Source organism: Eleutherodactylus coqui, chromosome 4, assembly GCF_035609145.1.
Source record: "Eleutherodactylus coqui strain aEleCoq1 chromosome 4, aEleCoq1.hap1, whole genome shotgun sequence".
Classification (NCBI taxonomy): Eukaryota; Metazoa; Chordata; class Amphibia; order Anura; family Eleutherodactylidae; genus Eleutherodactylus; species Eleutherodactylus coqui.
This window is the reverse complement of record NC_089840.1, coordinates 173,156,364-173,220,345: the sequence shown is the minus strand read 5'-3', so window position 1 is coordinate 173,220,345 and position 63,982 is coordinate 173,156,364. Positions and strand designations below refer to the sequence as shown.

Below are 63,982 nucleotides of genomic sequence, written 5' to 3'. Positions count from 1 at the left end.
ACCCCTCTTACTCCCTCCTTCTCAACGCAGGATCACAAAATCATCCCAGACAGATGTCTGTCCAGCTTCTGAAGGCTTCTATTGAAGAACTCACCACCTCCCGTGGCAACCTATTTCACTTATTGATCCCCCTCACTGTCTAATATCTAATCTGTGTCTCCTCCCTTTCAGTTACATCACATTGCTTCTAATCTTTCTTTGTACAAATGAGAATAGGGCTGATCCCTCTGCACTGTGACAGCCCTTCAGATATTTGTAGACTGCTATTAAGTCTCCTCTCAGCCTTCTGTTTTGCAAGTTAAACCTTCCCAGATTCTTTAACCGAACCTCATAGGACATGATTTGCAGACCACTCACCATCTGGGGGCTCTTCTCTGAACTTTCTTCAGTTTGGCGTTCTTTTTTAAATTTGGGTGCCCAGAACTGGACACAGTATTCCAGATGATGTCTGACCAAGGAAGAGTAAAGAGAAATAATTACCTAATCTGATTTAGACTCTAAAACACAGATATGCAATACCAATACCAAGGTTACTGCACAGGTATGGCCCAGTGTGGTTCAACATTTTTATAAATGATCTAGATGAGAGAATTGAGGAGAAACTGATCAAATTTGCTGACAACGCAAAGCTAGGAGGGATAGCCAACACTGGAGAAGAGAGAGAGGATTCAAAAAGATCTAGAAAAGCTTGAACAGTGGGCGGCAACTAACAGAATGGTATTTAACAAGGAGAAATGCAAAGTCCTACATCTAGGCAAGGAAAAAGAAAGAAGCAAATGAGAAGGAATTGGGCTAAGCCGCATTACATGTGAGAGAGACCTGGGTATACTAGTAGATCACAGACTAAATGTGAGTCACCAGTGTGATGCAGCAGCAAAAAAGGTAAACACAATTCTGGGAAGTACTAAGAGAAGCATAAAGTCTAGATCACGTGCGGTAATTATCTCCCTCTACTCTTCCTTGGCCAGACCTCATCTGGAATATTGTGTCCAGTTCTGGGCGCCCCAATTTAAAAAAGACAATCGACAAATTGGAGCAAGTTCAGAGAAGAATTACCAAAATGGTTAGCGGTCTGCAAACCATGTCCTATGAGGTACGATAAAGGATCTGGGAATGTTTAATTAGCAAAAAAGAATGTTGAGAGGGAACTTAGTACCGTGCTTCCCCCAAAATAAGACACTGTCTTATATTAATTTTTACCCCAAAAGAGGCACAGTGTCTTATTTTTGAGTGGGGGGCTTACACTCACCTGGTCCGCAGCGTCACGATGCCTTGCGATGGTGTCCGGCGACGCTGCAGCAAGCTGCAGTGTCTTCCACACTGACAACTCAGCTTCTTTCTCATGATGGGGCTTTGAATACCCTGCCTCCAGCAAAGCGAGCGCTGTACCTGGATTGAGCGCTAGCCAATCACAGCCAGCGCTCGATGAGCCAATCACAGCCATTCAGTGATGTCATTCACTGAATGGCTGAATGATCGAGCACCGGCTGTGATTGTCTGGCGCTCGATCCAATCACAGTGCTCTCTTTGCTGGAGACTGTGTATTCAAAGCCCCATCACCAGAAAGAAGCTGAGATGTCAGCGCTGAGGACATTGCAGGAGACCATCGCGAGGCATCGGGACGCCGCGGACCAGGCGAGTATTGAAAAACGGAATAGGGCTTATTATTGGGGAAACACGGTAGCCGTCCGAAGAAAGTGAAAGGGTATGAAGCCTTTCTGGAACTGCTGTATATTAGACATCCTTCCCCTATGGAGGATGCCTAAATAATTGGTCTCCTTACATTCTGATAAAGCCCCAGTTTTGATCAGTGCCTGTTTTGACTCCTGTGCTCCCTGACCTTAGCTCTGTGTTTCTAGACTCTGCTACTGTCTGCTGCCTGCCCTGGCATTCGGCATGGACTCAGTTTATGCATTTGTGCTTATAGCCCTGACCTCGTCCTGTTTCCTGATTACCCCCTGTTCAGGCCTGTACCATGTCTCAGCCCGGTGCAGCGTCAGCAGCCACATAACTGGGATTACTTGTGTGTGTGTAACGGCTTGGGGACCCCACAGCAAAGCCAGTATCCTGCTTGGAGAGGTTAAGATTGAAATCCAGGGCTCTCCAAGTGCTGCCACCTCAGATAGCCAGCAGTCAAACCTGTGGCAAGACGGATCCACATCTGTCTGACTGACACATTGACTTCAATGGGAATTTTAAATGGCATGAATTGGGCCACCTTATTAGACTCATACACATGACTGTATTCTGGATCCATGTCACATACAGTAGATTCCAACTATAGCACTTCTAAAAATCTGTGAGTCCATATGTGCACATGTCATGTTTTCTCATAAATCATAGTGGGAAACTACAGCACCTTAATGCAGCACATGTAGTGCCCTTCGTACGTTACACATTACTCTATGTAATGCTGTACAGCTTCATTAAGATGTCATATTAAATGGCACAAAAGACTAGCGCTACATAGCAACACGTTTAACAACACATAAATTGCAGTGTTGCACTGCAAGGTTGCAATACAATGGTTGACAATGGCGTTGATTTGCCACCTATGAACTAATGTGACTACGACATTGCTGTCAGGAGACTCCAACGCAGTTAAATTTCGGTCACAAGAGAGGCGCAACTATAGTGGCCAGAGGGTACTAAGGGTTAGTCAGAGAGTCCTTGATACCTTGCTGAAGAGAGACACTGTCTTTTTCCTAAATCACGAGCTAAAGCTATTCTGTCCGGCAATGGCTTGCTTCAGATTGACTGTTTGCTGATGAATTCCTGGATTGGTAGGAAGGGGAGGAGTTGTGGCAAGCTCGGGAAAATGAGTAGTCGGAGGCAGGAAGGGAGACAGTAAAAGAGAGAAAAGTGCGGGAAAGACTACAGGAAGTGAAGGAGTCAGAGGAGTTGGTGGTATGGTGGTGATCAGGAGAGGAGGTAGTCTGCCAAGCTGCAGCAGACCCTTTCTTAATGGAGGTTGAAAGCAGGAGGAAGACAGCAAGACCAAGCCTCAGTGAGCAGGATAAGGGACTAAACCAAGTCTTCATAACTGTGAATGTAACATACCCCTGAAATTGTCAAGAATCAGTTGAGTCGCCTTGCTTTAGTCACCCCATACTTCTACGAATAGCTCCTTGGAGGTAAACCACCAGATAACTGAGACTGGCGGGCTCATCCTTACTTACAGTGAAAGTGAGAGTAAAAGGAAGTTTGTGTGATATTCTTACCCTCGGATTTACTGTGAAAGTTAATGCTTGACTAAAATCTATCAAGTGTGAACTCATTATTTCATCCTTAGACAACAGGAGTTCCCCCTCAAAAGTTACTGGCATCACATGACACTACAGCCGCACATTCCAAACATTATATGTTATTACCACTACATGAAGGCGAGTTTGACGGTAGGAGGGGCTATGGAGCCACCATTGCCAACACCATCTTACCCCCGAGGTCTTTCCCTGCAACGGCTAGGCGCCACTCGGCCGCTGCACAATGTTTTCATCCTTGAAGTCAATGGAAGTCATTTTGCAACTACGACTTTCCTGCAATTTGGCAGTTTTTCTACAGCCAAATTGCAGCTCTGAAAGTTGCATGACAGCAAATCACAGAAGTTTTTGTTGCATGACTTTCCATCTACTTGCTGTCACGTGACGGATGTTGCCATGAAGCCCTGGTGTCATTGTGCACTTCTCACTGAAAATCGCTGGAAAACCCCTACACAATGTTTGTGTCTGGCAGTTTGCAAACCAGCAGTCAACTACAATGAAAATAAGCCATGTAGTTTTGCCCACAGCATGCTATAGTTTACCAGGGTTTCTTCCACATTATGCTGTGAATTTATGAAGTGCCACCAGATAAAGCTTAGCTTAGAAGGCTGTAATAATAAGATTTGTAAAAAAAAAAATGAAGCAATTATATAAGCTAAGGCAGTGGTTCTCAACTTTTTTCAGCTCAGTGACCCTTTTAGGTATTCGGATGGGGGCAGCTAAATTTTAGCTGCTAAAATGTAGGTGCTAAATATTTAAAAACAGGTCAATTGTGGATAGAATAATAAATAGGTTTTATGTTTCAACGGTTTTTATTGAATTAAAATATTAAGGGTGGCAACACTCTGCCGCAGTTACCCAGCGCAGGGGGATATAGGCTTTTCAATGTGGAACAGCGTTATCGTCTTATTTTAATTTCATATAAAGTAAATAACAAGTAACAGAAAACAAAACTAAAGTCTTATTCAGTTTGCATGAAATAGGGTTACATCATGATGTTATATATCTCCATGTTTTTATGGGAGTGGGGGGGGGGGGGTTAAACAGATCTCGATGCCCTTTATCTCCGAACAGTTGTAGTAAGTATGGGACAGAGAGATTTGTTATTAATTAGGTGTCTTGCTTACATTTTTGGTTGATATAGAAGAGATTTTTTAAATCAAGGTCTTCCACTTATGGTCTCACGTGGTTGTGTAGATTAGGGATATTGATATGCGCTATCCAAGGACTCCATATCTTCTCAAATTGAGGAGTTTTATCTTGGCGGATGGCAATAAGCTTTTCATTCACAAAAATTCTGTTTATGCGCGTTATACAGGCTTCGAAAGGTAGTGTAGGTTTCCTCCACTGTTGTACTATTAATATGCGAGCTGCCATGGTAATATGTTGGAGTAGTTTGAAAGCAGGGTTGCGCATTCCTGTAGGCTTATTTCCTAGTAATAGGACAAATGGGTCCATTCCAACGCTTATCCCCGTTACCGAGGCTATGAGGTGTGAAACTCTTTTCCAGAAGGCCTGGGCTTTTGGGCATGACCACCATATATGTCGATGGGAGCCTGTATCATTGCATCCTCTAAAGCATAGTCGAGAGATGTCCGGGTATATGATGTTTAACCTCTCAGGTACTAGGTACGCTCTATGTAGCACCTTTAGGGAGGTCTCGCTTAATGAGACTTGCCAGCTATTCTTGCTAAGGGTCTCACAGCAGTGGTGCCAGCAGGCTAGCGACAAGGTGGTGTTAAATCCTCATTAAGTCTCCACATGTAAGGAATTCGTGTTTGGGGGGGAATATAAGAATTCAGATAGAATGGCATCGTGATCCGACCATGCCATTACTAGGTGGCGAGTGAAGGACATTAATGGTAGGGTCAATGAATTGGTGAGAATCCAGTCCATTCTATAGTGTTGTTTGTGAGCCGGGGAGAAGTAGGTATAACCTCTTTTGTGTTGGTTAAATTCCCTCCATGTATCTGATAGAGTTAGTAAGTGAAAAGCGTCTTTGAGTTTGTGCCTCAATCTATTCTCTCTTGTAGGGGGTGTTTGTGACATAGAGTCAATTTTGGGATCAATAGTGAAGTTAAAGTCCCGGCACCATATTAGTCTGGTATATTTCAGTGGTAGGAAAATATTGCAAACTGCTAGGAAGAAATCTATTGGGTTTTCGTTCGGTGCGTATGTATTAACGATGCAGAGTTTGTCATTATAAAGTTCTCCCATGAGGATTAGATATCGTCCTTGATCATCAACCACGGAGTTGTTCAGTTTGAATGGGAGGGAGTTACAGATAAAGGTAGAGACTCCTCTGCTTTTGGTGGTGTATTGGGCGTGGAAATGGATTTGATGTCTGGGATTGAAAAAGTTTGGGCTAGATGTAGTTGAGAAATGAGACTCTTGTATGCATAATATATCTGGTTTATGTCTTTCGTAATCTATGAAAGCTTTTCTGCATTTGCTTGGGGAGTTGAGGCCCCTTACATTATGACTTAGTACTCTACACATGATGGTCTATCTGGGTGGGAGTGCCGGTGTTTTTGGGTGGTTTCTGAGATCTGTTTTTTTAGGGATGGAGTGGGCTTTAGTGTTTTTGTGAGATTTGGGGTATTAATTTGGATAGCGGTGATGTGACCCTGAAACATCATAAGTAATAAGTGAATTTGACTAACAACCTTTAAGTATGTCTTAAACATCAACAAAATAACAGAGATGCAATGGGGGTCCTTGTGGTGGACCATCTGGAATCGCATATTCCAGTTGGACAACATATTATCCGTGGTGGTAACAGTGATATTTTGGGATTCTATTTGTGGCCTATAGGCCACATGTATTGCAACTCAATAACTAATTTAACTCTACTATTGTTAAAGAAAAATACTATCAACCGGGGTAAATGATACTTCGCTTTAAAGGAAGCTTGTGGTGTCTATGGGTAGCTTGGTTTTTCCAGTGTAAATTTAAGGAAAATATACATTACAGTTCTAGAAAAGCAATGGGATCATGGTGTTTGTGCTTCAGAATCTTGCGTGGATCTGGTGCTGGGTCTTCAGCATCTGTTTTCCCAGAGTCTTTCTGGGCGTTGAGGAAAAGAGGGCTGTTGTCTTGTTGTTGTGGGGTCATCTATCGGTATATTTGCGATTTGGAGAATTTCTTGCCCTTCCTCTAATGTGCGGATAATGTGCACTTGATCTTCAATTGGGAAGGATAGCATAAATGGAAAGCCCCATCGATATCGCAATTGAGCTTTTTGTAGTGCCAGGGTGATGGGTCGTAGTTGTCTCCTGCGCTCAAGAGTGGATGGTGCTAGGTCTGCAAATAGCTGCACTCCTTGTTCGGTTCCCGGGGGGACACGTTTCTAGCTGCCGCGAGGATCATGTCTAGTACTTCTGGCTAATAAAATTTTAGGATGATATCTCGGGGTTGGTTTGGGTTACGGGGTTTGTTAAGGGCTCTGTGGATACGGTCCATTCTAAAGAGATTTGGGTCTGCCTGTGGTAGTAAGGCTTGGAAAATATTTAGTGCCGTTTCTTTCAGTGATGTGAAGCGTTCCGGCAGTCCCCTTATACGGAGGTTTGCTCTTCTAGATCTATTTTCTTGATCTTCTAGTTTAAGTTCTAGTTGTTCGATTTTCTCTTGGCTCTCTTTAATGAGATTTCTATCAAGATCCATTGCTTCTATGATTTCATCGGTTTTGTTCTCCATCTCATCGACTCTTTGACCTAGCTCTTGAATTTGTTTGGAGAATTCGGATATAGCTCTCAGCAATTCTTTTTTAAATAGATGCTGTATGTTTTTGTATAGATCTTTAATGTCTTGGCTTGAGAATCTGGGATTGTTTTGGAGTAGGCTTGGTGGAGTCTGGTCATTGGTTTGTGATGTGGTTGGGTGGTCTTGATCTTGAGGCTCCATTTCTGTGGTTTGTGATGGGCGGAAAATTTTCAGTATTGGTTTGGATAGGGTACGGAGAGGGGTAGCTTTAGAGTATTTTCAATACGTTGGCATAGTAGAGGGTTTTTATAGTAGATCAGGTCAAGTATTCTGTAATTATGTTTGTTGCAGCTTGATTCTATCACTTTCCACCTTCTGGTCAGAGGTCAGTGTGGTAACATAGAGCCTCCGGGTATGCGTCCACTGGATAGGTGTTATCTCGACTACACCATTTGGTGTAGGACGGTGTTAAAGTCTATCTATAATCGCAGAAAAAATGTCCACTGTATATCACGGTTAGCTTAAAGGGGTGGCTCACTTTAAGGATAATTGTGCTGGCTTTTACGCAAGACCCTATGTCTCCACGCGGTTGGCGGTATAGATGGTGGTATAGATCTTCTCAGTTTGCGTCCTTTTGAAAGGTACTTTAGAGGGTTTCATTCGTGGGCCAGCTCAAGATCAGGACTCGCTGGCGATTACGGTGGATAAGTTTGCTGCAGTGATCAGCAGGGATGGAGAGTTTCCTCTCGCAAAAAAATTAGGGCGCTAAGACCCTTAAGTACTGTGTCTTTAATTTTTTTTCTTAGGCCCTTGTTGTTTAGTGGGCACTGTTGGGGGGTTCACTCTGAATTTTATGCTTAGCTGTTACTGTTGTTCCAGTATAAGCAGCCAGGGGAGCTTGTGAGCTGTCTGGCATGAAGAAGGGGAGAGTTTCAGCCTTTGTGAATGCTCCCTGATCTGATTGTGCTCGGGTAGCTGATGGGGTCTCTGAAGGGGTGAGGTGAGTGAATGGGTGTTGTATCACTCACCAGCTTCCCGGGTGTCTGTAGGGCGCTCCTTCGACTGCAGAACTGTGTGTGGTGTTCCCCTCCCGCTGACGGCAGCAGACAGCGTTTCAGGCTGAAGCAGCCGGGCTTGCTGGTTGCTCCGGTGGTGCAGGGGGGGGGGCTTCTTTCAGCCGCCGCTGCCGTTGATCGGCTCTTTCCTCTCTTCTATGGGCCCCCCTGCCAGCGTCCTTCACCTGTTGGGCGACTGGTCTCTCCCGGTCCTCCTTATCCCCCGTCCTCCCAGCAGCTGTAGTGGGGTCCGGCTCTCTCCTCTCTCCAGCGGCCCCTCTTCACTCACACAGGCAGCAGAGGATGGATCCGATTCTCCCCTGTGCAGTTTCGGGACTTTTTACTGCTTCTGCTCGCCGGGAAGAAGTTCCGCTGCCCTTCTTCTGTGCACTTCCTGCTGGTAGGCACTCCAGGCCGCGGCTTCCGCTGGTCAGGTAGGCCACAGATGATTTTGGCAGGTATTGTGCCATGAGAGGGCTCAAAATGTGCCTCTCAGCCTGGAGAAAGTGTTCTCCCGGTTTTCGGGCTCTTTAGGGCTGAATCTAGCTGTCCGGGATTGCTTAAAGAGGGTGCCCGCCGAGGAGAGCTGATGTGTGCGTCTGGTCCCGCTTCCTGCCAGGCCATGCCCAATAAATAGGTTTTATTGCGGAAGATAATTTTTAGGGGGGGAAAGCCAGTAATAATACCATCTTTCATTATCATTCGATAGAAACGTACAACGTATAAAGAAAATGCAAGATGCACCTTCATCCTTAATGGTCAGAAGACTAATTAAAATGCAAAAACAATGAAATTCAATATAATAATAATAATGTTTGTCATAATCCGTGTCAATCCCTGCTTTGGGCCTGATGAGCGGACGCCAATTTTGCGATATCTGGTTCTGTCTTCATCAACTGCAGTCTCAAGTTGCCCCATATCTGAAGTTTGTTTCTCGCTTTTGTCAGGAACTGCTGAACTGCGCTGAACCCCCTCTCCACTAAGTACGTAAATGGAAAAGCTAACATGAGCAACTTGACTTCCTGCCACAGGATAGGATAGAAATTCTTCACTTTCACTCAAAAACATTTATAGCCAGTGTTTCAAGTCAATCAACTGCTCTTGTAATCTGTGATGAAATTCTCCTGCATCTGCTGAAAATGGATTGATTACCCATGTTGGTATTTCAAGGGTACATGAAACCTAGTTTGCATGTCTGATTTGGCTTGTTTGAGGTGAGAGCAAAAAACGTCTAAGTCTGCATCTTTAAAGGGGTTGTCCCGCGCCAAAAACCTTAAAAAATTTTTTTACCCAGTCCCCCAGTTCCTCAAAGGGAATACCATAGCCATGTGTTACTTTAAAAAAAAAATTTCTCTTACCTGCATCCCCTTTCAGCAACTTTAAAAAATCTTCTCTCCAAGATGGCGCCGCTCGTCTTCTCCCACGGTGCACCGTGGGTCTTCTCCCATGGTGCACTGTGGGTGTTCTTCTGCAGTGTGCGCTCCACTGCCGATTCCAGCCACCTCATTGGCTGATCGGCACCACGTGGCGGAGGCAGAGCAACGCGATGACGCGGAGAAGAGGACGACCGAAGGAGGAGTCAGGACGCAGCTCGTGCGCATGGACCATCCTGGAGAAGATTCGTCTCTGCGCAAGCACGACGGTTCCAGCAAGAAGAGGACTTTGGTCGGCGCCATGGCAACGGGGATGCCAACACAGGGGGGGGGACCCCCTGTAGGTAAGTATACAACTTCTGTATGGCACATATTTCATGCACGATGTATATTACAAAGTGCATGTATATGGCCATACAGAAGTGTTTAGCTTTACTTTAACTTGCGGGACAACCCCTTTAGGCTTGTCTCAGTCTTCGCTTGTAATTTCATGAAGACTTGGAAACTGACAGAGCTGAAGGGTCATAAGTAGAGATGAGCGAACATGCTCGTCCGAGCTTGATGCTTGTCTGAGTATTAGCATGCTCTATTGTTCTCGTTACTCGAGCGAGTACCACCCCGTGTTCGAGCCCTCCCTACTGTGACGTGCTAGCGTGCGCACGTCCACAGCAGTATGACAGAGAGAGAGAGAAAGAAAAAGAAAAAAAAAAGCTCGGCACTCGGCAGGTCCATTGCAAAAATACTTGGGTTTCCCATTGACTTCAATGGGGTTCATTACTCGAATAGAGTTCTCGAATATTACGAAAAGCTCGACTTGAATAACAAGCATCCGAACATTTTGGTGCTCGCTCATCTCTAGTCATAAGCACTTTCCTCTTGACATCCACCTCACTTGGGTGTGTAGGAGTAGAGATTCGAATTCTTCATCATGGTCTTGACAGAGCTTGTGGAAAGGACGTTCATTTAAACGGTGCGCTTTTATCTTGTTAACAGCATTAATTACATAGCGCAGGCAATCATGCAATCTCTCATATTAATTTTTATCAACAAGGTGCTGCCGATGGATCACACAGTGGGCTCCCATTATGCCAGGTATAGCAGATTTTAAATGGGCTATAAATTCGCGATATCGTCCAATCATGGATGCAGCTCCATCAGTTGCACAAGCAAGTATATTTGTTAAAGGGATGTTTTTTTTCCTGGAAAAATTCTTCCACCCTTTTGTATGTTGAGGAGCCTTCCGTGTCGGTGGTTACATTTCTGGTAAACAACAGTCCCTCCATTACCTCTTCATTCCGATTAATGAAACGAACGTAAGCCAGCAGCAATATATTGTTGTTTCTAACTTTTGACTTGTTAATTTGCATTATAAATTCTGCGATCTTTAACACATCCAAAAGAGTTTCTTCCATATCAGCAGCCATCTCGTCAATTCTTCTTGAAATGGTGTAATTACTCAAAGGAATCAATTTCACCAATGCACACGTGTCAGGCCCCAGCATAGCACTGACAATCTCTTTAACTGCAGGTAACACAAGTATTTCCCCAATAGTATGTGATTTGCCACATTGCGCTAATAATAAATAATAGGAAGCAAGGAGGCCTTTGTCAGCAATGAAAGCAGATGTTACAAATAGCTTGCCTACAATGCTGCAGTTCTCAAACTTTGACTTTAAACCTTGGACAAGAAATGGGTTTACCAACTTTGTCTGAATGCATTTTTGCAAGGTGATCACTCAGTCCCGAAGGCTTCATAGCTTCATTCAAAAATGCCTTTTCACAAGGGAAGTTGTCCGATTGTAGGAGAAGGGATGAATCCGTATTTCAAGTATTCTTTTGAATATTGATGGTATTTCTTCTCAGCCATTTTTATAAAGTATGCTTCAAGAATGCACTGCTTATGTTGCTCTATCATATAATGATGTATGACTTTTATAACTCCATTACTCCGCTACAGATCAATCACACTGGATAACCTAAAGAACAACCTGTATTCCATAATGCCGCTGATTGGCTGGAACTTTCAATTCAACTCCCAGAGACCCACACAAATTGAAGTGGTTCCACCTAATCAGTGGCATTATGGAATACAGCGGGTTAGGTTGTGCTGTAGGTTATCCAGTGTTATGAAGTGTCATTGATCTGCAGCGGAGTCATAAAAGTCATTCATTAAATGATAGAGGCTTGCAGGCTGCCCGCAACTCCCATTACATGTAAGTGATTCATATGGAAATAATTGCCTCGGTTTTCGTCGGTTTCGGATTTCACTGATTGTTTTCGGACGGATTATCAATGAAAACCAAGGTATCACTACTAATTTTTAGAAAAGTGTAGGTTACTAGACAAAAAAAATGAACAAAGCAAACACAGAATGCCCCTCTACCGCCCCCTTTATGTACCAACGCCCCCCCCTGCCACCCCTTTTTGTTCCAACGTCCCCTTGAGAAGTAAAAACGCCCCCAGGGGGCAAGAATGCCCACGTTGAGAACCACTGAGCTAAGGGATATTCACATCAGACAAATATTGTTGAAATCATCAAGAACTCAGAAACTTGTGATAACAGCCTGCTGTTGTTAGCCATTCAGTCGAAAGATACTGTTAAATCACCCTACAGTTGTTTTCGTTTTCATTTTTTGAAGGGGAGGGGGAACCTGCCCTTGGCTTTGCTTTTACTTTTCCAGGCAACTTGTTTTTTGGGTTTTTTTGCAGCTCCAAGGTCCTCCTCTCACCCCTCTATTCTTCCTCCCGGACATACCAACAGTGGACACCACACAGTATGTATGGGCGGCCTCAAACACCACATTAACAATGTCTAGTAGAAAAACATCACCTGCCCATAGGATAGGAGATAAATATTTAATCGCTGAGGGTCTGACAGCTGGGACCTCCAGGGATCACAAGAATAGTGCACCACAGGTCCCCCAAGTGAATGGAGCATTCAAAGGAACCTGTCATGTACTTTATGCTGTCCTTCCTGGGGGCCATATACAGCAGTGACAGGCATGCTGACTTCAGCCGTGCATCACTTTTGATCATAGGCAGTGTTTTTCAAGAATTTACATTATGTTTCTGCAGCTCCCAGCAAGAGATGAGTCCAGATTATTTCTGAGGGGACCTAGTAGCCCACCCATTCACCCTGACAGGCGTATGCTGCATAATAGCTAAAATATGGTCAAGCACAGAGGAGGAGTTAGCAGCAGATAAAGAGCATGGCACAGCCACACAAGTTATATATATCCATACAGCCGGCCTGGATTCTATGGTGGTGGTAAGTCTTATTGTTCTATAAGAATGCGAGAATTTAGGGTAAAAAAAAACTGTTCCTTCTGTCCACTAAAATACAGGCTGTTTTATATAAAAACCCATAGAATCTCAGATCCCTGCAGCTGGATACTTTATTTTAGAGGACAGCGAGAATCACGTTCAACCAGGATCTACCATTACAAAGAAAAATCGGAGGTTCTATAAGGCCTCATGTCCACTTGAAAAATACAATCCGCGCAGAATCTGCCGCGGATTCCGCGCGGATTTGCTTTAAATGGTATTTTTTTTGCATGCAAATATCCGCACATATTGCTATCCATGTGATAGCAATGTTGCCGATCCACGGCAGAATGGAGCATGCCGCTTTTTTTCTCCCGCACGTGAAAAACGCAATTCTTTTAAAATGCCATCCGCGGGTGCAAAAATCAATTTAATGGACCCGCGGATGGCCAATGATTCCCTATGGGCAAATTCCGCTGCGGAATCCGCAATTCCATTTAGCTAGTGGACATGAGGCCTAAATTCTTCTCTCCCACTTGGATTTAGATGTATAAGAATGCTCGGATATACAAGTCCATCTGCCCATCAACACTACATCCAAGTCTTGGTAAATGGTAAAGTCCCCTGGTGCAAGAAGCAAGTCATGACTTAAGACCCACCATTTACACAGAGCGATCATCGGTTTAAAAGAAAAGAAAAAAAAACGCTAAAAGGCGATCATTTTAGTGATAATGGTTGCATCTAAATACGCGCCCATTGTGCACTTTTCGCACACTGCTAGCTGATCGTTAAATTCAGTCCAACCTAAAAATCGTTGTTCAGCCTTATCAGCAGTTCTTCACAGGTAGTGCTGATTGTTCTCTAGCCAGAAACAATACTAAGGATCCGAATGCAGATAATAGCCCTCGGGCTATTAACTGCTTTTATCTAAGGCTTCATTTGCACACTTAATTGCTCTTATGTAGCTAAGGCCGCCTGCAGACTGCCGGGTCGGATCCGGCTGCGAGAATTCTCGCTGCAGGACCCGACCTGAGCCCCTGCAGAGAGCAGCGCGTACTCACCCACGCCCCGCAGCTCCAGCTCTTTCACGTGCAGTTTTATTGGGGGTAAATGCTAAAAAAATGATTTTTTTTTTTAATTTATATATTTTTTAAATTTAGTATATTTATGCTAAAATAAAGTATGGGAACGGGTTCCTCTATATGTTTCGGATGTTTTGATATATAGTATGTATGGTTGTGGTTTACAGGACGCATACGGCGACGGTTTTGGTTTGCGTCGGCTTTGTGTTATTTTCTTTCTTATGTATATATTGTTGTTTTATTCTGTAATTTTTATTTACTGATGTATGTAATCATGTTTTTTTACTATCTATATTCCCCATGACGTCATAAAAGACCTCTGGGGGACATTCATTTTCTTTTTATTTGATACTTTCCCACAGTAGCTGGGGCATCCATAGGAGCCCCAGTTACAGGGTAAAGCAACCCCTGTACTGACATTAGTCACTGGCAGAGCTGTCCATGGTCTAGTATGACCCTCCAGCTCTGCTGTAGCACTGTACTTTCACTTTTTAGTACACAGTGCTCAGGCGGGAAGGGTTAAATACCCCTCCTGTCTTCTCCTCTGGGTTATTCGCTGTCACTAACAGCTGATAACCCGTCCTGGCTCTAATTGATTGCAGAGATAGGAGGCTTAGGCCTCATGTCCACTAGAAAAGTACAATCTGCGCAGAATCTGCCGTGGATTTCCGTGGCAGATTCAGCGCGGATTTGCTTTAAATGCTATTTTTTTTGCATGCAGATATCCGCACACATTACTATCAATGTGATAGCAATGTGGCTGATCCGCGCAGAATCTGCTGTAAAATGAAGCATGCTGCATTTTTTTCCCCGCGCGTGAAAAACGCAATTCTATTAAAATGACATCCGCGGGTGCAAAAATCAATTTAATGGACCGCGGATGGCCAATGATTCCCTATGGGCAAAATCCGCTGCGGAATCCACGATTCCATTTTGCTAGTAGACATGAGGCCTTAAAGTGACACCATAATTGTACTATCGGCGGTGCTTTAAGCCCAGGACTGGGTGCCGTATATTTACCGCACCTGGTCCTAATGGGTTAAGAAAACCTCCCTGCTATTTGCAGACTCCTCACAATTTAGAGAGGCCATGGATAGGAAGATTGAGGCCTCATGAAAAATTCCTGGGAAACGACATCACATACTTTTGAAACAAGTGTTGCTGCTACCTTGGTTGCTCACTCCACATTCATTTGGCTTAATTAGCTGAGTAACCACCGGAAACACAAGTCCCCCGGAGTAGACATAATTAACTGTTTATCTTTGCTTAAAATGACCACTGGGTTCCTGGCAGATGCTTCTGTTGAAACTGTACGGTTCGGGGCTAAAAACGTTGTTCTATGCCATTCAGCTAGGTGGGCACTATGAATAAAATCTTGGTCTGGAAATACAACCTCCAAGAATAAATTACCTTCGATCCCCTTTCAGGGTGAATACGTGCTTGACCCTGAACTTGACAAAATTCTAAGCTAGCTGCAGATAGAAAGAAAGTCTTTCCAGAGGACAGACAATATAAAAAGATCTCATCCTTTCATAATCCCAGGTTTCAACCTAAGGAACAGAAAGGAAAAGGTAAATTGGGGAGATGGTCCTATCCAAAAGGAGGAAAGGGTAGGACCTTCCCCCTCAATCCTATACCTGAATCCACACAATGACTCGGGGCTACCTGCTGAAAGAGCTTCAGAGCAGCGCAGGGAGAAGACAGGCTAGACACGCCTGAGCCCCGGCAGCTGAGGAGAGTACAGTATAATTTTTTTTTATTTTTAACACATTCTAGGGATGATTTTCAGGGAAGGGCTTATATTTAAAGCCCTTCTCGAAAATCCCAGCAGGGCTTGCCAGAAGCCCATTGCTTTCAATGGGACTGCAGACGTGCCGGTCCCATTAAAAGCAATAGAAGAATGTCGCAATCCTCTGCCACAGCTATCACAGCTTTGGCAGGGGATTCTTTAGTCCCCACAGGGATGAAGAAATCCTCTGCTACAGCTTCACAGCTGTGGCGGGGGATTCTTTACTCCCCGCGGAGATGAAGAAATCCTTTGCCACAGCCATCACAGCTGTGGCAGGGCATTCTTTACTCCCTGCAGGGAGTCCTCTTGGCACTGATCACTGTGACAGTGCTGTCACAGTGTTCAGTGACAATGGGTCTCCCTGCTGGAGAATATTGACGCGCATTATGGACCTATGGTGCACGCATGTCCTATGTTTTGCAGGTACGTGCATTTGCACGCCTGTAAAACACCATAGGGAACCAATGTTTCTAATAGGAGCGTGTTTTTGTGAGCACAACTGTATGCACAAAAACACGCTCGTGTGAATCCACCCCTAAGGCCCTTTTAGACACAACAAGAATCACTAAAAAAAAAACACAAAACACTCAGCCATCTTTTGAGCAATTCTCGTTCTGTCTAAATGCAGGGACATTGTGTAGTTTTCGTGCATAAGTCGTTGAATTCTAGCGTGCTAGAACTGAGCGATCAGCTATGATAAGATTCTTTGTGCCTGTGTCCTCCTCTGAATTCATAGTGGGGATTTTGGCAGTCAGAGCAGAGAACACTATAGCTGTTTGCATATGCAAAGCAGCTGTATTGTTCTATTAACCCTTTCCAATCCAGTGTCTGACGTCTAAAGACATTATGATTTTGGCTGTACAGCTCCGATGTTGGAAGAAGCCCGTTGGGGTCCTCTTACTGTATATTGCCAGCCTCTCTGCTGTCGGAGCCTATCCAATGTGTCACCTCATGCAGTACTGGCTTTAGCCAGCATATAGCGCTGTTTTATAACAGCACAAAAGGAGTAAGCCCCCAAGGAAAACCAGGATACAAATTGGATTGAAAAGGGTTAAGGGCCACAGCAGTGTCTCACTTTGCTTGCATATTCTATAGTAGCTATTTAGCTACTATAAAGGATGCAAAGATGATCGCTCAAAACTGTCACTCAAACTATCATTTGAACGACTTTTGAGCAATCATCTATCAGTGTAAATGGGGCTTTACACAACTATATTGACACAAAAAAAAGAAAACATTTTGTCTCTGGAGATGTGATAATGAATGAGCAAAAAAAAAATTGCTTGGTCGTTAACACTGAAATCATCAGCCGTATTAAGTTGCACGAATCTGAACAGAAAATAAATAGATCAAAGGACGCTTCTTGTAACTCTTAGTAAAGAAATGTGAAGGATGAACTTGTAATAATTCACTTTTAGAGTTCGGTCACGCAGGCCGTAAATGCTGCGAAATTGCTGTAGCAGAAAATCATCAGTGTACGGGCAGCTAAGATACAGCTAAAATGCTGCGGATTTTGATGCGGGTCTCCGCCTCTGAATTAAAAAAGTAGAAATCTGCTGTCAAAATCCGCAGTATAGATTGACATGCTGTGGATTTACAATCTGCACCATATTTTAAATACGCTGGGGTTTCTACGTGGAATTTTTCCGCTCTTTGAGAAGATTTTTTCTAAGTCGTCCACGTGACTGGTACTGTGAATGCTGTGGATTTGCCTATGAGAAGACACCTTTAACCCGTTAAGGACGCGTCCCTTTTTTTTTCCCCTAATTTTTTTTCCCTCCCATATTTAAAAAAAAAAATCATAACTCTTATTTAATCATCGACGTAGATGTCTGTAGGTTGTTTTTCGTGAGTTGTATTTTTTAGTGATACCATTTAATGTACCATATAATGTACTGAAAAACCTTTGTGGAGAGAAATTAAAAAAAAAAAACTAAATTCCTCAAGCAGAACTCCCGAACATCGATCGGGGCATTTAAATGCTGCTGTCAGAATTGATGGTAGCGTTTAAAGGGTTAACAATTCTTATCAATGGCATTGCTTATTAGAGCTGTTGTAGGCGGATGTCGGCTGTACAATACAGCCAGCACCCGCATTGTATGGAGCGGGATTGACCCCCTAATCCCACTTCATACATACTCTTAACCTCCAGGATGTAAATGTACGTTCTATAGCATTAAGGGGTTTTCCAGGGAAATACTATTGTTTTTCTATTCTATGTATTGTAGAAAGGAGGAAATCTGCAGTGAAACCCCATTGAAAGAACTCACATGCCGCAGCTAGAAAATCTCCTACTGAAACCTAGACTGCACTGTCTATATACAGTGATATGTAGAAGCTGCAGACGATGCAACATTTTTAATTAAACCTCATTGCTAAAATGATTGTCAGCCCAAAATACATGCACTTATTTGAAGAAACAACCCTCAAAAGGAGTCTATACCATCACATGTATTAGTATTTATTTGAAAATAAGCTGAAAACCGGACCCTGTAGAAGTAAAACCAGCTGAGGACATCTGTTGCTACATTATTTTTGATGCTGCTAATAGTCGCAGGATAGAAGACAAAGTGTATTGTAGCTCCAGCGCTCCTGTCGTCTGCCATTGTAGCGGCCCAGAACAATGGGGCCCCTCCATAACAGTATGCATGCATTTGTCCCTATAATGTCAGTGTTTTCTGTGTTGCATGAATCATGTGTATTGCATAGCTGCAGCATTGAAAGAGTTAACTGTCTGGCATGTGAGCTGACTGTCTGGAAAATGCATCTGTTTGTCATGTGACACTGTGATATATATGTGGATGCAAGGTGCATGAGTGTGAGTTGAGTTCTGTTTGGGGCTTGCAAGAGAGCCACACAGGCTTCAGCCTTGGTGGCCAAGAATGGAAGAGGCTGAAAGGAATCTACAGTCTGCCCTGGGCTTGCTGTACCTAGGAGATGTGAAAGTACCCCTTCAATGCTAGGAGAAAGAGAGAATGAGGAATCGCCATGCAGCATCTTTTCCCCTAAATGTGAGTATTGACCGGTAGAGAGTTGAAGAGAAGCAAGAGTGTTGCTGGGATCAGGACCCACAGATAACAGGACTGTGGTTTCTCCTGTTCACCCGTGAATCCTCCCTGTCACACAACCTTGAAGTTTGCACTGTGATTTCCTGTTGGCGTGTATTTGCAAGTTGTGCCAAGTAAACAAGTTTCACCGACTGTTCCCGGTTTGGCTCAGAAAGTTAACTCCCTGTGTGTGGACTCTATTACCAACAACTGGAGTCACTGCAGAGGATAGAACGGTGGGGTCATGCATGACACAAAGGACTAAGGTAATCCATCATTGAGTTCCCCTGTTTAATAGCCTGCCCACGACTTCTTGGACATGTCCCTGTTCACCCTCTGGGTGGAAGATGGTAGAGCCACCGTGACAAGGCCCAAACTCTACCCTGCTTTCACCTAGGCTGGGGCACGCTCCTTGGACGCTGCACCATCACTGGGATGGGGGTGGGGGTGCCTGGCTGCCATCACTGGGGGGATGGTGGATGGCCATTGGACTGTGAATGGACGCAGCTCCTGATAGGGTGCATTCACATAGGAGGAGATTTAGATGCGGTAAAAACCATGTACCTTTTTGACGTGGTTTTTTTGCTCCAAGCCCAGACAAAAAGATGGCAGAGCTGCTTAGCCGACTTCCTGCTACACATTGTGCATTAGAATGCATCATTAGTAGAGATGAGCGAACGTACTCGGTAAGGCCGATTTCGCAATCGAGCACCGCGATTTTCGAGTACTTCACTACTCGGGTGAAAAGATTCGGGGGGCGCCGTGGGTGAGTGGGGGGTTGCAGAGGGGAGTGGGGGGGGGGGGAGAGAGAGAGCTCCCCCCTGTTCCGCGCTGCTACCCCCCGCTCCACCACGCCCTGCCCCCCGGCGACCCCCAAATCTTTTCACCCGAGTAGTGAAGTACTCGAAAATCACGGTGCTCGATTGCGAAATCGGCCTTACCGAGTACGTTCGCTCATCTCTAATCATTAGTCTTTGGCCACTCTGGTATTATTGTATTTTGACGCCACCAGGAAGTCCCTATTGGAGTCAAGATTGACAGGGGGAATGAATCCAATGCGAATAGTACAGCAGCACTCCAGAAATATAGCACTGCTTGTGTGAGGTGTAAATGGCATGGAGAGCTTGCAAGCAGTAACCGACTCCCAGGATCCAAGAGAAACTTCATGAGATACAGAGAGCAAGCAGCATAGCCACGTCTTGATAAAAACTTCAATGCATCCAAATGGATGCGCCTTTATTGCTTCCAAGAATACACAGATATACAAATAATGCGCAACGTTTCAACCCCGCTGGGGTCTTTGTCAAGACAGTGCAGAACATTATTTTAAAAAAAGAAATATCTTTGAAAAAAAAAAAAATGAAGGTACCACAAAAAAACTAAAAAACTATATATATATATATATATATATATATATATAATAAAAATTTGGCATCGTAGTAATCATACTAACCCATAGAATACAATTATCAGGTCATTTTTGTGGCAGTGTGTACGCCGTAGAAACAAGCCGCACCCAAAGATGGCAAAACTTCGGGGTCTTTTCTATTTAATTGCACTTAGAATTTTTTACGTTTTTCAGTACATTATATGGTACATTAAATAGGATCACTAAAAAAATACAACTAGTTCTGTAAAAACCAACAAGTCCTCAGACAGGAACGTCTATAGGTAAATAAAAAATAGATTTTTTTAAAAGAGGGGAGTAAAAAATTGGAAAATTAAGGGTCGCGTCCTTCAGTGATTAAGTTCCCGAAAACAGAAGCTCTCTTGGCCATTATAGAAAACTGCTGAAATAGGGGCCAACGGGTCCCGCATTTTTTGCTGGGGGAAAAGAAAAGACCAGTCTACAGAGCGGTCCTTTCAAACTGAATTCAGGAAATGAAGGTAAACCTGCGGAAGCCTGTTGTCTCCTGTCAGCAGTTCTCATAATAGCAGAGAGAGGTTCCGTTTTAGGAATCTAAACATAGTATAACGAATGGAAACCAGCAGTATTCAACCAATTCCTTTCAAGGCGAGGTGGAATAAGATGGAGAGCTCGAACCAAAAATGCCCCAATAGTAAATCAAAAGATTTAAATCGTGAAATTTCAATAAAGCAAAATTTTATTCTTCCATGTTCATAAAAAGAGCTATGTTTCGGCCTCAAGTAACCTCAGTGAACTCAGTCACTGAACTAAGAAATCGCTCATAATCTTCTACTTCTAATATATGGGCCCCCTATTCAGCATACTTCTATTACAAGTGCACCCTATTCAAGATCCTTCTAGTTTATGACGCACACACGCACGCACGCACACACACACCTTCTAGTTTACTCCCTCCCTTCCCACTCAGGATCATCCTAGTTTACGCCCCCCATCCCCATTCAGAATTCTTCTAGTTTGCGGCCACCCCATTCGGGACCCTTCTATTATGCGTCCACCCTCCCCATTCAAGATCCTTCTGTTATGTGACCCACCCCTTTTCGGGATCCTTATATTATATGGCCCCCCCCCCCCCCCCCATTAAGGATCCTTCCATTATATCCTCCCCCCCCCCCATTCAGGATCCTTCCATTATATCCCCCCACCCCATTCAGGATCCTTCTACTATATGGCCCGTATTCAAGAACCGTACTAATGATGATCTGTACTTAGCATAGGCCATGAATGTAATTTCAGTGAAGGTCCATCTCCCGGTACCCCACTGACCGCTGCTTTCTTACATTATTGTTTACTAGGCACAACACCTTTGGATGTAGGGTGGTGGTACCGTAGCTGCAAGAAAAAGACCTGCAGTACCGTCCACGGCCACTACAAAACGTACAATGCTGTGCTGGCAAACAAGGGGAGCTGCTATCTCATCAATCAGCTCATCAGTGGTGCCAAGAGCCAGACCCCCACGATCTGACACCGATGTCGCATCCTAATGGTCCTTTTACACAGGCCGATTATCGAGCACAGTCCAGCTGATGGGCAGCACATCTCCTCCCATCGATAGAGAGATCTACAGCTGGTTTAGAGGGAGAAGCTATCACATCAGCAGAAACACAGTACGCGGCCCGTCAACACTAAACTATGATACAGATGTTCATCTATGAATGACTGCCTATTTACTCTGGAGGGGGGGGGGGGGGCGGGGAAGAGATCTCTGGTGCTCCGTCTCCAGTCAATGAAGTGTGAGGGTATATATATATATTGCCATATGTGTTTTTTATGCTTTTATACCTATATGCAAGTTTTATTCAATTCCAAATGAAAAAAACTTATATGTCGCCTTACATCAGATATTCCAAGAGAGATGTTCTAGAAATTCAGAGAAGAAGAACCAGACATGAAGGACGCATGTACTTGGCCGTTTTCCCAGAAGCCCATATCAAGATGTTCAACCATGTACATAATTTTTACTGTCCCAGGCCGGAAAACCGGACTTCTTAGAATTGAGTGGGTGATTCTTTGCACTGGAGTTAATTGAATACGTGATTTTCTGTACGTAAGCCAGAGGCGCCAGTATCAAGATAATGACTGTTATATGATTTTCACTGTCTCAGTCCACAAATCCGGACTTCCCATATATGGTTATGAGCCCATCACCCCCTAGTGGGGATGGGACAAAGGGTATAAGATCTCATGTAATCTGTAATAAAGCACGACGTCGACGTGGGCACAGCTGAGAGCCATGTCCCGTGTGAGGAATGATACCAGATCCCTGTGTGGTGTCTATTCTTACGGCCGGCAGCGGGGCAAGTGGGGTGGGCCCGATTGGTGCTGTACTTAGAATTTCGACTAGCGCTTGTGTGACGGAGCAATAATCATCCTACCTCCAAGAGCCCTTTTACACACCCAACAGGCGTCCCAGCGATGATCTTTCCTGAACTTTTAAGCCTCATGTCCACGGGGACAGATCCGCAGCGGGTCACCCCCACGCGTGATCCGCGCCCCATAGGGATGCATAGTACACCCGCAGGTAATTAAATACCTGCGGCTGTCATTTTCCCTTGAGGTGCGGATTGCGTGTGTGGGAAAACACCTGCAACATGCTCCATTTTAGTGCGGGTCTCCCGCGGGGACGGCTCCCGCAGGCTTCTATTGAAGCCTATGGAAGCCATCCGGATCCGCGGTACACCCGCAACTGAATTCCTGCTCTCCGACACGGGAATGTGGGAGAGCAGGAGTTCAAAAAAAAAAAATCAAATGCACAGCACATGCGTGCGGCACGGTGCCAGCGTGCCAAGCACATCCGCCAGGCCGAAGAAAGAAGATCTGGCCGCGACGGAGGGCAGATCCGCAGCGTCCGGACAGGTAAGTAATGCTTACTTTTTAGCCTCATGTCCGCGGGAAAGGAGGGACCCGCGGCGGGATTCTGCATGGAGAATCCGCGGCGGGCCTGATTTTCCCCGTGGACATGAGGCCTAACACTGAGGGTAATTGCTCGGTGACTGGAGGAGAAGCGCGCCAGAGATCGTTCCCACCTGCCTCTATTCCTAGATGAACTGCCTGTTCACACTGAACGATGCAGCGGCCGACCAGCCATGATTTAATGGCTGCATGAAGGATCTGATCAGCGACCTATTGCTGTTTGTTCTCCTGTTGATGGCGATCACAGCGCCCAGATAAGCAGCAGTTCACATGATAATAGTCTTGTGTAAAAGGGTCTTTAGCCGTTCGGAGACGGTTGTGCGTTCACACCGGATGAGAAACCAGCAACAATTTTTTAGGTTGGCTGAAATTAAACAAGTAGCGACTAATCAGCGACTTCTCGTCGCCCTGCTGGTGGCCGTGTTCACATGGAACATGTGTTGTCAGATGTTGGTGACGGCCGAGCTCTGCGCACATTTAGGAGAAGCTCACAGGTGAGTTTTCACTGCAGATTTGCAGGCAGAAGATGCGGGTTGTATTACAGTGGCTGCAGCGCTGACTGAGATGGAACACGTAAATAATATAAAGGAGCTGACCCCCCCAGTCTGTTTGGCACATCTACATTCCACAGTCATCGGATTTCCAAAAGGATATATTCAAATGAGCAAAACAATAGCTGCTGTTCCGTGAAAAATCTCTCAAAGCCTTTATATAAACAAGTGTTTCACATGAAGTCCAGGACAGAGGGCGCGATTCGATTCAGGAAAGAATCTTGTTCCATCATCCGAGATGGAACACGTCATTTACATGCTGCGAGTGTCCGCTGGGGCCTGACGGCCAGCACCCGCCTTAGGATCGCAACATGACAGCTTCTAATGTGGATTATCACCATAAACCCCCTCTAATCAGAACATTGCATACCAGTGCACCCAGTCCCTGCGTTACATTGCAGCCCAGGGCCCCCGACCCCTGCAGAACATTGCAGCCCAGGGCCCCCAACCCCTGCAGAACATTGCATCCCAGGGCCCCCAACCCCTGCAGAACATTGCAGCCCAGGGCCCCCAACCCCTGCAGAACATTGCAGCCCAGGGCCCCCAACCCCTGCAGAACATTGCAGCCCAGGGCCCCCAACCCCTGCAGAACATTGCAGCCCAGGGCCCCCTACCCCTGCAGAACATTGCAGCCCAGGGCCCCCTACCCCTGCAGAACATTGCAGCCCAGGGCCCCCCAACCCCTGCAGAACATTGCAGCCCAGGGCCCCCCAACCCCTGCAGAACATTGCAGCCCAGGGCCCCCAACCCCTGCAGAACATTGCAGCCCAGGGCCCCCAACCCCTGCAGAACATTGCATCCCAGGACCCCCAACCCCTGCAGAACATTGCAGCCCAGGGCCCCCAACCCCTGCAGAACATTGCAGCCCAGGGCCCCCAACCCCTGCAGAACATTGCATCCCAGGGCCCCCAACCCCTGCAGAACATTGCATCCCAGGGCCCCCAACCCCTGCAGAACATTGCATCCCAGGGCCCCCAACCCCTGCAGAACATTGCATCCCAGGGCCCCCAACCCCTGCAGAACATTGCATCCCAGGGCCCCCAACCCCTGCAGAACATTGCATCCCAGGGCCCCCAACCCCTGCAGAACATTGCATCCCAGGGCCATCAACCCCTGCAGAACATTGCATCCCAGAGTTCCCAACCCCTGCAGAACATTGCATCCCAGAGCTCCCAACCCCTGCAGAACATTGCATCCCAAAGCTCCCAACCCCTGCAGAACATTGCATCCCAATGCACCCAACCCATGCAGAGCATTGCATCCCAATGCACCCAATCTATGCAGGACATTGCACCCAACTCCTGCAGAACATTACACCCTAGTGCACCCCACTCCTGCAGAACATTACATCCCAATGCACCCAAACCCTGCAGAACATTATATCCCAGGGGCCCCAATGCATGCAGAACATTGCACCTAATTCCTGTAGAATATTACACTCCAGTGCACCCAACTCCTGCAGAACATCGTATCCCTAGGAAAGGGCACTCAAGTGTCCACACAGACCATTGTAGCTATGGATCACCTCAGTGTGATGCTCTTCCGGTATGCAATGTAGATGTAGAAGCCTTTTTATTAAGTCTCACAGGAGACCTCCTCCCCCTCTGCTGTCAGAACAGAAATACTTCCGTTAACCGTAGAGCGGCGGCTAGTCACATGGGGCGTGACGTCACCGCAGGTCCTTCTGCATCTCACAGTGATTGGGTGTTTGGGTTGAATCGAGCAGAAGTGTTGAGGAATATAAATATATGCCACCTTGGAGCCGCACAACCTGCAGCTATCACTAGGAGGGCGGGATAGAGTTTGATTGGCTCAACACTCTACACCTTCATTTCTATTGGCTGTAAAGATAAACCAGGAGACCAATGAGCGGCTGCTGCGGTGTGTAGGTCTCATTCGGTGCCGTCTGCAGTAGATTGTCACTCGGACTCTCATCATGGCGGGCAGCGCCTCGTACTTCCAGCGGGCGGGCGTGCTGTGGATGGCGGTCATCACCCTCAGCATGGGCTTCTTCACGGTAAGCCTGTAGTATAACCCCATCCTTTATTTCCGGGGCGGCGGGGATCTCAGCGCCCCCTTGATGCAGAATAATTGATTAACCCTTTAATGACGGGCACTTAGTTTGCATTTTCCAGTTTTTCTTCATTACTTAAAAAGGGGAAAAAACTATATATATATCTATATATATGAATGAAAAGTAAGGTTTGGTCCGGTGTTAGTGGAGCAAAGTATGATGATTCTCAGTGAGAGAATCCAAGCAGTCTTGTAGATCGGATACAATAGCCATTTGTTGGCCATGAAGACGTCTCCTATCTACAAGATTACCAAAAAATCCAAAATTTTCTTCTTTTGCGTCGCTGTCTGACAGCTTGTTGGTTCGGCTGGCGCCCCCCTACCCCCGGTTGGGGCGCTCGGGTTTGGCCCGACAGCCTCTAGTTTCTGTCGGGACCAGTAGGACTTCTTGATCACATTTTCTTATGTTTTTTTTGTTTTGTTTTTTTTAATTTATTTTTTGCAGTTGGGGTGACTGAAAAAATGCGCAATTCTGGGTTTTGTTTATTCCATATGGTGAATGACATAAAACCAATGTGAGGTCTTGCGCTGGCTTGACGGCTCCCGCAGTATGATGTACCGCAATACCACAGTACTACATTATACTACATTTTGACAGGTGGGCTATAAAAGAAGGTCACAGGCGCCTTCATTGGCGTTTATTGATGGTGGCTGTGGAGTCCCAAGGCGCCTGGTAAAGTGGCGTTTCTGACGCACCCCATGTTACATCTGCTGAGGTGGTGCTCTTATACACCGTAATGTAGGTCAGACAGCGTTCGCAAATCGTGGCGTTGGAGCGCTCGTCTGTGAAGACCAATCGAGGCATCTTACAGCGGTTACACCGCACTAAACGCTGCAAACCTTGTGTGGTGTGGATTGGCTCCATATAAACCCCGCACCTCCGGGGGTCCCTGTCCTGTGGTAGTAGGGGGTTACATGCAGTAGTTCTCGGGTAAGAAGCGGTGACACGTTAACCCCGTCGCCTCCGGACAGACTTGTAATCATCCGCCATAATTCCTCCGCTCTTCTCTCTGCAGTGGATCCTCTTCTGGCCGGCACATGTCCCGTACGAGCAGCTGGGACCCCTCGGATCGCTCGCCCACTACCTGGTGAAGAACCACTACACCACTTTGTATCACGGGTAGGTTTTACTTTAGGGAGCTTTCTAACACGCAGCTCTTTCCCCTGTACGTCACACAAGGGTCGTAGGCAAGTACCCACCCGGCCCCCCTGTACGTTATGCAACAGCCGGCCGTAAGCTAGTACCCACCCGGCCCCCCTGTATGTTACGCAACGGCCGGCCGTAAGCTAGTACCCACTTCGGCCCCCCTGTACGTTACGCAACGGCCGGCTGTAAGCAAGTACCCACCCGGCCCCCCTGTACGTTACGCAACGGCCGGCTGTAAGCAAGTACCCACCCGGCCCCCCTGTACGTTACGCAACGGCCGGCCGTAAGCTAGTACCCACTCCAGCCCCCCTGTACGTTACGTAACGGCCGGCCGTAAGCAAGTACCCACCCGGCCCCCCTGTATGTTACGCAACGGCCGATCGTAAGCAAGTACCCACCAGGCCCCCCTGTACGTTACGCAACGGCCGGCGGTAAGCAAGTACCCACCCGGCCCCCCTGTATGTTACGCAACGGCCGATCGTAAGCAAGTACCCACCAGGCCCCCCTGTACGTTACGCAACGGCCGGCCATAAGCTAGTACCCACTCCAGCCCCCCTGTACGTTACGCAACGGCCGGCCGTAAGCTAGTACCCACTCCAGCCCCCCTGTACGTTACGTAACGGCCGGCCGTAAGCAAGTACCCACCCGGCCCCCCTGTACGTTACGCAACGGCCGGCGGTAAGCAAGTACCCACCCGGCCCCCCTGTATGTTACGCAACAGCTGATCGTAAGCAAGTACCCACCAGGCCCCCCTGTACGTTACGCAACGGCCGTCCGTAAGCAAGTACCCACCAGGCCCCCCTGTACGTTACGCAACGGCCGTCCGTAAGCAAGTACCCACCAGGCCCCCCTGTACGTTACGCAACGGCCGTCCGTAAGCAAGTACCCACCAGACCCCCCCTGTACGTTACGCAACGGCCGTCCGTAAGCAAGTACCCACCAGGCCCCCCTGTACGTTACGCAACGGCCGTCCGTAAACAAGTACCCACCAGGCCCCCCTGTACGTTACGCAACGGCCGGCTGTAGGCAAGTAACCACTCGGACCCCCTGTACATTACACGACGGCCGGCTGTAGGCAAGTAACCACTCGGCCCCCCTGTACATTACACGACGGCCGGCTGTAGGCAAGTAACCACTCGGCCCCCCTGTACGTTACACGACGGCCGGCTGTAGGCAAGTAACCACTCGGCCCCCCTGTACATTACACGACGGCCGGCCGTAGGCAATGACATCGCTTAGTTTTTCTTCCACATGCAGACTTGAAATCTGCGCCATATAAACTACTGCACGGATTCAGATGGACAGTAATGGGTCACTTCTGAAATGCAGATGTGTCATGGCCGCTGGACATCCCCTCGGGGGACTCGCTGGGTTCAACCTTCATCCCGATTCACTCCCAGAATTCCATCTGAATCCCCCAAAGCGATATCCAGATGGACCTGCGGACTTGCACCGTTGGCCACTTGGGTCTCTTTGAGCCGGCATCCGCCATTAGTGCTGCATGGAACGTGTCAGGTATTCCTGCCATATGTTTAGACACATTTCACCTCATTTCTACCTAGAATAATGGAGGGAAGCTGCGCCCAGTCCGCCCTGCATCGTTCTTGGCCTACGCCAGATTCATAGGCAGTGCGCTCCCTGTTGAGGAATGTTTGCTTGCAGGGCGAGCCAGCACCTCTAACTCCGAAAGTTTTGTAAAATTGTTGACACTATTGTATGTTGTGCTGTAGACGCTGCTTAACCCCTTAGTGACCAAGCCTCTTTGCGCCCTAGGGAAGGAGCCAAATTCTGGAAATCTGACATGTCACTTTAAGATAAAATAACTCCGTTAAGGTTTTGCATAGCCCAGTGATTCTGACATTGTTTTTTCACTGCATATTGTACTCCATTTAGGTGGTAAAAAGAGACCGATAGAACTTGTGCATATTTATTAAAAGGGCCAGAATTTTTGAAAAATTATTTTTTCACATTTTTAACTGTAATATCTCAAATATATGCAAACATACTGGACAAATTTAGACAAAAATCTGTTTACTTTATTCTGGCGCACATTTGAAAAACTATATTATTATGTGTTCTTTTAAACCACTTAGGAGGCGTGCAAATTTAACATTGATTATCAACATTTTGAGGAACTTTGTTTTCCTACACCAAGCCAAGATTGCAAAGACTTATAGGTGTCAGCAGAATGATAGATACCCCCACGAATGACCCCATTTTAAAAACCACAGCCCTTAATATATTCACTGAGCGGTGTCATAAGGATTTTAAATCCACAGGTTTTTTTCTCAGGAGTTAATGCAATTTACAGGAGAAAAAAAAATCATATTTTTGCAAATATGTCATTTTAAAGATATTTTAGTTTTTTTCCTCCTATAATGCACATGAAAATGAGGATTTACACCCACAAATGGATACCCCCTTTTTTCCTGTGTTCACAAACATAACCATTGTGGCCCTACTATTATGTCCGTATGCACAACAGGGCCCAAACTGAATGGAGCATTAAATTTCAACTGTTTTTAACTTTTACGTGATCGGGGACCGCTCACCGCGACCCTAGGTCACTGCTCCAGGCTCTTGGCTACATTTAGTAGCCAGGAGTGAGGAGATTTTACATTTTCTGGGCCCTCCCCGTCTTCTGCGCTTGCTTCCACCATTTTGACGACTGGCGCATACGCAGAAGTTGGGGTAAGGTCCACATATAAATATGGGCCTTTAGGTATGTAATTTCATCTCCCCTCACAGATATGATCCATGTGGGGAGATGAAACTTAGTTGTTTTTTTTAAACTATTAAATGATCGCTGTTATCCATTGGGTAACAGCAATCATGTGACCGGGAACTGCAGTGATATTTCTCTGTTCCCAGCTACACATGCTGGCCGTGAGCAGAGGGATTTTAAATTTCCTTCTGTGTATGACGTCTGGCACGCATGCGCAGAGAACGACATTCGATCCTGGGAATTACCAGATCGCCACAAACCATCATGGAGAACGGGGGTGAGTATTTCCCCCACCCCCTCCTCATAGATCCTATCCATGGGGGGAGGTGAAACTTTTTTGAACCTTTCCGTGATTGCGGTTATCCATTTTTCCTTAGGCGTGCATGCGCAGAAGACTGCCGAAGGTCCTTTTCGGACCAGATCGTTATGGGACATCGCAGAGGACGGGTGAGTAGTTTCAGCACCCCTCATGGATGCGATTCGTGAGGGGAGCTGAAACTCTAACTTTTTTTTTTTTTTGCTTTTTATTTAGTTTCATGCGATCTGTGCTATCCATTGGATAACGCTGATCGCATGACCGGGGGGCTGATATCCCGCCCTCCCCTCCCCATGACAGCTGCAGGTTGTCGCATCCACAGCCCACGTGGCTTTAATCCTCAGAGGATGCATGTTTTTACATCCCTGAGGGTTAAAGCCCACTTAACTAGGATTTAAAAGGCAATGGGGCCGTCACTAAGGGGTTAATAACTGATGACCAACAATGTCCCAATGATGATTCGTCCCGTACAAGATAAATAATGGTGGCTCTATCCAGGACTGCGGTCATTAGAACACTAACGAGTCTCGACACAGTGATTGTTCAGTGGTTGCTCCTTCCAGAGAGCGAGCCGTGTTTACTCTGACTGTTCGCATTCGCTCCGTAGAACGATTGTTCTGATTTTCGTCCTGTGAGGTGACCTGACTTTAGACTTTCACCTGGTTAATAACAGGCGTGTTCTCTGGCTTCTTACAAACGGCTGACACACCTCGGTGCATTTCCACACCTAATACTCTGCACAATCTTACACCTAAAAATACATGAGGGTTAACCCTTTGTAGACTTGGACACTCTGCCCTGTTCTGTCACCTAACCACAACAGGACGTTGTAGTATAATCCGGGAAGGCGCACAAACATGGCTTACACTCCTGCGTGTGGAGGCAGTTCTGTAATTCTACCTTAGTGTTGTTAGTGGGATCGCTCTTCATCCCGCTCCACACGGTACAGTCTGAAGCCCACGGACGGATACTTGGGCATCTGCAAAGAATCTTACACCCTCCTTGCTGTGTTTCGTATCCCTGCCGATAACGGGCCAGTTTTTACAGTATGTTGGCTCATTGCTGTTCACACGGTTTCCTTGTGTCTAGTGGACTTTACCCAGTACTTGTCCCTTTTACTTGCTGACTGATTGATTAATATTGTGCCATACTTGTGTTTCTTCCAGGTTTTGGATAGCATGGGCGCTGCACCTTGCGGAGGCTTTATATAGTTTACGACTCTGCAGGTCAGTACAAATAATACAATATACGTCTGTTCATCACTTGGGTTGCTGTACACTTCATGCGCTTTACTAATGACCCAAGAAGAACTTTGGATATAAAGACTTTAAAGGGGTTGTCTCGAGGAAGCAGTGAATTTTGTTTTTTTGCCCAGTCCCCCTAATTAAGCATACATTACTAAGCCCCCCTGTAAATGACTTTTCTAGCTGGTTTGTACTTACAGTTCCAGCGTTTCAGCAACTTATAAAAATTTTCCCAAGATGGCCGCCGGCTCTTTTCCCGTCGCTTGCTGTAGCCCGACGTGCGCACTCCCGAGACGCTACCAGCTGTGTCTCCCTGACAACCAGACGCCCCGCAGCCGCCAACCGGACCCACCGCAGCCACCGACCACGGCACACAGTCACCCACCGCCAGGCAGCAGGTAACCGGCGCTAGACCCCTGACAACAGACGAACCACCCTCCCCCCCCCCCCCCCCCCCCGGCCCATCACTTACCTGGACGGCGGGACAGCTGGGCGGCTTCTCGGGACAGCTGGGCGGCTCAAGTTTCTGCACCTTCCTCTAAGAGAGGATGGTACAGAATGGCCGCTCCAGCGCGCTCCCGAGAAGTGACAGCTCGTCTGCGCATGCGCAGAAGAGCTGTAGCGGCTAGCAGGCTGAATCGGCTCGTGCTGAGAGCAGAAGACCGGACTGCGCAAGCGCGTCTAAAAAAGCAAGCCGCCAGCGAATTTAGACGGAACCATGGAGACGAGGACGCTAGCAACGGAGCAGGTAAGTGAATAACTTCTGTATGGCTCATATTTAATGCACGATGTACATTACAAAGTGCATTAATATGGCCATACAGAAGTGTATAACCCCACTTGATTTCGCGAGACAACCCCTTTAAGGATTAAAGAAGACTTGTCATGTCCTCATGTCAGCGGGGCGGCTGCCATGGAGCTGCAGACCCCTGACTCCAGCAAGGTCTTTCTTTTATTACTCTGTCGTAGATACAGCTCATGGTGCTGTGAATGTGTCAAGTGGGCGGTCCCCACCAGGCGATCAATGGATGAGCACCTGATTGACAGTGAGCGGTGGGAACTGCCCACTTGATCCGGTAGATGAATCTACGAGCACCCTGAATGGGGGAACGAAAGTGAGTAAAAGCAACAGAATGACCTTGTTGGGGTGAGCGGGGCCGCGGCTGCAAAGTTGTAGAGCTGGCCCGCTGACATGATGCAGACAGGAACTGGAGGATTGTTCCATTGCTTCTCCCCTGTGCAGCCTGTACTGCTCTCTTAGGGACCTTTCATACCTATGGAATATTTCTGCGAGACACGCCAAAGATGCAGCTTAGACTGCTGCTGCCAATTTCTGCTCCACAGCCCCCTTGTATACATGCAGATTGTAGTGCAGAATTTTCTGCATCTTTAGGTGTGTCTTGCAGAAATACCCCACAAGGCACATAGGAGGGAATATTTCTGCAGCTAAATCTGCTGCTGTGTATTTCCAATTCCGTGTATACATGCAGATTTTGGTGCAAAATTTTCTGTGTTTTTTAGCTGCAGAATGTGGAAATATTTTCTTACAGCCGGCAACCACCTGCAACAGTTCCGATAAGCCACAACGCTTATCAAAGCAATTAACTCTTTAAATCCCTCAACCTTTTTTACGGGGTCCCGTTGGGCCCCTGGAATGAGATTGCAGGGAGCCATGAGGGTGTCATGGCAGCCGGGAGACCTTCTGAAAGGCCCCAGGGCTGTCATAGCATAATGCCTATCAAGCCATCGCGGTATAATGTAATACTATGGCATTACATCATAGCGTACGAGCTCTAAAAGCATCTGGGGACTAAAAAAAAGTAAAAAAAAAATTAAAAAATGTTGCAAATTATTTAAAAAAAATTAAAAGGAGGTTGTTTTTTTTTTTAAACTTTTGCTGTATTTATAATAAAAGAAAAATACATATTTGGTATCGTTGTGTCCATAGAAATCCAATCTATCAAAGTAACACATTATTTGCTCCACATGGTGACCGTTGGCAGGAACAAATAAAGAATGACAGAATTGTGCATTTTTTTTGTCACCCTGTTACCAAGAAAAAAATGTAATAGCGAGATCAAAAAGTAGTATGTATTCCAAAATGGTACCAACACAAAATACAGGATGTCCTTCAAAATGAGCATTCACAAAGCTATATCGACAGAAATATAAAGTTATTGCAGTCGGAAGATGGTGATGGAGAATAATTTAAAAAAATTAAATATCTTTGAAAAAAAAATTGTAGTTTTTAAAAATCATAAGGGCCATGTCCTTAAGGGGTTAATATACTGAAAAACTTTAAAAAAAACCAAAGTTTTGTTTCTTGTTTCTACGGCGTACATACTGCCACAAAAAGGATAACTTTTTATTCTATAAAGCATGAGGCATCTGTGCTCGTGTGTGTGTGTGTGTGTGTGTGTGTGTGTGTGTGTGTAATATATAATATATATACCCTGTTTCCCCGAAAATAAGACGCGTCTTATATTAATTTTTGCTCCCAAATATGCGCTACGTCTTATTTTCAGGGGGTGTCTTATTTCGCCACGGCAAATCCATCTGTGGCTGCTAATCCCTCAATTGGCCAGCTTTGTGGACGAAATTTCTTAGAAATCTCGTCCACATGGGACAGCAAATCTGTCATGGCAAAGCTGGGAGAAGCCGGTGTTGTGGTGCAGATTTACTGGCCACAGAAACGGAAAAGCGTGCAGCCAGGTCGCTTCAAAACAAGCGGCTGAGTGCCGTGGGTTCTGAAGCAGCGCTTTCCCGGCAGAAATCTCGCTGTTTATCGCTGTGCCCAAACTGCGAGATTTCCGCTGGAAATACGCTCTGTGAGAACCCAGCCTTAAGAATCACACATAGGTTGCCTGACTCACACAAAGAGCCATAAAAAAATAAGGGCTGTAAAGTAACGTACCTGTCTGCAGACAGAAGTTCCTGTACCACTTGTAAGCAGGGATGGTATTGCAGCTTCCGGCCACCAGGGGGAGCTCATCACAGCAGACATGTACAGCAGGAACAGAACGTACAGTATGGACTTTTCCAGACAGCAAGGGGAGCTCACAACAGCACACTCGTACAGCACAGCAGGGACAGGATAACAGCAGACTGTCCGCAGAACTACCTATACATCTGGTGGTAGGAGACAACGGGGATGGCAGCAGGGGACAGGCCTCTTGACTTGCCTGCACACTTTACTATGCCTTACTATCGGGGGGTGCCTTATATTTGGGACTTCTGCAAAATTCAGGGGGTGCCTTATTTTCAGGGGGTGCCTTATTTTCGGGGAAACACGGTATATATATAATTTTACATGGTGGGCATATTCAGGTAAAAGTGGACTTATTTGTCTGGTATGGAGTCCGTCAATGGACAGAACTCGACACCAAAAGAATCCACTTCAGCCTTATACACACTCGGGTGTCAAATCTCAATCTGATCAGGAAAGCAGGGGTCTGGGGTATCCAGCCTCGGTGGTTGGTAGAGTGTAATACTGAAGTAAGGTGAAATAACCTTACTTCACCATTTTTTTTTCCACATTCCAGGTTTTTTTTTACAGATGCAGTAACCACAGTGTTCTCTTCTTGATTTCTTTATTCAATATCAGAATCCAAAAGTGTCTCCGGTATACAATTAGTGGCAACGCGTTTTGGGGTTCACAACATACCCCTTTTTCAAGCCTACTTACAAAGAAATTCCTCACTTGCTTATATTGTGAAGCGGCATCCTTCTGAGGATTTGCGTCGTCCAAATCTGACGTCGGCCATCCCCTGAGGCACGTGTTGCACCCTGGCCGCAAGAGGCAGCGATGCTTCCCAGCATAGCATAGGTCACGGGAGGTATGGTGCACCAATGCTATACGTCACTACACCGTCATGTCCGACCTCATCTAGAGTTCCAAAAGCAGCAATGATGGCTTGTCATTGAAAATCTACATAAAATCGTTCAATGGGGTAATGTGTCAATGGAAAAACTTCTATCGTGATATTCTACGTTAGTAGGTACTCCTCAATTAGGATAGAATGTATGTAGCCGCAGTCCATATACAGATATATACATATAATACATCATTATGCAGAAAAAAGTCCATAATCAAGCGGTAAAAATTCATACTACTAAACCTGAATGCACATTTTAGGTAAAATTCATTAAGTTATAAATAAAATTGAAGTATATTCCGCAATTTAAAAAAAAAAATAATATTCAGTAAGAAGTTCCCATTGGTAAAAAAAAAAAAGACCGCATTAAGGCCCTTTGACTGTAGAGCATCTAATACAAAACAGCCTGCATCCGCCTTGTATAGAGCAGGGATCAACCCGCAAACCTGCTTCATACATACCCTGAACTTACTGGGTGTAACTATGTCCTATAGCGTTATGGTATTTGTCCTTCCGTTTTTTGCCTGTATGTCAGTAAGGAGGCATTCACACGGGCGAGCGCAATATTGCTTGGTGTGTATGTGCATGTAATCAGCGCCAAGTTAGGACGTACCATTTTGGGTTTTTTTTCCCCATGTGTATTTCATGCGTGTCGTGTGAGTGCCACAATGTCTCTCTGGGATATTAGTACTGTGTATTGCACAGTGGACAGACACTCGGATGAGTGAGCCCTAAGAAGTTACAACTACTAGAGTGTTTTTGGTTCTTCTCTGTGTTTTTGGGAAGTCCCAGCATGCTTGGCTATTTTTTGTTTGTTTGTTTTTTTCCTCCCAGTGTTTTTTTTTTTTTTTTCATCAAACTTCATTATAGTAATTACCAAAAAAAAAAAGGTCAAGTGTTTGTTGGCTGCTCATTTTGGTCAAAGGCGTGACGAGTGCCGCTGCACGGTGGAGAGCGGTCTGTAAATGCAAGCTATCCGTCTTTTCCCTTTACATTATTGTTCACCAATGATAAATCTTCCTTATTTGCTTTCTTCCAGCACTAAAGGCATCACGGATTTGGGGGCCCGACTGCAGTGGTTTATACAGACCTTTCTTTTCGGAATCGCCTCACTGTCGCTCCTCCTCTCATACAAGCCGGGAAAGAAACGCAGATAAATGGGAGGAAAGTGTGAACGGTGAACCAAGACCAATGTGCTTCTTGGGTTATTAAAGGGCCACTCTGGTGATTTTTGATTCATTCATGATGCACCTCTCCCTTCTCACCCACTCCCCCTTCCCTCTCCATATATATAAATGGGCTTCCTCCTCAGATGGTCGTGTGATCTCAGTTTTGACAATCTCTGATCTACTTGGGGTTATATGTTTGTTTACTAGTCAGTTTCTCAGTCTGTGTGATTCTATTGCACAGCATTGGTATGCTGGAGGACGCACAGTCATTCCTATCACAGTTGAATATCACTCAGCTCCAGTCACACAGGTATAATGGAGGAGATCACCGATCATCCTCCTGACTGTCTACTTATGGGCTATTGTTTATTTAGTAAACTGTAGGAACTAATTATAATAAAACTGCTTCCCCGCAGAAAGAAATTGTATGGTATGGCTGTGCTCATGCATTATGGGATAGATGTGAAACCAAAACCTTGCAGCATCTAGCTGGTGTCTGATAAGGGGGCTGCACTGCAGGAAAGTGACTAAAATACACAGAGAAGACCTCCCGAGTGTGAAAGGCAATCTGGGGAGGGGGTCAGGGACGGATAAATGTGTTTTTTACCGCAGTGACCCTTTAAACTGTTAACCCTCTATCACTTCCAGGGACCTAATCTGTGAGATCCTACTTGAAATGTTTTCTCTCTATTTCTAAGTCATTGAGCAAAAAAAGCCAATAACAGTCTGTCATCCAGACTTCAGAAACCAAGTTACAAAATTTTCTGAGAAGTCCAATGCTCCTTGATTCTACACAATAAACTAAGATTTCTGTGATTTCCCAAATGTAAATGTTGTCTGTTTTGTGTTTAAAGGGGTTGTAGCGGATTACTAAACCTTGGCTGTGTTTAATTACGGTTTCTATCATCTGTACGGTCCCTCTTTTTTAGATTGTGCTCCATGATTAACAATGCCGCCCAGTGTACATATTGTGCCATGTAGGTAGTCCTTGACCAGCCGGTTGAGAGTGCATACCGTTATACGTGATGTGAGCACGTTGTGCATCTGGAAGCCAAGATCCTGGATCTAAATGCACAGCTCGCAACACTGAGCTCCATTGGCAACCTGGATAGACAGTGACCTGGAACTAAGTAATAGAAATGGGAGTGGACCGATGGGAGGGGTTAAAACTGGCAGAACAGTTGTTAGGGATACACGTAATATAAAAAATAACCGAACTGAAAGTAATGTCTGAGGAAAACTACGCCATAGTGGGAGTAACTGAGACCTGGTTGGGTGAAAGTTGTGACTGGGTGGTGAACTTACAGGGTTACAGTCTGCTCAGAGAGGAATCATAAAAAGGGGGAAGGGCTTGTCTCTGTAAAATCCTGTTTAAAGCCCACATTATGGGGTGATTATATGTGTAGGGAGTTAAAGATGCGGAGTCTCTGGATGGAAATACATGGAGGGGGGGGAAATAAATTCCTCATAGGGGTTTTCTATAGACACCAAATATAACGGAAGCTACTGAAAATCTTTAATTGAAACAAATGTTGTTTTGGGGAAAAAAGGGGGGGTATTATAAACTCTGAAGGGAGTGAGAAAACCGTAATGTTTTAATTTTGTGAAGTATTCTTGATGCTTTTGTTCAGGTATGTTTTCAGTCCATTACTGGGTGTTAAATATTGATTGACTAAAAGGAGGGCAAGGTGGTTTCTAAAAACCTGCAGCTTCTCCTTTCTGCATTTTGTGAGTCTCTGATCAATTTGAATACTTAATCGAATATAGTCCTTTAAATAGTCAGGGGTCTCCACTCTGGCAAGCTGATCCTTTACTGGTGTTAGTGCAGCAATCAAGATTGCCTAAAGGTATGTCTTTGGGTGTACAAATTGGTGGGTTATATGGGCCTTGTGTGGTGCAGAGTGTTAAAGCAGCAGCATGCAGTCCTAAACTCTCGCTCACAACCTGAAAGTTGCTAGCTCAATCCCTGAATTGTTCAGGTTGCCGGCTCAAGGTTGATTCAGCCTTCCATCCTTCCGAGGTCAGTGAAAAGACCACGCCTCACTTGTAATAATTATAATTTATCACCATTGGTTCGTTAAAAATAAACAAGAGTATTAACATCTGAATTGTCCATTCATCCATACTTCTCCCAAGTGGAGTGGCACAATGCATGATCAGCTTCTCAAAACAAAGGTACAGGAATGTATAAACAAAACATTTAGGATAAATATTTAGCCTTACCCACCACTGGCGTTATCCTGTGAAGAAATGGCTGGCCTGTATAGTGTCTGTGGGGTCAGAGAATATCGTACGTAGGATGTCATGCTGCCTATCCAGGTTTCTGCTCTGCTGAACACGGGCATTTATGAAAACTTATTATACTAATGGGCCAGAGTGGCCGCTGCAGGAGCCTGTTGGGGCCAAAGAGTAGAAAAGCGGTCAGCAGAGAAAAGGTGTTGCCTGAATATGGGGGCTGGTTCACTACTCAAATGAATTAGCAGTCCTACAATAGTATTACATCTGAGGAACGGCTCCTAAAGAGGGAAAGTGACAGATGCTGATAAGGCTTGTGGGAACCCTGAAATGGTAAAGACCACCACTGTGGTGCATTGAGGTGGCGGGCAGTAGGCTCCACCCATTAGAGAGACGCTGTACATCTAGTGAGAGCTCAGACAAGCAACATTTATTTTATTGAATCTAATCTATTGTGACATTTCTCTGTCTATATGATGAGGACAATAAAAGTTGGTGCAACCAATTGGAACCAAAATCCACAGTCTGGGAGTCTATTTTATGTGTATGCAGTCTTAGCAGATAGATGGTGATCCTACTGAGCTGACATCACCCAAGTTGACACAGTAGTAATGAACTTTTGGGCTTCTTTATAGTGACATAGCTATAGGAGTTACAGCTGCCACTGGGCCCTTAAGATGGGGAGGCAAAGGTCCCCCAACCACAATGTCATGCAGGCTGCTGTTGCTGGACTACCTAACCCCAAAACTCTGGCAGACACTGGATAAACTTTAGTTCCTTCTTATGCCCCCTGACAGATTTCGCACTTTGTGCATTGTGCAGCCCAGCTAGTCTCCTGGTTCTCCAGCGCTCATACAGGACGCGAAGAACCATAGACTGACCAATTGCGATATACACGCTGGTACGCTGTGCAATCTGTCAGCTTGCAGCTAGAGGCATTGAGAAATTGAACTCGGTACTTGCTGGCATTTCGGGGTGGATGCAGAGAATTTCTTATGGAATTCTGGGAGTGCAGAGGGGGTCATAATAGAATGTAGGGATGAGAGGGGGTCCTGTTAGAATGTGGGGGCACATAGTGGGAATTATTACTCTGTGGGGGTTAAAAGGGAGAGCACTATTACTGTGGGTCAAAAAGTTTGCATTTGTTGTGTTGGGCACTATGGGGGAATTATTACTTTTTGGGGGCACTATCACTTTGTACTAGTACTGTATGTCTGATCATCACTTGGGTTGTTGTACATTACAAGTGCTTTACTAATGGCCTAAGAACCTTATATCTCAACCCTTTCTAATCCAGTGTCAGACCTTGTCCTACATTGAGATTTCCCTGCATAGGTTCCATGTCGGCCGAGGTCTGACAAATGATTCAAATGCTATGCAGTGCAGAGCTCCGACATCAGAGCTCTCTTCTGCATAGTGTTAGACATGCTGTAAACAGTGAATACAGTTATAGGATGTCCCTGTATATCATTAGAGAGATTAGAAATTAATGGTCTTACTATATAAATATGCATACATTTACAGGATTATTACATAGGATCAGAAAGACACAGAACTTTTAATTTTCAAAAAATTGCTAGTAAAATCATCATCGGCATTTGTATGTGTTTCTGTGAGGAATCCACAACACTCTTTCCCACCGAAAATAAATAAGAACTGGGAAGTGTGCGGGGGACAGGGAAATTGGATTGGAAAGGGTTAAGACATTAAAGGTTAAAGTAGACTTGTCATGCCCTCATGTCAGGGGGCCGGCTGCTGTAGAGTCCTGGAGCCACAGACCCCTGACTCCAACAATGTCTTGCTTTTATTACCCCATCTCTCCCCCCCTGCCCCTCCCAATTCCCTCATATGGTCTCTTCTTATTTGTAAAATCAGCTCCTGGTGCTGTGAATGTGTCAAGTAGGGGGTCTCCACCAGACTATCAATGGATGAGCATCTGATTGACAGTGAGCGGTGGAAACTGCCCACTTGACCCGGGAGCTGAATCTACGAGGACCCCGAATGAGGGAAGTGAGTACAAGCAAAAGAATGACCTTGTTGGGGTGAGCGGGGCCGCGGCTGCAAAGCTGTAGAGTTGGCCCGCTGACATGATGCAGGCAGGAGGTGGAGGATTGTTCCACTGCTTCTCCTTTGTCCAGACTGTACCTCTCTCTTAGGGACCTTTCATGTGTGTGGAATATTTCTGCGAGACGCGCCCAAGATGCAGCTTAATCTGCTGCGAATTTCTGCTCTACAGCCCCCATCTATAAATGCAGATTTTCATGCAGAATTTTCTGCAGCTTTGGGTTTGTCTTGTAGAAATATCCCACAAGGCACCTAGGAGGGATCTTTCACCCGGACAGAATATTTCCGCATTCCGCAGCTAAAGAAGCTGCTAAATCTGCTGCTGCAGATTTCCACTCCTGTGTATACATGCAGCTTTTCCTGCGAAATCATAGGTGCATTGGATATTGTTTTCTCATTTTCAGCCCTTAGGGGTTGAGTTTCAAAAAATCATTTCTTAGTGGATCTCTAAGTTATACAAATAAGCTATTGTCCATATTTCATGTTTCTAGGTTCAGTAGTTTCGGTTCTGTTTTGATGAATCAGTCAGTCTGGACATTTCATATGTAATGATTTAGGGCATGGGCGTAACTATAGGGGATGCAGTTGCACCAGCCTTAGGGGGCCCATAAGGTCTCTCTTCTCCATAGAAGGAGCTCAGTACTATGAATAAAGCAATGTAGTTGAGGGGTGGTTACTTTTTAGGAAGACAATTTTTTTTTCTGCAGAAATGCATAATGTGGCCTGGATTTTATTCAGTTGTGCCCTGAAAGCCAAAGAGTGTTCTACATTACAGGCCTATCCATGTGTCCAGTAAGCAGAATGGGGCTACAACGTGGGTATTGTGAAAACAGAAGAACCAGTACTATAAAATTTGGGGTGCGTTTCCCAAGTTTTTCTTGCGTGAAACATAGAAAGCTGTCATGAAAGTGACATATTTGTGGGGGGGGGGAAAAGGAAATTTTATTTTTCACCTATTTTTATAATAGTTAATGTTATTTAAAAACTATGGGATCAGAATGCTCAGTAAATGCCTAGATAAATGGGCTAAGGGGTCTAGATTTGAAAATTGGTCTTGGGGTATTCTATCGTTTCGGCACCTTCATGGCTCTACAAGTGTTCAATAGAGCCTGGAATACAGGTCTAGTCATGTGTCCAGTAAGCAGATTAGGGCCACAATGGGTATGTTTTTAAACATAGGACAAATAGGGGGATCTATTTTTGGGGTGAAAATCCTCATTCATACGTGTGCTGTACAAAAAAAACCAGTTTTTAAAATGGCACAATTGCATAATAATTAAAAAAATATATTTTTCCATCAGTTTTGTTTAGATTCATTCAAGAACTGTGGGGTCATAGTGCACAGTACATCCCTAGATGAATTTGTTAAGGGGTATAGTTTCCAAAATGCGGTCATTCATGGTGGTTGTCTATTGTTTTGGCAGCTGAAAGGCTCTTCAAGTGGGCAATGGAGCCTGAAACCCCTTCAAGCAAAATGACTGTTCTGGAAGCCACAGGCTCCTCCCATAGTTTTGAGCCCCGTTGTGCATACAGACATAACATTAGGGCCATAATGAGTATGTTTGTTTCTGAAAACAGCATCCATTTTGCACACCCTCATTTTCATGTGCACTACAGAAAAAAAAAACTTTTTAAAATGACATATTTGCAAAAAATATGAAATCTGATTTTTTCTCCACTAAGTTGCATTAACTCCTGAGAAAAAAAAACTCTGGAGTCAAAATACTCATGAATATATTAAGGAGTCACAGTGGCAGAAAAGTTCCTGAAAAGACCTATAAAGGATCACTGAAAGGAACAACTAGTTATAAAACGTAACTTTAATAATTCTCATTAAGATAACAAACGTGTATTTTTTTTATTTTTTATTTTTTTCTTCGTGACTAAAATTCATCACAGTTTTCTAAAGATTGTTGAATGATGACACCCCTATTGTGACAACCAAGCAATTATCTCTTCTGTACTGTCACTAAATAAATGGGTGTCAGTGTGGCTATTCACGGTGCCCCCCAGTTATCATTTATGATCAGGACAACTGGATCCCCAATAGTTCACCCAGTATCTCTTATTCATTCAATCTCAGATACTATGACGTAATCCGCACCATTCACTGATGAGTATGTCCATTAAATCACATCCCATTATTCGCTGGGTAGCTGAGACACATCTGCATCTAGTGAGTATAACTCCCTTTCTAATATTTATCTTTAGAGTGAATATATCCTAAATGTACAATCCCTTTCAGGTGTGTGCTTTTTAAGGCCCATTTACACTAAGCGATGATCGCTCAAAAAGCGATCGTTTGAGCGATAATTGTTGCATCTAAATGCGCGGCCATCGTGCACTTTTCGTTAACTTCTAGCTGATCGTTAAATTCAGGTCAACCTAAAAATCATTGTCTTATCAGGAGTTCTGCACGGGTAGTTCAGATAGCATTGTTTCCCGTCAGAGAACAAAGGAACTGAAAACGGATAAGAGCTAGAGATGAGGGAACGTGCTCGGCCCCGCCCCTTTTTCGCCCGAGTACCGCGATTTTCGAGTACTTCCGTACTCGGGCGAAAAAATTCGGGGGGCGCCGTGGCGGCGCGGGGGGTTGCAGCGGGGAGAGGGGGAGAGAGAGAGGGCTCCCCCCTGTTCCCCGCTGCTACCCCCCGCACCGCCGCGCCTCTCCCCGCCCCCCGAATCTTTACGCGCGAGTACTGAAGTACTCGAAAATGGCGGTACTCGGGTGCGTAAGTACTCATTACGAGTACGTTCGCTCATCTCTAATAAGAGCCCTTTGGCTATTAACTGCATTCAGCTAAAGGTTTCATTTGCACACTAATAAGCTATTAAGTAACTGAGCAGTTATTTAATTTTTTATGCAAAATGATCGCTCAAAGCTGTCACTCAAACTGTTTGAGCAATTTTTGAGCGATCATCGCTCCATGTAAATGGGCCTTTATTCCCTCAATCGATCACTTATGTGTAGGACTACAGCTGTGAGATCCCGGAGCCCATAATGACTCCGATCACCTGCATGGGATTCATTTATTTATATCCTGGCCATGCTAGAAAGTCTATGTCAACATAGATAATTATTCGGACCTCTAGCACGTTGTATGTACCATGATTTCTCACTGTGCCTGTATTGTGAAAGTATGGCATAGATGTTCATACTACAGGCTCGTTTTCAAATAACTAATACCTTCCTCGTCTCTAAGCTCAGATATTAAATAACGGTCATTCTATACTATCTGCAGTTCTAATAGCCTTTTGCTGAGCTATTCCATCTACATGGGTTGATTATTTTCTTTCAATAGCTTAAAAAGCTATAAAAATGTTCATAATGTCCCTCTGTTGTTCATCATTTGGCGGATATAAGATGTTTGTCATTCAAGACACTTCACCGCCAACCTCTTCCATTTGGAGGAGCTTAATGATTTATTTTCCCTTTTGCCCCCCCTTCCTTTTCCCCATTGAAGCGTTTCCGCAATTAACTGAAGTTAATCTGTCTGCTCAGGCAACCTAGGGACATAAGTTCTCCCAGCCAGGGTGATAGTGAGCCGAAATCAGTTCTTTATTCAAGAACACATATTTCATTTTTGTAGATTAAAACTCAACACAATCACTATTGTAGTCCGCTTCTGCAATCCATATCAGCAATGAAGAAAATGGTCAGTACGGTTCATTCTTTTTTTTTCAGGTACTATCAAGGAACAATTATGAAAAGGACGGGCGATCATGATGTACTGGAGAATCTCACAGAAATATATAGGGACCAGACATCTAATGATATATCTAATAGATCAATATATACCCTGTCACATACTTCCCCTCTGTACTAATGGACCAGGGAGTGGCTTATCTAGTATGAATAGCTCTTCATCAGTCAATTCAAAACCAGTTCTATGGGAGTAATCAACCTCTCTTAATAAAGTATTGATTCCTATGTATATTTTTAAACCATCTTATGCATATAGATTAGTGCTCTATTATACTGCATTGAGCTCTATTTTAGCTAAACTCAACTTATGGGATAGTATAAGCGCTCAATATATAGATTTCTCTATATGGGCCATCTCCATCATTTGCACTCTGATGACTCCTTAACATGATAGTGTAGGCCCATCTCTACTCCACCACCATTAGTAGAACACAGAGCACTAGTACAACTCTAAGCATACATGGACATCCAATAAATTCGGTCCACAGAGCTCTCAATAGCCATATTTTGTCCCTATCCTTTGATAGCCTTGAAGCATCTTAAATAAAAGATGCAAAGGACTAACATTCATTAAGGCCTTTAGGGGCACATGAATCTAATGTAAAAATTCATGAGCTCTGCTTTTGGAGCAACCTCTGGTCTTGATTTCCTCCTCTTCCATTATTTCTAATGACCTCGATGCCTTGAAAACTTATCGCATCTGGATCATTTCTATGTTTCTCCCTTACATGATTGGCTATACTTGCATGTTCACCCCGATTGAGGTTTCCAATATGGGCTAACACTCTCCTCCGCAACTGTTGTGTGTGGTCTTACCCACATAATTTAGGGGGCACGAACATGACGCCAAGTACATAACACCAGTAGTTCTACAATTAATCAAATCCCTGATCACATATTCCTTGTTTGTAGATGAGCTCTTAACCCGTTAAGGACATGGCCTATTTTGGGTTTAACCCATTCCAATCCAATTTGTATCCTGGTTTTCCTAGGGGGCTTACTCTTTTTCTGCCGTTATACAATGGCGCTATCTGCTGGCTACAGCTAGTGCTGCATGAGGCGACATTTTGAATAGGCTCTGACAGAGGAAAGGCTGGAAATATACAGCAAGAGAACCCCGACGGACGTCTTCCAGCATCGGAGCCGTACAGCCTTAAATCATAATGTCTTCAGACGTCACAGTGGATTGGAAAGGGTTAAGGACCAAGCCTTATTTTTCAAATCTGACATCTGTCACTTTATGTGGTAATAACTTTTGAATGCATTTACTTATCGATGTGATTCTGAGATTTTTTTTTCGTGACATTGTACTTTATGTTAGTGTAAAAATTGCGTCAATAAATGTTGTCCTTATTAGGAAAAAAATCCAAATTGACTGAAAATTTGGAAAGTTGAAACACCACAACATAGTTATTAATTAACATTTCCCATATGCCTATTTTACACTGCAATAATTTTTTAAGTGTTTTTTAAAAAAATTTTTCAGACTCCACAAAGTATATAAATTTAGCAGTAATTTTTCACATTTACCAGCAAATTTCAAAATCTGAATTTTTTTAAGGACCAATACAGTTCTGACATGGATTTTAAGAGCCAGTATATCAGAATCCCACATGAATTGCCCCATTTTAAAACCTGCACCCTTCAAAGTATTCAAAATGGCATTTAGGAAGTTTATTAACCCTTTAGATGTTTTACAGGAATTAAAGGAAAGTGCATCAAAAATTAGAACTGTTCCATTTTCCTACAGATTTTCAATATGAAACCTTTTTTTTAATAAAACAGCAGGAGTTAGCAAAGAAACAAAACTTGGAATGTATTACCCAGATTCCGCAGTTTTTAAAAATGCCCCATATGTGGACGTAAACTGTTGTTTGGACACATGACAGGACTTAGAAGGAAAGGAGCGCTTCTTGGCTTTTTGAATGCAGATTTTGCTGGAATAATTTTCAGACCCCATGGTGTTGTTTTTGCAGTGCCCCTGAAGTGCTAGTACATTTGAAACCCCAAACAACTGACCCCATTTTGGAAACTACACCCCTCAGGGAATTTTTTGAGGGGTGTAGTGAGCGTTTTGAACCCACAGGTGTTTGAGGAATTTTTTTAACAGTTTGAGTTCAATGCAAAAAAAAAAAATCACATTTTTCACATGTTTAGCTTTAAAGGGGTTGTCCCGCACCGAAACGTTTTTTTTTTTTTTTCAACAGCCCCCCCGTTCGGCGCGAGACAAACCCGATGCAGGGACCTAAAAAAAAATCCGCACAGCGCTTACCTGAATCCCCGCGCTCCGGTGACTTCTTACTTACCGGTTGAAGATGGCCGCCGGGATCTTCTCCCTCGGTGGACCGCAGCTCTTCTGTGCGGTCCATTGCCGATTCCAGCCTCCTGATTGGCTGGAATCGGCACGGGGCGGAGCTACACGGAGCCGCTCTCCGGCACGAGCGGCCCCATTCAGAAAAGAAGAAGACCCGGACTGCGCAAGCGCGTCTAATCTTGCGATTAGACGCTGAAAATTAGACGGCACCATGGAGACGAGGACGCCAGCAACGGAACAGGTAAGTGAAAAATTTCTTATAACTTCTGTATGGCTCATAATTAATGCACAATGTACATTACAAAGTGCATTAATATGGCCATACAGAAGTGTATAGACCCACTTGCTTTCGCGGGACAACCCCTTTAAGCCCAGATATTTATTTTTTACCAGGGGCAGAAGGAGAAAACGTACCCCATGATGTGTTACCCAGTTGCTCTCGAGCACGGATATGCCCCATATGTGGATGTAAACTGTTGTTTGGACACATGGCAGGACTCGGAAGGAAAGGAGCGCTTCTTGGCTTTTTGAATGCAGATTTTGCTGGAATAATTTTCAGACCCCATGTAGTGTTTGCAGTGTCCCTGAGGTGCCAGTACATTTGAAGCCCCCAACAACTGACCCCATTTTGGAAACTACACCCCTCAGGGAATTTTTTAAGGGGTGTAGTGAGCGTTTTGAACACACAGGTGTTTGAGGAATTTCTGTAACAGTTTGAGTTTAATACAAAAAAAATCAAATTTTTCACATAATGTTTACATTTAGGCCCAGATTTTTATTTTTACCAGGGGCAAAAAGAGATAAAGTACCCCATGATGTGTTACCCAATTGCTCCCAAGCACAGAAATGGCCCATATTTAGACGTAAACTGTCGTTTGGGCACATGGCAGGGCTCAGAAGGCAAGGGGCGATTTTTTTTTTTAATGCAGATTTTGATGGAATAATTTTCAGACCCCATGTAGTGTTTGCAGTGCCCCTGAGGTACCAGTACATTTGAAACCCCCAAGGACTGATACCATTTTGGAAACGAGACCTCTCAGGGAATTTATTAAGGGGTGTAGTGAGCGTTTTGAATCTATAGGTGTTTGAGGAATGTTTTTAACAATTTGAGTTGAGAACGAAAAATTCTATTTTTTTCCAATAATGTTTAGCTTTTAGGCCCAGATTTTTATTTTTTACCGGGGCAAAAGGAGATAAAGTACTCCATGATGTGTTACCCAACAGGGAAATGCCTTATATACGGATGTAAACTGTTGTTTGGGTGCAGGGCTCAGAAGGGAAGGACTTGGCATATGGGTTTATCTGCAAGCTGTGCCAAGTACATCAGGGTAAACCGTCAGGGCAATAATAAAATTAAAATTTCAGGGACGTGTGGTAGATTGTGTGGGGCATGTTTCACAGTGGTATACTGTGTCTTTTCTTATCCCCTGTTTGTAGCACACTCTGCACCTCTTTTGGGTCCTTCCCTTCGTCGCAGTGGAGGGAATTTCACTGGGAAAATGCTGCCCTGGTACAATCCTCGTGGCTTCATTTCCAGAAGTACTGGGCCTCTCCCCCACCTCCTGGTCCCCAAATATTAGGTCCTTGATTACTTCTTCCTGAAATTCAAGGAATGTCCCCTTCTGGCCTGCACCTCGGAACAGCATGTAGGCATTATACAGTGCCATCTGTACGAGTTGCACGGCAAGTTTTTTTTGTACCACACCCGTGTTTTCCGCATGGCTCTATAGGGCTCCAGTACCTGGTCTGATAGATCGACCCCTCCCATGTACTTATTATAGTCGAGGACGCAGTCTGGTTTGGGAGTCTCTGCACTGGTACCTCGTACTGGGCAGGGGGTACTGCTGTGGCCGTGTATTGTCGTCAACATAAGGACATCCTTCTTGTCCTTGTATTTGACGTACAATACATTGTCGCTGCATTGGGCCCGGCTCTCACCCCTTCTGAGCAGTTGCCCAAGCAGAGTCTTAGGGAGGCTTTTTTTTTTTAAACAGTGCCATATGCCACTGTTCCTCTGGAAGCGAGGCACTGAAACAGGGGGACACTGGTATAAAAGTTATCCAGGTACAGATGGTAACCCTGGTCTAATAGTAGGTGCACGAGTTCCCACACAATTTTTCCTGTTACTCCCAGCACGGGGAGGGGGGGCATTCTGGGCGCTGAATTTTAGTGTACTTCCCCTCATAAATGCGGAACTTGTGGGTGTACCCTGATGTACTTCCGCACAGCTTGTACAATTTCACGCCATACGGTGCCCGCTTACTGGAAAGGTACTGGTGGAATTTTAGCCTCCCTTTGAAGTGTACCAGGGACTCATCTAAAGCTATATTTATCTCTGGGGTATGCGCCTGGGCAAACTTGTAGTTAAAATGGTCTATTACGGGCCTGATTTTATATAACCAATCGTAATTGGGGTCATCGTTGGGGGGGGGGGGGGGCTGCCGGTTATCATTATAATGTAGGAATTTAAAAATACTTTCAAAGCGCGTCCTCGACATCGCCATTCGGAACATTGGGGTATGGTACAAAATATTAGTGCTCCAGTACGCCCTGATCGTTGACTTCTTTGCCCCATAGTTAGTATAAGCCCCCCCAAATTTTTTTATCTGCAGTGCATCCACTGGGGTCTATCTATCGGGTCTGGCATAGCTGGAATTGGGATTTTCTTCTATAAAATTCTGGGCATAGAAATTAGCCTGGGTAACTATGTGGGTAATAAACTCTTCTGAAAAAGAAAAAAACTTGAAGAAGTCTTTCCCTCTGAGCCCTTCCGTATTGAATTGAATCCCTGGGTTCCCAATAAAGTCAGGGATCTGGGGTCTAAAATTTTCAGGGGTACTCCAGTGAGCATCAGATTCATTGGGGTCAGTGGTAGTCCCCGCTCCCATGACGTACCCTTACGTAATGAGCCTTACGTAACCAGTCTGAGCTCCACTGCCGATTACAGCTGCCTCATTGGCTGATCGGCACCACGTGACGGGGCGGAGCTACGCGATGATGCTGAGAAGGGGGAGGAGCCAGGACGCAGCTCGTGAGCCCGGACCCTCCAGAAGAGGATTCTTCTCTGCGCAAGCGCGGCTGTTGCGGCGACCAGAGGAGAAGTTTAGTCGTCGCCATGGAGACGGGGACGCCAGCACCGGAGGGGGTAAGTATATAACTTCTGTATGGCCAATATTTAATGCACGATGTATATTACAAAGTGCATTAATATGGCCATACAGAAGTGTTTAACCCCACTTGCTATGGCGGGACAACCCCTTTAAGGCCTCATGTCCACGGGCAAAAGAAGAATTAAAATCCGCAGCGGATTTTAACTCTTCTCCCGCACGCGGATCCGCACCCCATAGGGATGCATTGACCACCCGCGGGTAGATAAATACCCGCGGATGGTCAATAAAAGGGATTTTTTTTAAAATGGAGCATGAAAAAATCTGGACCATGCTCCATTTTCGTGCGGGTCTACCGCGGGGACGGCTCCCGCGGGCTTCTATTGAAGCCTATGGAAGCCGTCCGGATCCGCGGGAGACCTAAAATAGGAATTTAAAAGAATTAACTCACCCGCAGCGGACCGGGAAGGTCTTCTCTTCCTCACGGCCAGATCTTTCTTGCTTCGGCGCGGCGGATGTGCGCGGCGTGCCGCCGGCGTGACGAGTTCATCCGCCGGCCGAAAAAGAAGGTCCGGCCGTGAGGAAGAGAAGACCTTCCCAGCCTGCTGCAGGTGAGTTAATTCTTTTAAATTCCTATTTTAAGCGCTCATGTCCACGGGGCAGGAGGGACCCGCTGCAGATTCTCCATGGAGAATCCGTAGCGGGCCTGATTTTCCCCGTGGACATGAGGCCTAAAGGTAGATCCCCTTTTCATAAATCTGCAGGCTTTGCAACCAGTACATGGATAGGATCCCTTAATGGGTTCCAAGAATAACCATATAGCAGCTGGTGGTAACGGAGGTAAGTGGCTGTGCACAAGCTGGTCCCTTAGACCAACGTCATTCAGTTAATGCAGGTATAAAAAGCAAATGAGGTTCAGCTGGTACGAACAGGCACGTGGTCATCTATGAATGGCTGCCTGTTTACTCTGGAGGGGCACTCTGATGCTCTGTCTCCAGTCAGTAAAGGACTAGCGCTTGTGTGACGGAGCAATAATCATCCCACCTACAAGGACCCTTTTACATGCCCGACAGTCGCCCCAGTGATGATCGTTCCTGAGCTTTTTCACTGAGGGTTAACGCTCGGTCACTGGAGGTGGAGCACACCGGAGATCGCTCCCACCCGCCTCCATTCCTAGATGAACTGCCTGTTCACAATGAACGATGCAACGGCCAACCAGCCATGATTTAATGGCTGCATGAAGGATCTGATCAGCGACCTATTGCTGTTTGTTCTCCTGTTGATGGCGATCACAGCGCCCAGATAAGCAGCAGTTCACATGATAATAGTCTTGTGTAAAAGCGTCATTAGTCATTCGGAAATGGTTGTGTGTTCACACCGGATGAGAAACCAGCAACAATTTTTTAGGTTGGCTAAAATAAAACAAGTAGCAACTAATCAACGACTTCTCGTCGTCCTGCTGGTGGCCGTGTTCACATGGAACATGTGTTGTCAGATGTTGGCGGCGGCCGAGCTCTGCGCACATTTAGGAGAAGCTCACAGGTGAGTTTTCACTGCAGATCTGCAGGCAGAAGATGCGGATTGTATTACAGTGGCTGCAGCGCTGAGTGAGATGGAACACGTCATTTACATCCTGCGAGTGTCCTCTGGGGCCTGACGGCCAGCACCCGCCTTATAACCGCAACATGGCAGCTTCTAATGTGGATTATCACCAAAAGCCCCAGTGGTACGGATTTTGACTGTTTTTTGAAAGCGGAAATGCTGTGGAATTTGCCGCTGTGGACATGTAAACATACCCTAAGTCAGCTTGAGGTACACTGCCATGTGCAGAGTGGCCCTAGTAGTAATAGTGACCCCCAGAGTGGCCTCCGTAGTAATAGTATCCCCTATATTGGGGATATATTTGATAACCTCACCGGGTAGTGTAGTATGTCTATTTAATTTATTACTTTAGTTGCCTGCCTTTCTACCCCAATCAAGCTCTGATTCGTCCTTCTAGAGTACCGGTGCCCCAAACTGTCCACAATATTACGTGTGTCATCTTACCAGTGACTTGTAAAGAGGAAGAACAATGTTCTTGTCATGTGCTTCTAGATCTCTTTTGATGCCCCCCATGATCCTATTAGCCTTGGCAGCAGCAGCTGCCTGACACTGGTTGCGCCAGTTAAATTTTCAGTTAACAAAAATCCTCAAGTCCTTTTACACATCATTGTTCCCCAGTGGTTTCCAATGTAGCGAGTAATGGTGACATGTATTTCCCTGCTTATGTGCAGAACCTTACGGATTTACATGTAACCATATCTTGTCCTCTCATGTTGATTACGTTACATAGTTTTGTATCATCTGCACATAGATATTTTACTGTAAAATCCCTCCTCAATGTTAATGGGGCCCAATACTGCCCCCTGTGGTACCCCACTGGTAATCCCTTCAACACTGCCCCCTGTGGTACTCCACTAGTAGACCCTTCAGCATTGCACCCTGTGGTACCCTACTAATAGCCCCTCCAATACTGCCCCCCTGGGTAACCCACTGGTAGGCCCTCCAATACTGCACCTTGTGGTACCCCACTAGTAATGGTGACCCAATCAGAGTATGTACCATATATAACCCCCGCCCCTGCTTTCTACAACTGACCAGTTACCCACATTTTTATTTTATATACCAAACTTTTATGTGGCAAAGTATCAAATGGGTTGGAAAAGTCCATTTATACAAGATCCAGCGACTCTCCCTTGTCCAATCTAGAACTTACATCCTCGTAGAAGCTGATCAGGTTAGTGTGACAGGAGCGATCTCTCCTAAACCCATGCTGGGACGGTGTTATACAGCTATAATCATTGAGGTCATTGAGGTCTTCCGCCGCATGGTAACATCAGCCCCATAGAATAATGGTGTATGGGAACGGTGGCATCACAATGTGATACAGGATCTTTACCCAATTTAAATAACTATTCAGACCGTCCCTTCCCTCTCCCTGCCGGTTCCAGGGAATCTGAGAAAATGACGGAGACCAGGCATGCCTGATGGAATGTTTAACGGAAAAGAAAATGCTGTTTTCTAGCATTTACAGAATTCGGAACAGAGCCTTAGTGTTAGGATCTCCCCCTTTTACACAAGTCTTGTATTGGGGGCTCGATGAGACTCATGGCACACTCTGCAGGACAAGGACTTTGGTGTCTCTAGACAGTAATATCACTCAGCTATTAATGGAGGTTTAACCACCATTTTTGTGAGGAGAGGGCAGAACAGAGCCACTCATGTCGGTCCCATCCTTTATCAGCTCAACAGTGATCTGATCAGGATAAAACCCAGTCATGAAGCACAAAATCTTTTCCTGCGCATTACCGACATTAATTTTATCAAGAGCCAAGATGGACGGACAAGCTGTAGGGAAACTCAAGTGGAAGGATCATTACATTGTAAATAATTGGAATGGATGATATGGAGTAAAGGTCCATTTACATCGGCGCCTTTTCCAGCGGTCCACTTAAAGGCGGAGGCCGATCGGCAAAACATGTTGATTGGTGTTCATTCAATGCTGTTCATACATGGCAGAAGAATGGCTGTATGGGAGCAAAGGATTACAAAGGCTTTTTACAAACAGCCAAGTGCTATTTTGGTCAGTGAAAAACTGGAATTATTCTTATCGTTTATTCCTTTTTCATGAGTCCATGACAGCACACATGGAGGCTGCCCCCACCTGAGCTCGTTGGGACAGGAAGAGGAGAGCTCTTAAGGCTATCTTCCACCATCCATCTCCAGTGACTTCTAATTCCCACAATGGATACATGGCCTAGTCTTTTATCGTTGCTGAAAAAAATGCACTGTTAATGTTTACATGGACAGTATACAGTAATTTACACGGGTGGGCAAGTATCCCTACAAGTGTGGAGATCCAAACGATAATGTGTAATACATGCATGGATGCTATACCACATTGCAGTTTTACAAATCTGCTCTGTAGTGCTTTACCACCTACAGCCCATGAGGAAGCCAGAGCCCTTGTAACATGGGTTCTTCACAACTCAGGGGAAGGCAGATCTCTGGCTTTATATGCTTCCTGAATTGATGTTTTAATGCATCCAGCGATAGTAGCTTCAGATGCTGATTTTCCCTCATCCTGACACTGAAATTAGAGAAATAAGTTAAATGATAATTAAAAGGTTTGTGAGACCTGTAATAGGACAGGACTGCATTTCTGAAATCTAAGCTGTGCAAGCGTCGTTCTTTGTCATGTTAAAATCCTGACAAAAGAGATATAATTGGACAATAGTCCTAGGTCTCAATCTCTGCTGCTCAGTAGCCAGGCCATCAGCTTTGTGCAGAGGATCTCTGACAGATCACTGGACCTCAAGGCAAATGGCCCTGCCTGAGGCCAGCAGAATCAATGGCTGTGATGCCTAGAAAAGACAATGACGGGAACCAGGGCCTTATGACAACACTGTGAAATGAATACAACCCTGGTCCGGCAGTTCTGGATTTTATGCAGAGTCTGAGAATTTAAGGGAAGGGGGAAAAGGATATGTCAAATCCATGTCTCATTCTTGTGAAGATGCATTCAGTGCCAGGGGATTGTTTGCTGGATTTAAAGAAAAGAAATCCTGCATTTCTAATTTGTGTATGATGCAAGAGGTCTATCTGGGGGGAACCCCGTTGAGACGGCAGTAGATCGAACATGTCTGTTATTAGGGACTAGAGATGAGCGAGCACCAAAATGCTCGGGTGCTCGTTACTCGAGACGAACTTTTCGCGATGCTCGAGGGTTCGTTTCGAGTAATGAACCCCATTGAAGTCAATGGGCGACTCGAGCATTTTTGTATATCGCCGATGCTCGCTAAGGTTTTCATTTGTGAAAATCTGGGCAATTCAAGAAAGTGATGGGAACGACACAGAAACGGATAGGGCAGGTGAGGGGCTACATGTTGGGCTGCATCTCAAGTTCCCAGGTCCCACTATTAAGCCACAATAGCGGCAAGAGTGCCCCCCCCCCCTCCCAACAATTTTTACTTCTTAAAAACCCTCATTAGCAAGGCATACCTTAGCTAAGCACCACACTACCTCCAACAAAGCACAATCACTGCCTGCATGACACTCCGCTGCCACTTCTCCTGGGTTACATGCTGCCCAACCCCCCCCCCCCCCCCCGCACGACCCAGTGTCCACAGCGCACACCAAAGTGTCCCTGCGCAGCCTTCAGCTGCCCTCATGCCACACGCTGGCCTCATAGCCACACCACCCTCATGTCTACTTATAAGTGCGTCTGCCATGAGGAGGAACTGCAGGCACACACTGCAGAGGGTTGGCACGGCCAGGCAGCGACCCTCTTTAAAAGGGGCGGGGCGATAGCCCATAATGCTGTACAGAAGCAATGAGAAATCCAATCCTGTGCCACCTCCATCAGGAGCTGCACACGTGGGCATAGCAATGGGGAACCCATGTGCCACACACTATTCATTCTGTCAAGGTGTCTGCATGCCCCAGTCAGACCGGGGTTTTTTATAAATAGTCACAGGCAGGTACAACTCCGCAATGGGAATTCCGTGTGCACCCACAGCATGGGTGGCTCCCTGGAACCCACCGGCTGTATATAAATGTATCCCATTGCAGTGCCCATCACAGCTGAGGTAACGTCCGATTAAATGCAGGTGGTCTTCGGCCCACACTGCATACCCCAGTCTGACCGGGGTTTTTAATACATAGACACTGGCAGGTACAAATCCCTAATGTGAAGTCCCTGTGGACACACAGCATGGGTGGCTCCCTGGAACCCACCGGCGGTACATAAATATATCCCATTGCATTGCCCATCACAGCTGAGGTAACGTCAGGTTTAATGCAGGTGGGCTTCGGCCCACACTGCATGCCCCAGTCAGACTGGGGTTCTTTAGAAGTGGACACATGGAGTTACAACTCCGTGTGGACCGACAGCATGGGTGGGTGCCAGGAAGCCACCGGTGGTACATAAATATATCCCATTGCAGTGCCCATCACAGCTGAGGTAACGTCAGGTTTATTGCAGGTGGGCTTCGGCCCACACTGCATGCCCCAGTCTGACTGGGGTTCTTTAGAAGTGGACACATGGAGTTACAACTCCGTGTGGGCCGACGGCATAGGTGAGTCCCAGGAAGCCACCAGCGGTACATAAATATATCCCATTGCATTGCCCATCACAGCTGAGGTAACTTCAGGTTTAATGCAGGTGGGCTTCGGCCAACACTGCATGCCCCAGTCAGACTGGGGTTCTTTAGAAGTGGACACATGGAGTTACAACTCCGTGTGGGCCGACAGCATGGGTGGCTCCCTGGAAACCACCGGCGGTACATAAATATATCCCATTGCAGTGCCGATCACAGCTGAGGTAACGTCAGGTTTAATGCAGGTGGGCTTCGGCCCACACTGCATGCCCCAGTCTGACCGGGGTTTTTAATACATAGACACTGGCAGGTACAAATCTCTAATGTGAAGTCCCTGTGGACCCACAGCATGGGTGGATCCCTGGAACCCGCCAGCGGTACATAAATATATCCCATTGCAGTGCCCAGCACAGCTGAGGTAACGTCAGCTTTAATGCAGGTGGGCTAAAAATTAGTAGGATTACACTGTAGGCGAGGGCCCAAAAAATTGGTCTACCAACAGTACAAACGTACTTCAGAAAAATTGCCCATGCCCAACCAAGAGGGCGGGTGAATCCCATTAATCACTTTGGTTAATGTGGCTTAATTTGTAACTAGGCCTGTAGGCAGCCCAGTTCAAATAAAAATTGGTTCAGGTGCAAGTTTCAACGCTTTATTGAATTGAGAATTGAAACGTATAAACATTGTTTACAAAAGTTATATGACTGAGCCTTGTAAGCCTAAGAAAAATTGCCCGTTCGGCGTGATTACGTGAGGTTTTAGGAGGAGGAGGAGGAATATAATACACAGATTGATGAACCTAAAAGGTCCCCGTTTTTGATGGTGATAGAGAACGATGCTTCCATCCGCGGGTGCAGCCTATGTATTGTTTTGGGTGCAGCCTATGTATCGCTGCTGTCCGCTGGTGGAGAAGAGAAGTCTGGGGAAATCCAGGCTTTGTTCATCTTTATGATTGTAAGCCTGTCGGTACTGTCGGTTGACAGGCGGGTACGCTTATCCGTGATGATTCCCCCAGCCGCACTAAACACCCTTTCTGACAAGACGCTAGCCACAGGACAAGCAAGCACCTCCAGGGCATACAGCGCGAGTTCAGGCCACGTGTCCAGCTTCGACACCCAGTAGTTGTAGGGGGCAGAGGCGTCACGGAGGACGGTCGTGCGATCGGCTACGTACTCCCTCACCATCCTTTTACAGTGCTCCTGCCGACTCAGCCTTGACTGGGGAGCGGTGACACAGTCTTGCTGGGGAGCCATAAAGCTGTCAAAGGCCTTGGACAGTGTTCCCCTGCCTGTGCTGTACATGCTGCCTGATCTCCACGCCTCCCCTACTACCTGGCCCTCGGAACTGCGCCTTCTGCCACTAGCGCTGTCGGATGGAAATGTTACCATCAGTTTGTCCGCCAGGGTCCTGTGGTATAGCATCACTCTCGAACCCCTTTCCTCTTCGGGTATGAGAGTGGAAAGGTTCTCCTTATACCGTGGGTCGAGCAGTGTGTATACCCAGTAATCCGTAGTGGCCAGAATGCATGTAACGCGAGGGTCACGAGAAAGGCATCCTAACATGAAGTCAGCCATGTGTGCCAGGGTACCTGTACGCAACACATGGCTGTCCTCACTCGGAAGATCACTTTCAGGATCCTCCTCCTCCTCAGGCCATACACGCTGAAAGGATGACAGGCAAGCAGCATGGGTACCCTCAGCAGTGGGCCAAGCTGTCTCTTCCCCCTCCTCCTCATGCTCCTCCCCCTCTTCCTTCTCAACTCGCTGAGATATAGACATGAGGGTGCTCTGACTATCGAGCAACATACTGTCTTCCCCCGCCTCCATTTCTGAGCGCAAAGCATCTGCCTTTATGCTTTGCAGGGAACTTCTCAAGAGGCATAGCAGAGAAATGGTGACGCTAATGATTGCAGCATCGCCGCTCACCATTTGGGTAGACTCCTCAAAGTTTCCAAAGACCTGGCAGATGTCTGCCAACCAGGCTCACTCTTCTGTAAAGAATTGAGGAGGCTGACTCCCACTACGCCGCCCATGTTGGAGTTGGTATTCCACTATAGCTCTACGCTGCTCATAGAGTCTGGCCAACATGTGGAGCGTAGAGTTCCACCGTGTGGGCACGTCGCACAGCAGTCGGTGCACTGGCAGATTAAACCGATGTTGCAGGGTGCGCAGGGTGGCAGCGTCCGTCTTGGACTTGCGGAAATTTGCGCTGAGCCGGCGCACCTTTCCGAGCAGGTCTGACAAGCGTGGGTAGCTTTTCAGAAAGCGCTGAACCACCAAATTAAAGACGTAGGCTGCCGAGCTGCAGAGCCGCCACCAGGTTACGGCCGTTGTCACACACGACCATGCCCGGTTGCAGGTTCAGCGGCGAAAGCCAGCGGTCGGTCTGCTCTGTCAGACCCTGCAGCAGTTCGTGGGCCGTGTGCCTCTTCTCTCCTAAGCTGAGTAGTTTCAGCACGGCCTGCTGACGCTTGGCCACCGCTGTGCTGCCACGCCGCGCAACACCGACTGCTGGCGACGTGCTGCTGCTGACACATCTTGATTGCGAGACAGAGGTTGCGTAGGAGGAGGGTGGTTTAGTGGAGGAAGCATACACCGCCGCAGATACCAGCACCAAGCTGGGGCCCGCAATTCTGGGGGTGGGTAGGACGTGAGCGGTCCCAGGCTCTGACTCGGTCCCAGCCTCCACTAAATTCACCCAATGTGCCGTCAGGGAGATATAGTGGCCCTGCCCGCCTGTGCTTGTCCACGTGTCCGTTGTTAAGTGGACCTTGCCAGTAACCGCGTTGGTGAGGGCGCGTACAATGTTGCGGGAGACGTGGTCGTGCAGGGCTGGGACGGCACATCGGGAAAAGTAGTGGCGACTGGGAACCGAGTAGCGCGGGGCCGTCGCCGCCATCATGTTTTTGAAAGCCTCTGTTTCCACAAGCCTATACGGCAGCATCTCCAGGCTGATCAATTTGGCTATGTGCACGTTTAACGCTTGAGCGTGCGGGTGCGTGGCTGCGTACTTGCGCTTGCGCTCAAACACTTGCGCTAGCGACAGCTGGAGAGACATTAGTGGATGGGGCCGAGGACAGCGGAGGTGAGCGTGTGGGTACAGGCCGGGAGACGGTCGTGCCTGTGTCCTGAGAGGGGGGTTGGATCTCAGTGGCAGGTTGGGGCACAGGGGGAGAGGCAGTGGTGCAAACCGGAGGCGGTGAACGGCCTTCGTCCCACCTTGTGGGGTGCTTGGCCATCATATGCCTGCGCATGCTGGTGGTGGTGGCTCCCCAGCTGATCTTGTCGCGACAAAGGTTGCACACCACTGTTCGTCGGTCGTCAGGCGTCTCTGTGAAAAACTGCCACACCGTAGAGCACCTTGACCTCTGCAGGGTGGCATGGCGCAAGGGGGCGCTTTGGGAAACAGTTGGTGGATTATTCGGTCTGGCCCTGCCTCTACCCCTGGCCACCGCACTGGCTCGGCCTGTGCCCACACCCTGACTTGGGCCTCCGCATCCTCGCCCGCGTCCACGTCCTCTAGGCCTACCCCTACCCCTCAGCATGGTGTATTACCAGTAGTGCAGAAACAGAACGCTGTAATTAAATGTGTCGCTTATTGGCCTGTGGTTGGAGGCTGACTTCGCTTACGGAACGCCAGGAAATAATTTTGCGCAAGCCTGCTGTAACACTTAGCTGGCTGCATATGAATTAGGACGACAACTACACCCAGCACAGACCCAGAACACTGAGGACAGTCACAGGCAGCCCAAATAGATTTTTTTCCCCAAATGTTTTTGCAAAGGCCCACTGCCTATACACTGTATATGTCTTCTGTCCCTGCCTCACAATATATGTCTTCTGTCCCTGCCTCACCACCACTACTGGCCCTGGAGTATGTATAATTACTGCAGGGCGCAATGCTCTGCACAACCGATATACAAAAAAAAAAATGTGCAACACTGCAAAAAGCAGCCTCCACACTACTGCACACGGTTAGATGTGGCCCTAAGAAGGACCGTTGGGGTTCTTGAAGCCTAAAATAACTCCTAACGCTCTCCCTATAGCAGCTCCAGCAAGACAGCACTTTCCCTGATCTCTGTCAGAATGCATCTGTGGCGAGCCGCGGGAGGGGCCGATTTATATACTTGGGTGACACCTGATCTCCCCAGCCACTCACTGCAGGGGGGTGGTATAGGGCTTGAACGTCGCAGGGGAAAGTTGTAATGCCTTCCCTGTCTTTCTATTGGCCAGAAAAGCGCGCTAATGTCTCAGAGATGAAAGTGAAAGTAACCCGAACATCGCATGGTACTCGTCACGAGTAACGAGCATCTCGAACACGCTAATACTCGAACGAGTATCAAGCTCGGACGAGTACGTTCGCTCATCTCTAGTAATGGTGACATGTAGTTCCTCTGCCCATGTGCAGAACCTTACATTTATCAGTGTTCAACCTCATTTACCACTTTTCTGACCCCAACCTATCCATATCTTCATGCACCCATATACCGTCCTTGTGTTACTTTGCATAGTTGTGCCATCTGCAAAAATGATATTTTACAAAGAAGGGCAACTAAACTAATACATGGAATGAAGGGACTGGAATACCCAGAGAGGCTATCAAAATTGGGATTATTTACCCTGGAAAAAAGACGGCTAAGGGGTGATCAAATAACTATGTATAAATACATGAGGGGACAATACAAGGATCTCTCCCAAGATCTGTTTATACCCAGGATTGCGACGGTAGCAAGAGGGCATTCGCTACTTCTAGAAGAAAGCAGGTTTCATCCCCAACACTGAAAAGGATTCTTTACTGTAAGAGCAGTGAGACTGTGGAACTCTTTGCCTGAGGATGTGGTGATGGCAAAATCGATAGAGGAGTTTAAAAGGGGGCTTGATGTCTTTCTAGAGCGGAAGGATATTATCTATATATATAAAATTGAATGTATGCGTGTCTGTGTGTCTGCGTGCGTGTCTGTTTGTCCTTTACGCGCTACTACACCATTCATCCGATCGCCATGAAACTTTGGGAAGTTGTTGAGTACACTCCTGGGAAGATTATAGGCATAGTACAAATATTCTATGATAAATGGCGCGAGCGTCGTCGACGGTTACGACCCCCCCACGTAGATCGTTCGATTTCCATCATTGCCACTAATTCTCTCACTTCCCAATGTCATAGAAACATGAAATTTGGCACAAGCATTGATTATGTCATAAATAGGAAAAGGTAATGGGTCCCAACTCAATTATTCAATTGTAAGCACCAAAGAATTAGCGTCCAAATTTTACGTACGGAATCTAATTTTCTCGCTTCCCAATGTCATGGAAACTTAAAATTTGGCACAAGCATTGATTATATCATAAATAGGAAAAGTTAATGGGTCCCAACTCGATTATTCAATTGTAAGCGCCAAAGAATTAGCGTCCAAATTTTACGTACGGAATCTAATTTTCTCGCTTCCCAATGTCATGGAAACTTGAAATTTGGCATAAGAAATTGATAATGTCATAAATAGGAAAAGCTAATGGGTCCCAACTCGATTATTCAATTCTATGCGCCAAAGAATTAGCGTCCAAATTTTACGTACGGAATGTAATTTTCTCACATAGAAACTTGAAATTTGGCACGGGCATTGAATATGTCATAAATAGGAAACGCTAATGGGTCCCAACTCGATTATTCAATTCTATGCGCCAAAGAATTAGCGTCCAAATTTTACGTACGGAATGTAATTTTCTCACATAGAAACATGAAATTTGGCACGGGCATTGATTATGTCATAAATAGGAAAAGCTAATGGGTCCCAACTCGATTATTCAATTCTTTGCGCAAAAGAATTAGCGTCCAAATTTTACGTACGGAATGTCATTTTCTCACATAGAAACTTGAAATTTGGCACGGGCATTGAATATGTCATAAATAGGAAAAGTTAATGGGTCCCAACTCGATTATTCAATTCTTTGCGCAAAAGAATTAGCGTCCAAATTTTACTTACGGAATGTCATTTTCTTACATAGAAACTTGAAATTTGGCACGGGCATTGAACATGCCATAAATAGGAAAAATTAATGGGTCCCAACTCCATTATTCAATTCTAAGCGCAAAACAATTAGCGTCCAAATTTTACGTACAGAATCTAATTCTCTCACTTCCTGATATATATAAATGAATGTCTGTCTGTCTGTCTGTCCTTTATGCATTACTACACAATTCATCCAATTGCCATGAGACTTTGGGAAGTTGCTGAGTACACTCCTGGGAAGATTACTGGCATAGTACCACTATCCTGCGAGCATCGTCGACAGTTATGCCCCCCCGACAAAGATCGTTTGATTTCCATCTCAAGCACGAAAGCAAAAGGCATTACGAGCAACGGGATGAGTGTTCAACTACAAAATAATGCGTCCGCCGAACGTTTCGCAAGACAATTGCTGGATATTGAGAATGCTGAGGTAAAATGAAAACTGTGCTGTGATTGGTTGCTATTTCTTATACTGCTGAGGTAAAATGAAAGCTGTGCTGTGATTGGTGGCTACTTTTTATACTACTGAGGTTGCATGAAAGCTGTGCTGCGATTCATTGTTGTATATTATACCACTGAGGTAACATGCAAGCTGCGCTGTGATTGGTTGCTATATATAATACCGCAGAGGTAACATGAAAGCTGCGCTGTGATTGGTTGCTATTTTTTATATTGCTGAGGCAGAATAAAAGTTGCGCTGTGATTGGTTGTTATTTCTCTTACTGCTGAGGTAACATGAAAGCTGCGCTGTGATTGGTTGTTATATTTTATACTGCTAAGGTAACATGAAAGCTGCGCTGTGATTGGTTGTTATTAGAGATGAGCGAGCGTACTCGGATAAGCACTACTCGCTCGAGTAATTGGCTTTATCCGAGTATCGCTGTGCTCGGGTCTAAAGATTCTGGTGCCGGAACGGAGTGGGGAGCTGCAGGGGAGAGCGGGGGGAGGAACGGAGGTAAGATCTTTCTCTCCTTCTCTCCCGCCCGCTCTCCCCTGCTCCCCGCTGCGACTCACCTGTCAGCCGCAGCGGCACCCGAATATTTAGACCCGAGCACAGCGATACTCGGATAAAGCCAATTACTCGAGCGAGTAGTGCTTATCCGAGTATGCTCGCTCATCTCTAGTTGTTATATATTATACCACTGAGGTAACATGAAAGCTGCGCTGTGATTGGTTGTTATCTAGATATATAAAAACGATTGAATGTATGTCTGTCTGTCTTCGCAGCAAAGCGCGACGGGTCAGCTAGTAGGTTATAAATCTTAGGTTAATTGTTAATCCGGGTATACAGGCAGGTAGGAACTATTAGAGTTTGATCCAGGGAACAGTCTGATTGCCATTAGGGAGTCAGGAAGGAATTTTCCCCCAAAAGGGCTAATTGGCTCCTGCCTCTTGGGGTTTTTTTTGCCTTCCTCTGGATCAACAACATAGGAGGATTAATAGGCTGAACTAGATGAACATTGTCTTCATTCGGCCTTACAAACTATGTTACTGTAAAATCCTTTTAGCAGGTCATAAGTATATTAAGAACAGGGCCCCAAACAGACCCCTGTGATAACCCACTAGTAACAGTGACCCAGAGTATGTATCATTTATAGCCACCCTCTGCTTTCTATCACTGAGAAAGTTACCCACATTCTCTTCCAGACCAAGCATTCTCATTTTAGATACCAATCTGGGTCAGGAGGGGTGTCATGTCTCCTTAAGTGTGTTGGGACACCTAGAGGGTGAGTGGGTCATGGGAGGGATGGCATTATATCTCCCCAAGGAGAGCACTCAAAAGTGTGGGGACACCTAGTTGAGTGAGCAGACCTATAAGGCCTTGCTAGCTCCTCTGAGTAATTTATAGAAATAAGGAAGATAAAAAAATACTTCTGCAGCGCCAATGACTGAGGAATAAGAAACCAAACTAGAAAATTTTTCCGGCTTGGTTTGCTATTCCCAGTCATTGTTAAGACTTGTTAGAAAGTCCCATCGAGTTAAAGGAATGCTGCTATCCAATAAGTCGAGCTGTAGAAGTATTTTCTTCAGCTTCCTCATTTACATAATATATTAACCTACCGGTATTATACAGCACAATATCAAAAGCTTTGCAGAAGTCCAGTTATACAAGATGCAAAGACTCCTCGGTCCACTCTAAAACTAACTTCCTCATAGAACCTGATGAGGTTGGTTTGACAGTAGCAATCTCATAAACTCATGCCCAGAGTCATACAGCTATTTTCTTTGAGATACTCAAGGATAGCATCTCTTAGAAACCCCTTCAAACATTTTACCCCCAATAAAAGACTTAAGGCCCATATTTAGACACAATTATTGCTCAAAAGCAGTCTTTTGAGCGATAATCGTTTTGTCTAACTGAACTGACATTGTGCAGTTTTCATTAACCAGTCGCTGATCG

General features: G+C 45.7%; 1 protein-coding gene across 1 annotated transcript; it reads left to right on the top strand.

The window, feature by feature from the left end:
* The first annotated feature begins 25,321 nt into the window (after positions 1 to 25,321).
* Positions 25,322 to 36,842, top strand: TMEM254 (transmembrane protein 254). The gene is made up of 4 exons (XM_066600398.1): positions 25,322 to 25,479; positions 26,552 to 26,655; positions 30,890 to 30,949; positions 35,882 to 36,842. The coding sequence occupies exons 1-4, from the start codon at positions 25,399 to 25,401 to the stop codon at positions 35,997 to 35,999; spliced, it is 363 nt and encodes a 120-aa protein (XP_066456495.1). The 5' UTR covers positions 25,322 to 25,398; the 3' UTR covers positions 36,000 to 36,842.
* The last annotated feature ends 27,140 nt before the right edge of the window (positions 36,843 to 63,982 follow it).

Bases quoted from the DNA above. Each gene is read 5' to 3' on its own strand.
- TMEM254 (XM_066600398.1), top strand. From the start codon at position 25,399: ATGGCGGGCAGCGCCTCGTACTTCCAGCGGGCGGGCGTGCTGTGGATG. The intron at 26,656-30,889 runs GTAGGTTTTACT...TGTTTCTTCCAG, and splicing joins TACACCACTTTGTATCACGG to GTTTTGGATAGCATGGGCGC. The intron at 30,950-35,881 runs GTCAGTACAAAT...GCTTTCTTCCAG, and splicing joins TATAGTTTACGACTCTGCAG to CACTAAAGGCATCACGGATT.